The sequence below is a fragment of the Myotis lucifugus genome, unplaced genomic scaffold, assembly GCF_000147115.1.
Source record: "Myotis lucifugus unplaced genomic scaffold, Myoluc2.0 scaffold_5, whole genome shotgun sequence".
NCBI classification, from domain to species: domain Eukaryota; kingdom Metazoa; phylum Chordata; class Mammalia; order Chiroptera; family Vespertilionidae; genus Myotis; species Myotis lucifugus.
In genome coordinates, this window is record NW_005871053.1 from 15,326,133 (window position 1) to 15,398,221 (window position 72,089).

Here is a 72,089-nt window from a genome sequence, read left to right on the forward strand (position 1 = left end):
TTTTATTTATCCTAGTGTAACCTTCATAGGATAAATGAAGTTTACATAAAAGGTATAAATGGGCAGGTAGCACCCAATTTCATTTCTCCAACATTGTCACTTTCCAGGTGCTTGGGCTTATTTATTGAGTGATAAAAACTGGTATCATCTGAGGACAAATCACAGCTTGCTCACCTATTGTGTTACATTATGCTCTTCATATTGTAGTGGGTGTGGAGTGGCTAATGCATAATAGCTGCTCACCTCCAGCTTCTGGAGCTGGGGAACGGCTCTGAGATTACAAAGTAAATACTGTGAGCAGGTCAAATTGGAGTTCGATCCCCAATAGAAACACTCCTTTGCAGAGAGACTTTAAATGCACTCTCTATCACAAGTGCAGACAATACAGGCAGTAGAGCAGAAGGTGCTGAGAGTGCACTCAAGGCAGAGTCATAGCTCCAGTGATTTTGGGTCAGTCCTCGGGTTAGTGATCCAAGTCTAGTAATAATTCTCTGTGATAAGCAATGCAGACCCTGAAGCAAGACATGCATAACCAGTGCTGACCAAACGATCTAAGAATATGACCAACATGGAACACACAGAAGGGAACTCACACCATATCAACAGAGAGAACATCCCCCTGGCCATATGAGCCAAGGTTTTTACCAGTTCATTAATGAGGAAAAACTAAGAATATCAAAATCAATTGACTTATAGTTGATTATATATGCATTTAATAGTAAACGATGTATGTTTTTAATACAGAGTTTAATTAAGTACAATGAACATTTTTATTGTTCCCACAAGGAGCTCAGTTAAAGAACTTTAGGTGTTGTTATTTAAAAATATCTGGATTGCATGAATCCTTTTGACTATTAGAATCACAGTCTTGGTACCCATAGGAGGTGTTACTAAGGGTTATTTTGTCTGTAAATGACAGAAACCCCCAAACAGCGTAGTTTAAACTAGATGAAAGATTATTTCCTTCTCATATTACCTGAGCAATCCAGATCTAGCATATCCACCAGGACGCAGGCACTTTCTATCTTGTTACTCCATCATCTTCAAACTGAAGTTCCCAACAGGTGATTGGTCCAGGATAAAGCTCCAGCTTCAGCCTTCATGTCTCTGCATTCCAGCGAGTAGGAAGGAGCAAAAAGGAGGTAAAGGTATTAACCTTCTCCTTAATGATATACATTCTCCCCACATCCTCTTGTTCAGAACTTAACCACAACCAGCAGCAAGTGAAGATGTGAATTTTATTCCTCCTTTCAGGTAGCTGTGGTTTAGACAAAAATGAGAGGCTCTATAATGCTAGAGGAAAGGAGAAGAGTTAGAGCCAATAGCAGACAGTTCCCAAAACTCCCTCTACATTATACTATTATCCCCAATGTGCCTTTCTCGCATAATATTGTAACCTGTCATTCAAACCGGGACACTTTTGAGAATAAAAAAGATGCTATTCATAATTACACTGGGACAAGAAGCCTAAACCAGGACTGTCTTGGACAAATCAATGCTTACAGTCACACTAATTTAAACTCATTCCTCAGGGCCCTACTCCCCCTGACTTCTAACCAAAAATGGCATGATAATGGCTTTACACAATTCTAATAATTACATTTAGAAAACAATAAAAATACCTAAACTATAAAATAATAATAACATGGTACCACAAGAATAAGACATCCCTTGATAATGAGTAACATATAGATCATAGAAAATAGTTACAAGAATGATTTTGTAAGATGATCAACGCCCCCCTCCCCCAAAAGAGTATATTTTGATTATTTAGTCCAGGGTGTGGAGAATGTCTGGCCCGGCCAAGGCATTAGGGGTGAGTCAATTAAATATTTGACCAAATATAGCAGGCTAATTTTTAAGCTGATAATTTTGTATAGCCCGTGAACGATGTTGTACATATCCAAATGGCCCTTGGCAGATTCGGGGCCCTACCTCTGGAAAGGGATGGGGGGGGGGGGGAGAGAGAGAGAGAGAGAGATCTTATTTGAGACACTACATACTAATAATACTAAGGCTCTACTTGTTCCAGCAGCTAAGCCAATGACCTAATATTATAGAAAATATCAAGCAGCCATTTTTACAAAAGGACAAAATTATACAGCTCTTTAGACTCCTTTCCAAGGCTGAGGAAAATGTAACTTCCCTAAGGATGTGGGTTGAAAGTTTTTATCTCTATTCTTATGCAAATTTGATTCTTAACAATGTCAGAAAGGAGTCAGGTTAGCCATCAGGAAGAGCTTTATAAATTCAGACTTCCGCCAAGAGAGATCTTTCTCTGGTTACTGCTAAGAGAGCTAGATGCCCTTAGAAGTCACATAGCCTTCACTGTAACCAAATAATGAAGAAAAGTGATAATCCTACGTGAGCATAATATGCTACCTACATAATTATACCATCTGATAAAAAGTTCAGATTAAGGCTTTCTACATTCCTGAAAGTCTGGCTCCCATGGCCTTTACCTGGGGCAAAGACAGATTTAATAAAACTGCTTTATGTGCAAGTATTTACATTTATCCTCTACGTCAAACACTGTAATATCTGAGTGAACTATAGGGTTCTAAAACATTAACTATGTTTACCTCTGCATGGGTGAATTGCCAGTGATTCTATGTATCCAATTCTTTCTTCTTCATGTTTTTTCATTAACACTATAGTACTTTTGAAATTATATTAAACAAATACTTCTTTTGAAATTATAAAAAAAACTTTAAGATAAATTGTTGAAATATGTGTAATGAACTTCCAATTTCTGGTCCAGTATACAAAAAGCTGAGACCAGAAGCTGGAATGCTCCACTCCAACCAAAACAAGTAAAAAGCTGAACAAACTCAATGTTATGTATCACTTATGGCTACAAATGAATGAATTAAAATATAAAGCATGGATAGAAAAGATACACACCAATTTCCTGAATTGGATGACTCTAGGAGTGAAGCAGAATAAGTGGGGTTTCTATTGTGACATTAAATGTTTATTTTTGCAATTTGAAAAAAATATGATGAGATGTTAATGATTGTTAATTTGATGGTGGAGAGTATAGGATGCTTTAGAATTCTCTTAGATTTTCCATGTTTTTAAAATGCTTCATAATTGTAAATAAATGTCTAGGAACAAGAACCTCCTTAATTCTTTGATAAGTACTCATATTACATTACCACTCTTACTGTCCCTGAAACTGCTCTCTATGTATCCTCTGTGTGACTGAATATTTGCTGGGCCTTTTCCTCATCTGTAACATAAAAGTGTGAATAAATGGACATTTAAGATTTTTTTCTAGCTCGGGTGTCTTCCTTTTCCCATCACCTTACAAACCACCCCCTTTAAAGTTCACTCCTTGAATGTTATCAATCCATCTTCCTTTCCCCTCTTCAAGTCTCCTTTCCTGAAAAGCCACAGGAGATATTTAACCAAAGCATGGGCAGTAATCGGGTTCGCTAAAACTCTAGGAAAGTTGTTTGTTTTCCACTTAAATGAAAAAGCCTGCGTTTTCATCCGTCACATTTGCCATAGAAGTGGTATGGGGAGGAGGAGGTAATGGAAAAGATACTGAGGGTGAGGGTGCTACTGCGTGCTTACCTGGGCATCAGTCCAGCCAAGGAGCAGCTAACTTAGGGGTGGACTAAAACGAGGCCATCGTAACTGTACACTCTGGACAGGCACCGGGGGCCCAACAAACTATACTTTGCAGCTGGAGCTGGGGTGGGAGAGGGAGGAAAGAGGGCTGCCCAGATCAGAAACATCTGGTGGCTTCTCTGCAGGAGGAGGAAGGTGCATTTAACCGCACAAGACCCTCAGGGAAATCACCCGGGGCTGAGCCAGCCGAGTGAGCTGCGGGCTGCAGCCAGCGGCGGGAGGGGCAGGGGTGGGGCCAGCGGACCGAGGAACCGCGGGCCTGGCGGAGGTTCCCCGCCGCGGACCCCGGATGCGAGAGGTCTCCGAGGAGGCAGGTGCGGCTAGAGTGGGGCGCCCAGGACCACTCACCTTCCACCTGCTAAGGACCCGCTGCTGCCATGGGCTACCAGGGCCAGCAGCCCATCATCCCGCCACAGGTAACGCTGGAGGCTGGGGCAGGTTCTGAAGCCAAGTCCCCGCAAGATTCATTCACCTGCAACGGAGGTCAGCTCACCTGCATTGGGTCCAGCGTTAGCACCACGGGGAGTTCTCCAGGAGAAAAAGTTTTGCCTTGATTTGACTTGTTTGTTTTCTTTTTCTTTTCTTTTTTTCTTCGCAGGCACTTTTAATGTAACCCCTTTAGTTTCATAAAATCACATCATTGGCTCCCTAACAGATCCTTTATGGGGTCCCATGTAGCAGCCCTTGAACCTGGTGAAGCTGTAATCAGGACATTTTAGGATGGAGTTTATTTACAAAGCTCTGTTGAGCTACTAGCCATTATTATTACTATTTATAATTATCTTCATTATTTTCTCATCATGATTGATGTTATCATCATTACTGATATCGTTAGTCTCCTACATTGCATATTTGTCTGACACGTTTCTGTCTTTTCAACTAGTAAATATTTGTTTAATTTTATAATTATTGGCCATTTTGTATGTTTAAATAGAGAGATCTAGCTGACAAAGAAACCCTCGTTTCTGAACATAAGCACAAAGGGAAAACTTGCCGTCAGTCTGCTGCTGTTTTTAATGTTGTCAACTCTATTATAGGATCTGGTATAATAGGTAAGTGTTGCTTTGTTGTCTTTTTAATTTTAAGTGAAAAGGCCAAATTTAAGACTCTTATTATGTTGCTGGTGTTTATTGAATTTTTAAAGCAAAGATCTTAAATGATAAGTTGGTAATTTTCTTTCATAAAAGTCTTCCATTTTTTCCCCAGTGTAACAGTGGGCGTTACATAAGTTCCCTTTTCCCTGAAGGTTGGATGATGATCCACACTCTTTCTAAGTTTGAGAACATCCTCCACACAGGTTAGGTTAGGGGGAGCATCATATGAGAGATGCTGAAAATTTTTCATAGCATCCTGGTTATTGATAATGTGATCTAATTTACTTTTTCCCTCTTCCTGAAGTGTCCATCATTACTTGAATCACCTTTCTATGACCTTCTTGAGGTGTAAGACCTCAATATTTGGAAATATTGGAGGTACAAAAATTTAATGTGAAAACATAACAATCTTGTGAAAAATTAAATCCAGACAATATTTCCTTACCCATCTATATAATGTTAAATTTAAAGCACAAGCTTATGAATTTATATCAATGTTAAATATCATTTACTAAATAAATAGAAATTGGTTAAATAGAAGTGCATATGATTTTTTAAACAAAGGAGCCAAATCATAATGGAAAGAAATGATCAGCTCATATTTTCTCAATTTGAAGCAAGGGGAAAGTTTTGACAAAATTAAGTTCATGGCATTATATTAATAAAGGTAGTTATTTTTTTCATACTTGCTATTCTTTTTGCTATTTGAAGATATCCAATTTAAGAAAAAGTGGGGACAAAATTAAACCCTGCACTACTCATTGAGAATATTCTTTTTTCCTGTAAAGTTTTGACATTTTAATCACAGTCATCATTGAATAGTTACCCTTCATAATTTAATGTTTTAATTTTATCTATATTGTCCCAATATATAGATAATTTCCTTTTCAAATGGTACATCAAGTGGAGAAAGCTGAAGCAGAGTAGTGACACAGAGTTAAAGACTTATTTGAAATGTTGCCTCCATGTACCACAGATGAGTGGGCAGCTCTACTTGGCAGAATTCCAGACTTAATTCCTGATGTGAACATTTTATGCTTATCCATGTCAGCAACATTTAAAATGCTTCTTAATCTGTTCAGCAGACTTTTTAAAAGAAAAATATTTCAGAAAGTAAAATTTCTGGGTGGACATATTTTGAATATATTTTACTTTAAATACTTTATTGTTCGTTTTCCAAACAATTCGTAAGAAAATATTTCATATTGCCCCCTTCAGCTTTATTAAAATATTTTGGCCTTCTCATTTTTCTCTCCTTTTCTTACATGGTTGCCCATTTTGACTCCTTAAATCCCATCACCCTTCTGTGCTCTTTTTATCCTCTCTGTTTGCCCAGGTAAGAAAGCTTTGGGTCTTTACTCTCCATATTCTAGATCATATGATTCCTTCACTCTGAGGTGAACATTATTTGTGTGAACTGACATCTAATTTTCATTTGCTTCTTTCTTATTCTTATGCCATCACCTTATAAACTTGCTCTCGTGACATGTCCTTAATTTAAAACATTTTATTCTGAAATAAGTATTAATATATTAATGTTTAAATTTAGTAGTCATATGCATTGTTTATAATTATGTCCTATAACTATGTCTATTATATACAGAATTGGGGAGAAATTCTGTATTTCTATATGTTTTACTAATATGATGGGTGGGGCATTTTGTGTGTTTTTTCAGGATTGCCATATTCAATGAAGCAAGCTGGCTTTCCTCTGGGAATATTGCTTTTATTCTGGGTTTCATATATTACAGGTAAATACTGTATAATTGCTAGTTCCTGCAACTTAAATGGCACAAGGACTATTTTACACACACACACACACACACACACAGTACAGTAATTGATTTTACTGGATCAAAGAATCCTAAAGAATTTAAACATTATGTCTGAGGAGATTTACTTTTCTTGCTAATCCTCTGAACAGATTAGAAAAGCATTATATATTCCCAAGCCTAAATCCTTTTCATGTGCCTTTCACTTTATGCAGAAAGTGGTAGGTGGGAAAGTCATTTTAAAGGCTGATGAAAGCCAAGTCAGCCACGCGCTGAAAGTGTCCTCATCAGGACCTCCTTTCCCACAGTGACCATGGGCAGGTGCACAAGAATGAGTGGCCTTTTCCAGCTACGTCTGTGCAGGTGGAACTGAAAGCCCTGGTATTCCCACCTTCCCCACGCCTGCTCAGGCTCCCCACCAGCCCGTCTTTAAGTGCAGCAACTGGGTGCTTTTCACTACTTCTCTTCTGCTTCCCCCTTTTCACGTACCATTTTCATTCACACCCACGTTTTGCCTCTCCCCCCTCTAAGTGCAGACTATACACTCAGCTCCTCTTCCTGTTGTCCTCCTCTCTGCCTTGTCATACCATCAGCTCACGTCAAGACAAATACAGGGTCTTTCCCCTTCCTTAGGATCACTGTGAAAGAGGCAGCAATCACAGAAACCATCTGCTGTGGTTGCTGCTATGGTGGCCGCTATGTGTAGCCACCCTGATGCCTTTTTACCAGATAATGCAAAACACCTCAGTGTCCCCTTCTCCAGAGTGGTGGTCTGAGCCTCAGTGGCACTGCCTTCCTTGATGAGGTTATGACCCCCAGCTGCCATGTCCCCACAGCCTCCAGCCAATGACTGACTGATGATATAGGAACTTGCCTCCAGGAAAGAACTGATGTGTGGTGCACTTGGAGCTCCAGAGCATAGCTAGTCTCCACCTGGGACCTCATCCTTGCTTAGCCCTTTCCCCTGCCCTGTCCTCTCACTCACCTTCTTCTGGGAGCACTCCCTCAATTGCCCAAGAATCTCAGCTCTGCTCCAGAGACCCTACCAAGATGTTATCTCCCATAAACTCTCAGGCTTCCAAGCCCAGCCTGTAACTGCTCATTTTCTCAGGCTGAGAAAGAGAGAGTAAAGCATGAAGTAGACACCACGGTCAGGGCTGCAAAGACACTGGCCTCCTTCCTCCTGCCTTCTCCTCACCACCCAAAACCTGAGCTGCTTTTAGATTTGATAGTTCTTAATTTGTAGCTTAATTTGTAACTTAGTAATGGGCTCCATAACATTCAGAGTTGCTGGTGTTTAAAAATTGCATCCTATTCATACAAGCATTTATCATACAATAAAAAAAATACCTCACTTAAGGATTTACCCTTATCATTTCTAATTTCCTGCTTCCCAGTCAATCAGCACTGACAAATAATTAATTTTCACCCAGGCATAATAACCATGGTCTATTTAAGTGCACTGTAAATATTTACACACATTAAATAAATTAAAATATACAGATCACCTAAGAACTCAATACTTAAGGAGAATGAACAGTTTACTAACACTAAATCATCCTATCTAATAAAAGAGTAATATGCAAATTGACCATCACTCCAACACACAAGATGGCCACCCTCATGTGGTCAAAGATGGTCATTCCCATGTGGACATAAGATGGCCTGCAGGGGAGGGCAGTTGGAAAGGACCAGGCCTGAAAAGGAGGGCAGTTGGAGGAAATCAGGCCTGCAGGGGAGGACAGTTGGGGGGAACCAGCCCTGCAGGGGAGGGCAGTTGGGGGGAACCAGGCCTGCAGGGGAAGGCAGTTAGGGGCAATTGGGCTGGCAGGGGAGCAGTTAGTCATCGATCAGGCTGGCAGGGGAGTGGTTAGGGGATGATCAGGCTGGCAGGCAGGCGAGCAGTTGGGAGCCAGCAGTCCTGGATTGTGAGAGGGATGTCTGACTGTCCCAGAGGGATCGGGCCTAAACAAGCAGTCGGACATCCCTCAAGGGGTCCCAGATTGGAGAGGGTGCAGGCTAGGCTGAGGGACACCCCCCCTCCACGAATTTTGTGCACCGGGCCTCTAGTATTATATACAAATAAATCATGCTGTGAATAACTTTCTCCACTGATGCTATATATAAACCTACAGCAGTTATTGTGAGCAGTCCTTTGCAAAGTCATATATTAGTTGACTCATTAATTTAGCTATGTGATAAAAATCCTTATATTATTTTGATAAAGGATACCCACACAAAAGCAAAATTTTTTAGAGATTATGATTAATTTTGTTTTTAATTAGACTTTTAAAAGCAAAATTTATAAGTAAGGTATAATATTACACTTTTCTTTAAATTGACACTGTAATTACACAATAATTTGTCTCTAGTATTATCTTTTTGTCTTTTTAAGGCCTTTAATGAAATATGGCCAATTCAACAGGTAGTTTTTCAAAGTTCTGTTTGCATGTTTGTGAAATGTTGAGAAACAAAAAAAGAATTATAACTATTTACAACAGTTTTATTTTTAATTGCCCTAAGATTTTATTTGTTGATTAGAGTAAAATAATTTTTATTGTCCAAACATACAGAATTATTTAAAAGAAAATTTTCATGTTGAATAACATAGACTCATTCATGGATTAACTAAAATTTGCATATAATGTATTTAAATTGAGATCAAAATGTTATAGTGATTGATAGTTGAGATTCCTAAAAGGTTTAAGATAATATATTTATAGCTTGTATTTTACAAGCAGATGAAATCATTTATATTTATTATTGACTAAATTCTTACCAAATTGTTAACTTTAAGCAATACCTCTTAAACTTTTATGAAACTCAACATTCTCATTCCAAGCATACAGTTCTTCACCAAAATTTACACCACCTGTGAAATTGGTTACTTCCTCTCTGATACTCAGGTTTTCATTGGTTATCTTCTTTGGCCAATAAGTTGCTATTTTACTGCCTTTAGCATCTGTCCACTTTCTGATCAGTCCTCCATGTTGCTTCAAGTTAACTTTATAAAACCTTGACCTGATACCTGTTACTCTCCCAATCAAAGCATTCCAAGATTCCACAATGACAACAGGAACAAAGAAGTATTGCATTCAAATTCCTTCATAGTGTAGTCACAGTATGAATTTTTAGTCTCATCTCCAACTACTCTAACCTCTCTTTTACATTGTCATGTGTGGACCTTATGTTTTAGCTATTCTGGATATATCATTCCTCACATAGAGAATATGGTTTCACGCTGCCTTCCTGTGAATAGTCCCCTGCTTGACATTCTTTTTTTTTTCTCTACCTGGTAAAATCCTATTCAAATTTTAAGGCACTACTCAACTCTTCTGTGAAGCTTTTCCTAGTTTTAAACAAAGGAATTAGAATTAGTTGCTATGACCTTTGTGCTTGCAGAATATTTTAAAATATAATTTATTAGGTCATTATCAAATTAAATTTGAACCCTGCTATATATTGATCATTGATTGATTTCAATATTTACTGACACTGCTGCCATTTAGCAATGAAAAGCATTATCCCTGCCTGTATGAAGCTCACTATGTAGTGTCTCAGGCAGACAAAAATACATAGTTACAACACTTCATTAAAAATACCATAATAAAAATATGTGCATGATGATAGGGACATTGGCATTCAACACAGCCTCAAAGAAACAGGTATATTTTGGGGAGTAGGAGATATCTCCACTAATGTTTATGAAAATGTATGAGTGAGCAAAGAAAATGGAAGGTTACTCTATGCAGATGGAAATGTGGAAATACAAAAGGGACTGTGTAAATATTCAGTCCAGTTGAAGTTTAGGGCTGATGTTTGTAAGTAGAGAAAGATGCTGGTAGAGAGTTTGCAGAGCTGTTTATGAAGGTTCTCATGAGTCGCTCTCATTACCATTTCCTGAGGACTGGCCAGATGCTGAGCACGAAGCCACCATTATACTTAATCCTTCTGACTCCAAGAAGTAGGTATTCATGTTCTGCTTTTATGGAGGAGGAAATTGAAACTTTAATGGATTAAAATAACTTGCTCAAGGTCTACAGTTACATGCAACAGAGCTGAGGTTTTGATTATGCACATGGGTGCTCGGGCCAAACTACCAGGACCTGAAGCCTGACTGCTCCATTGCTAACTCTGTGGAGTTTGGCAATTTACTTAACCTTCTGTGCCTCACTTGTCTCACTTATTAAATGGGGCTAATAATGGCAACTACCTAGGATTGTTGTAAATATTAAATAAGTTAATACATGTAAAGCATTTAGAAAAAGGCCTGTGGAAATATTGTGTAAGTATTTGCTAGCATTTTTGTGGTTGTAATCTATATTAATAAAAGGGTAATATCCTAATTAGATTGGATAGACTGGATGTCTTCTGGACATCCTTCCGGACAAAGCCATGGTGGCGGGGCCGAGGCAGAGGCAGTTAAGGGTGATCAGGCAGGCAGGCATAGTGGTTAGGTGCTGGGGTCCAATCCCAGCGGGTCCAGGGGTCCCCAAAGGTGTGGACGGAGTCGGCGAAGAAGGAATGACACGAAGACAGCCTTCAGTTGATCAGCAGCCTAGTCAGGACCTCTAGCCAGGATCTCCAGCCAAAGTTCAGGTCAGAGTTCTGATTAGGAACTGATGAGGATCTGATGATTATTGTCTTGAGTGCACAAATTTCATGCACCGGGCCTCTAGTATAGTAATAATTCAGAAAAATCAAGTCCTTCACCCAAGGTCACATAGTTAATACATAAATTTTTTCTGCCTCATAAAAAGAAGTTGATTTTTATTCAAAGTCTTTAAAGGATCTCCTGGAGTATTTTCAGCAAAAGACATGATCAGATTTATGATTTGGTTAAGACCCATTTGAGGGGGAATATTAAGAACGTCTTAGCAGATCTAAAAAATGTTTTGGTAGGGGGAAAGATTGGTGGATGAGAAAACTATTTGAAGGTTATTGCAGTAATCCTAAGCCTTTATCATATACCAGGCTAAAATAAAGCAGGTTAAGTATTAGAAATGAGGATATACAGTTGAATAATTTATGATGCAGTAATAAACTTGTTGACCAAAGGAATACAAAAGATGATGGATAGTGAGAAATCTAGGTGATTCTCAAATTTCTGTTGATACTATTCAGGGATTGGAGAAATATGGATGAAGAAGCAGGTTCGAAAACAAATATATAAATTAGAATTTGGATATTTTAAAACTGAGATGTCTATGAGATCTTCAATGTAAAGTGTTTATTAGGCAGCTAGATGTAGAAATCTGGAGTTTTGGATTCTGGGCTAGAGATACAAATTTGGGGGTTACTAATATCTATGGGAAATTGAAACCATGGACATGAATATAATCACAGTAGGACATCTTGAAGAGTGAGAAAAAAGTCTAAGAATTCTGGATAAAAGAAAACTGGTGAAAAACTGAGTATAAATGGCCAAAAAGGTAGGAAACTCAAGAGAAAGTGAAGTCACAAAGGCCAAAGGAGGATGATCAAAAAAGGGGGAAATGGTAAACAGGAAAAAAATGTTACTGAAAGAACAAATGAGATTAAGATTTAGGGTGTGACAATTGGATTTATCAATTTGGAGTTATTGAAGAACTTGAAAGAAGTTTCAATGATGTGGGAGAGACTCAGGGTGGAAATCATACTACAATTATTGGCATTTTCATCTTTGTCTTTTAATGCATTTTCAAGTTACTTAAAGGACAAAAAAAAAAAAATCGCCTGTGAGTGGAAACATGAGTAAGAGAAAAGAGCAATAATCACACCCTGTGCATAGCTATGTACCCAATATATTGAATTGTTGTTCACTAGGTTAAATGCCATTCACTAGGTTCATTGAGTAAAATGAGGAAAAAATTAACTTTTAATTATATAATATTCAACTCTAAAATTGAAACTTAAATCTTTAAATTATAAATTTCAAAAATTCTTAGAGTGCTCTCAACCATAATAACTATAAAATAGAGTTACTAGTTGTACTTTATTATAAAACAAATGATCTGAGTCTCATAATCTATTTTTTATGTATGCTCACAGCATTTTTCATTCTCAGTCTTCAGATGTTGAATGCCTATGAAATATTTGATTACCTACATTCCATTGCATAGATGATTGAGCCACATCGTAATAGTCTTTGCATTGGTTAATTAGGAAGTAAAATGAAAAACTAATGCTTGACTCTAGTCTCTGCACCTTCTTCTGTCCAGTTCATTGCATAGATGTCTTAAGTATACTGGTATCTTGATTGAAAAATACATAACTGGAAACAGTACCATTTCATGAAAAGTAATATATAATGAAAAGAAAGTAAGGATTGCTATGCTAATTTACTGTAGCATGAAATTAAACTTTTTAAAAAATTTCTTTTTTATTTAAGTCAAAAACATGAAAAACCTTTGTATTAAAGATAATCTGACATTTGTTTGTTATTTTTGCCACAGACTTTTCCCTTGTTTTGTTGATAAAAGGAGGGACTCTCTCTGGAACAGACACTTATCAGTCTTTGGTCAATAAAACCTTTGGCTTTCCAGGGTATCTCCTCCTCTCTGTTCTGCAGTTTTTGTATCCTTTTATAGGTAAGATGAATGTGAAGATACATATTCTACTTATTTGCATAAACATACTTCTATTTCTGAGTAAAATAGTTTTAATAGTCATTGCTTAGTCATTAAAGAGTACCAGTCATTGAAATATATTCCAAATTAAGCATTTACTTCTTTAGCCATTTCTACTTATTTCCTGGTCCTTTTGGTTGGTTTTCTGAGTACGTATTTCATTGACAAAAAATGAGAGTAATTTTCATTAGGTTAGTGCTTGTGCTTCCCTAGTTTGGTGAAAAATAGAATGATCTGTGATTAAAAGTAAGTGAGAGGAACAATAGATTTCTTTTAAGGCTGAAATACAATTTGAAAACCTAAGGATTTATGGAAGCCATGTACCATAATGGTGAAAATATCACCTAGCAATTCTTAAGTAAAATGTTAACATTCAACAATGGCCAAATTGTAATAGTAATACAGAAGCTATTATTTAAACCATTAGTTTCTTAAGTCTCCCCCAAAGACTAAGAACATATTTCTCAAAAATCTTACTTTTTAGCCCTAGCCGGTTTGGCTCAGTGGATAGAGCGTCGGCCTGCGGACTCAAGGGTCCCAGGTTCGATTCCGGTCAAGGGCACGTACCTTGGTCTTAAGTAAAATGTTAACATTCAACAATGGCCAAATTGTAATAGTAATACAGAAGCTATTATTTAAACCATTAGTTTCTTAAGTCTCCCCCAAAGACTAAGAACATATTTCTCAAAAATCTTACTTTTTAAATGAGGAGATATTTTGGAGCCTTTACAATTTTCTGTTATTAATACTCACTTTGAACAATACATGTGTTCCTGAAAAATGATTTGGAAACTGAATTTTAATGACAAGTAAGTCACATTTTAAATGACTCACCATTATTTAAAAATGCTTAAGTGAAAATATTTTTAATACAAATTGATAATCTCCCAAAAATCTATTGTCTAGTTATTTTTAAGTTGTACATGTTGGTGATCAAAATTGATATTTGAAAGTAGTAGGATTATACCAATACTTGTGAAGTAGTAACTGATTATTTTCAAAATATTCAATATGAAAATTGTTGGTAACTGTATTATTTTAATTATGTATTTAGCCATGATAAGTTACAACATAATAACTGGAGACACTTTGAGCAAAGTTTTCCAAAGAATCCCAGGAGGTAAGTAATATATTTATTACATATAGTTAATGTGGTTCATAATAGCTTATAAGTAAAATATCTGCAAGTTCAAGAGCTGGATGACCTCAAATATCTGGCAATATTTATGATCCATTCTGTTTCTAAAGTATTAATCTACCTTTACATACAGTGTAATTCTTATTTAGCTATTTAAAAATGTTATTACTATTATTGCTGTACTCAGAAATATTATCACTATTAAGCTATACCTAGCATAATAGTAAGAATTAACAGTAATATGTATTATAATTAATAGTAAATATTATGATAATAAATATTATTACTATATTTAGAATACTGTATATTTGATATATCTTATGCTACAAATCACCATCTGGTAGTAATATTTTCTCATGTACTATTTTTACTACATCATTTCTTAGATAAACAAGCGATCTTTCCCCCCATGACTTCTATTAATATGTAACTTAATATAGTAAAATTAACCCTTTTTATTGGATAGTCTTGTTAGTTTTGACAAATGCATGTAGTCATAGAGCAATAGCCACAATGTAAATACAGAACAATTCCATAATATCCAAATTTTCTTTATTTCTCTGCTTAGTCAAACCCTCCCTCATCTCCAGCCCCTGGCAACCACCGAAATCTGATTTCTCTGTCTAGTTTTGTTTTCCCAGAAGGCCAAACCAAAAGCATCATATAGTATGTAGCCTTTTGAGACTAGCTTCTTTCACTTAGCATAGTGCATTTGAATGTCAGCCATGACTTTTGGTATATAGTAGTTTGCTCTTTAAAAAAATGCTGGGGAGTATCCCATTGTATGAATGAATAACAGTTTGTCTGTCACATAATTGAGGGACATTTGGGTTGTTTCCAATTTGGGGTGATTATGAAAAAGCAGCTATGAATATTCTCAAACGGACCTTTTTGCCATGTCACACAGCCCCCTCCCCGTTCAACCTTTCATTCTATTATGGCTATTTGCATAATTCAGAGTCTTTGTGCTTTGAAGAGCTTCTCATCCAAGCCACATGCTCCCCATTTTATTGTGACCTAACTCTATAGTTGTTATTGTAGTTGAGATTTATACCATAATGCCTGTCCTCTTAGTACTTGAGACACTCATTCTAAAAGACATACAAAACAAAACCCGGCCCTCACCGGTTTGGCTCAGTGGATGGAGTGTCAGCCTGCAAACTGAAGGGTCCTGGGTTCGATTCTAGTCAAGGGTACATGCCTGGGTTGCGGGCTCGGTCCCCAGTAGGGGGCATGCAGGAGGCAGCCAATCAATGATTCTCTCTCATCATTGATGTTTCTATCTCTCTCTCCCTCTCTGTTCCTCTATGAAATCAATAAAAATATATTTTAAAAATAAATAAATAAAACATCATAGACAAGGCTAAAGTTCCCTTTGAAACCCATTCCTGGTTATTAATTTTATAAAACATTAAAAATTACTTTTAAAACATAGGTTACATAGCAAAGAACACACTTTTATTCTTGTCACAGTTTCTTTATATCATTGAATGTTGTTTTGTAATGTATGATTATTTTTATAAAGATTAATATGATGCCAAAGTAGTTTTAGAAGTAGATAAAATCCTTAGTATTTTTTTCTCCTGAAATAGATCACCATTGTCTTAGACTGACAAGTGGGCAATTGCTTATACCTTTTCCAGATAACTAAATTCTTGGATCATGATACAAGTTAAATTAATGAGAAACGTTGGTGTAAGAAGTAGTATGTCTTTGATTTTGAAATTTTTGAAATATTACAATGTTCATTACTCCCTACTATTGTTAAAACATTTAGAATGCGTATTTGGGTACATTTTTGTTAAAAGATCAGTAAAGGTAATAGATCTCATCATTGGATCATTAATGAAAAATGTCCTTTACATGAATAGAGATCCTGTTACTAAGCTCCTCCAGGCTGTTCATAGCAGTCTATTTTAGTGTTTTTCTAGGCCTTAGAATTTTCCCAGTAAAGGAAATACATTTTCTACTAAATATATCATAGGGGGAGCGGTTTGAAGGGGTAAATATAAACAGATATACAAATAATTTAATTCAAACTATGTTCACCAGAAATATGTAAATATTTACATTCAGGGTTTTGGGGTCTTAAACTTTTATTGTTTTAATTCACAACTTTATGATGATTGTTAGCTATGGCTGAGTTAAATACTCATGATTAATTTTTCCATTCATGTGTGTGAGTGTGTGTGTGTGTGTGTGTGTGTGTGTGAAATTTATGCCATTTTGAAATTCCTATCTTGGAACTTTCTTTTAGTTAATTAGCCATATTAGAAAATTAGTCCCACTTTTCAGACTAATAGCTTCTTTTTTATTTTTTTAAAATTACACACACTTATTTGACAGATTTGGCTTCTACAGACTTTAAACTTCACAGAATTAAACACACAAAGACTTGGTACCACTAAGGATATTTAAAAAATATAACTACATGATCTCTGAAGGAATTCAATATGAGTTAAAAAATTAAAACAATGGTGTCTTCATTGGAATAGATGTAGAGTTCCTGAAGCAAATACAGTACTGTGATTAGCACAGCTTTAAAATATATATAAATCCTTGTAAGTATGTTTTAATTTATGTTTACAATTTTTGGGGTATTTGATGATAGACACACACGCACGCACACACACACACACACACACACACACACATCCTCTCTCTCAATCTCTCTCTCTCTCTCTCTCTCTCTCTCTAGAGCAGTGGTTCTCAACTTTCCTAATGCCATGACCCTTTGATACAGTTCCTCATGTTGTGGTGACCCCCAACCATAAAATTATTTTCATTGCTACTTCATAACTGTAATTTTGCTACTGTTATGAATCGTAATGTAAATATCTGATATGCAGGATGTATTTTCATTGTTACAAATTGAACATAATTAAAGCATAGTGATTAATCACAAAAACAATATGTAATTATATATGTGTTTTCCGATGGTCATAGGCGACCCCTGTGAAAGGGTCGTTCGACCCCCAAAGCGGTCGCGACCCACAGGTTGAGAACCGCTGCTCTAGAGTCTAAGACATTGTATACTAGGTTTCAGCAGTTTCCCTCTGACTTACTTCTCTATTCAGGTTGCTTCTCTCTGTTTTCCTTCAAGGAAAATACTTCTTTCTCAACAAAAGGAAAAAGTATATAGTGAATATTTTTATCTAAATATTTATTTCTAAAACTTTGTTAAAGTTTTACTGTTCAAGTTTCTTTGAAATACAGAAAAATATTTTTTAAAGCTTCAGAATAGCTCTGGCTGGGTGGGTCAGTTGGTTGGAGCATTGTCCCGGGGTTCGATCCCTGGTCAGGGCACATACCTAGATTTTGGGTTCAATCCCTGGTCTAGGTATATACGGGAGGCAACTGATCAATGTTTCTCACATCAATGTCTCTGTCTCTCTCTCTCTCACTAAAAAATCAGTAAATATATATCTTTGAGGATTAAAAACCAAAAAGCCTCAGAATATGCCTTATCCCTGTGTAGCTTATTTTCTGAATGAACAGTTTGGCCATTAGAGGGCTTTGGACAAGGAGTGACATAATGTTTTTTTGATTTTGGAAAAGATGTCTGTAGTTTCCAGGTTAAGACTACACTGTACTCTAAGGAGACAAAAAAAGGTAGAAACAAGGAAACTGACTAGGAGGATATGAAAATATTTAAATGTAAAATATTTTAACATTATTTACTATAGGTTTATCCTTAAGTTATTTTGTATTTATATTTTCATGTATTATTTCTAGTTCTACATGGTTTTATGAAGCATATTTACTCTCAAAACTTTCTCTTTTAGATATTATTTAATATTAAAGTCATTTGATAATTCAATATTTACTGTGTCACTGATATGTTACGCAGACCTATAAACACTTTATAAAATTTGTGTTTTAGTTGATCCTGAAAACTTGTTTATTGGTCGCCACTTCATTATTGTACTTACCACGATTGTCTTTACTCTGCCTTTGTCCTTGTACCGAGACATAGCAAAGCTTGGAAAGGTAATTTTTACATTTTAAGTTAGCACAGAAATGTACTTCCTAATTTGCATTAATTGTGTCCAACTGCTATCTGTATGGCTAAGTTCTTATTTACAGTATTTATCGTCAGTTTCTTTTAGTTTAATTATAATTGTGCTAGAGTAAACTATGGTTGAATCTTTAGCTTACTTTTGGGAATGGGAGGTTAAATAGTTGATGAGTGTGAACTAAATATGCCTTTCCTTTTTATTTTTTTTAATAATATATTTTTATTGATTTCAGAGAGGAAGGGAAAGGGAGAGAGAGATAGGAACATCAATGATGAGAGATAATCATTGTTTGGCTGCCTCCTGCACGCCCCCCAATGGGGATCAAGCCTGCAACTGAGGCATGGGCCCTGACTGGGAATCAAACTGTGACCTCCTGGTTCCTAGGTTGACATTAAACCCCTTGAGCCACGCCGGTCAGGCCCTTTTTCCTTTGTGAGGTAGATACTCTAACTGATGACAGGCAGCCACCCTTTACATTTAGAAAATACAAAGAACTATACTTAAACCAAGTTTAATTTCCAAAAAAAAATTTATTGTTTTTATAGACAGTAAGTTAATTTAAAAGTAAACAATTTAGAAATAGGGATGAATCACTTTATTGGCTTAAAATTTTGTTTATAAATTACAGTGTCTGTTTTGCCTATTTTTCATTCATTGCATGTCAATGTGTTGATTGATTAATTGTTGAGAATTTAGTCAATATTTATGATTTGTATTGCTAAAGACAAATGCTGATTACTTTCTAATAAGACCAATCACATAATTATTCAATTTTCTGCATATGCCCACCAACATAGAGTAGCCTTTATCTGGTTATATTTTATTTCCTTACTGTCAAGGATGTTTGTATTTTACCCAAAATATTATTGATGCTGTACCTACATGATGCCAAACATTGCAATGAAACATTTTTAAAAAGAATTATACATATATTTTTGTATTCTGTTTTGAAAAATCCAACAGCTGATTGAATTTTACTTTTTACTGTGATGTTTGATGTGTGTCCACAGTTAAGAAATCCCTCTTTTCAGGTAGAGTTGAGAATGGAAATGATATTCCTGAGTATTCTGACTATTCTGCCTGCCTTCCCTAACAGTCATCTGGAGATAAACAAGAGTATATCAAAGTGGGCTTTTTATGGTGAAATATCTGAAATGGCTGAACTATTTTCCATTCACATGATCAATGTAAACATAAATGTTGCCTTCACAGAGCAGAAGACCAAGAATTCATGAACAGGAGGCTGCTAATACTCTATCATAATGCCCCTTCAAAGTGTCATATTGAAATATCTAAATAAATTTCCTAATGAGTAAATCAGGGTAGTTAGAAGCCATGATCTTGAGTCAGGATTCTTACATTTGAGTTTCTCCTTTGCCACTTTCTTGCTGTGTGACCTTGGGAATGTTACTTAATATTTCTGTTCCTCAGTAGATCAGAGGGCTCATAATAGAACTTTCCTTCTAAAAACTAACAACACAGAAAACAAGGTTAACAACCATTAAATGAAATGAAATAAAGTTTGTATTATATTTATCTTATCAGAGAAGAAAGTCTAAAATGTGTTTATCCATAAAAATTAAGAGATTAAACATAGATCTAATGTAATGAGTGTGTAGAACATATACATACACAGATCAGTTTATATTTAACCATTTGAAATAGTGACCAAAGAGAAAGGAAGAAGCAAAGAAGACTTAGAAATACAGACCAAATGGCAAGATCACAAAGGCAAACAACTAAAACTAGAGAACAAAAAGGAAACATCAGAGGCACCCCAAAAATGTGGGAGGGGATTGCTGGGTTGGAAGGGTGAGGGTAAGATAAAGACAAGCAGAAGGAGCAACTATAGATAGTAAAAAAGCATAAGTCAACACTAAAATAGGGCCTGAAGAAAAATAAACATACTTTCACTTTCATAAAAGAAAATCATCAATTTTGTATTCTACACAGGAAGCCACTAAAATCATGTAAAGCCATCTTGCAAGATTACAACAGTCATATATGATACTTGCTCTCCTATTTAAGTGAAAAAAAAAAACAGACTATGATCTGATAAAAAGTTATGTACTTGAAATTATCAACCCAATCTATAAGAATAAACCATTAAATTATTGTATTTGAAACTGGGCATATATTTACTCAAGTAAAAAGAGAAACACCTAATACTTTCAATAAAATAACTCCTATATCAGTGATTTTCAACTTCTTTAATCTCATGGCACACATAACCTAATTACTAAAATTCTGGGGCACACCAAAAAAATATTATATATTATTTTCTGATATGACAAAAGAAATAGGCATATTGATTCATTCACACCAGGTGGCTATTGTTGTGTTGGCTGTTGTCATTTTTTTTATTTGACAATCTAGGGGGAAAGAGGTGAGTGCCCCTGACTAAATAGTCGGGTATTACATTTTTAATATTAATGCGGCACACACACTGCTCTATGAAGCAACTAATGGTATCTTTACATTTTCTTTTTACAGATCTCTCTTATTTCCACAGTTTTAACAACTGTGATTCTTGGGATTGCAATGGCCAGGGTAATTTCATTGGGTCCACACATGTAAGTTTTGTTGCTATATTGATTGGTCTTTGATTTATGATCATCACATAGATATTTATTTGGCATAAATTCTGAAATGTAAAGTAATAGTGGTACCAGAAGCATCATTTTTCTTTCTTTATTATTTGCAAAAATGAGAGAAAATAATTACATGTAGGTAGGCATGCATGTTTACATTGGACTCTGCATGGTTGATGAGAATGGTGAGAAATAGGATCTAGGTAGAGCACTCAGGAGGAAAAGTGGTAGATGATAGAAATTTCTATATATACCTCAGAGATAGACTCGTTCTTAACAAATTTCATCAATCTAGGTTGAAATGAGAGGAATAAAGAATATTGTGGATGCTTTTGGCCATTAAACAAAAGGTAGTCACATTGAAAGCCACCCTTTACTCTCTACTAAGATTATATTCTTTAATTATGTTACGTTAAAATGCTTTGTCATTTATGAACTAATAGTGAGAGATGATAGTGGTATTTGTTTTTAATGTTAATAGTTGGCCAAATAAATGTTGGCAACTTGGTGTCAGTTTCCCAAATTTTATTTACTCACCCATGAAATTCAAACTGTGGGTACTGCTGATCTAAACTGCACAGTTTTTATTATTTGGTTATAGAATAGATTCATCAGATAAGGACTGAGTAGTTCATATCCATAGTCCCACGAGAATGCTGGAATGAAACTAACTAAGTTGGCTTTAAATGCAAAATTAGATTCCCATAATGCACAATAAGTATTTGTTGAATAAATAATTAATACATTATGGAGTTTCCATGAGACCTTAAATATTTTCACTATCCCAAATAAGACAAAATGAAATTAATTTAAGACATCATGACAAGCTGGATCTTCAAAGAATGTGACCTGTGAGAGAGGGAAAAAAAGAAAGCCTGGTGAATAGCTACAATTAATAATGTGGTCCCCAAGGTAGCTTACTTTTTTCTATTGATTAACTGTTCTTATGCAAAAATCACTTCATTTGTTACTCGATGCTGTCAGGTAAATACCAAAAATGATGCCTCAAATTTATTGGGAAGAAAATATGAATTATCTTGTCTAACTGCATTTGATATGGCCTTTCCTTTGTAAAAACAAACACTTAAATTTTTAAAGACTTAAATAAAAGGGAAATGTGTAATTATCTATGATGTTTATATTAATGTTCTCTTCAAACAACTTAATCCCAGCTCACAATTGTATTAGTCAGCTTGGGTTGCTGGAACAAAATACTATAGGTGGGTGGCTTAAACAACAGACATTTATTTTCTCACTAAACGCCCTGTGCACAAAATTCATGCACTCAAGGGGGTGGGGAAGGTCCCTCAGCCCTGCCTGCGCCCTCTAGCAGTCCGGAAGCACTCAGGGGATGCTGCAGAGGTGGGAGAGGCTCCTGCCACTGCCGCTGCACTCGCCAGTCATGAGCCCAGCTCAGGGCTTATAGATGAGCAGTGCTCCCCCTGTGGGAGCACGCTGACCATCAGAGGCAGCTCCTGCATTGAGCATCTGCCCCCTGGTGATCAGTGAGCATCATAGCGACCAGTCATTCCACCGTTTGGTCAATTTTCATATTAGCCTTTTATTATATAGGATAGTCTGGAGTCTGCCAGTGTGATCGGATTCTGGTGAGAAATCTCTTCCTGGTCTTCTTGCTGTGTCTTCATGTGGCAGAAAGCAAGCTCTCTGGTGTCTCCTCTTATAAGAGCACTGATCCTATCAAGAGTGCCCAGCCCTCATGACCTCATCTAAACCTAATTATCTCCCAAAGTCCCCCTCTCCAGACACCATCTCACTGGAGGTTAGCACTTGAACATTGTTGGGGGAGACCATTCAGTCCATCACAATAGAGTTTTTGAAATGCACCTGGTTCACTTCAGTGTGGCCACTTATTCTTTCATATAGTAAACTCAGAATGCCTATTGTTTCTGGCTATTTTGGTGTGTGTGCCCTGAGAGAAAAAGAGCAGAGAGCCATAAGTCAGCCCCTGCTACAAGTTGTTCACAATCAGTTATAGAGAAGGGACATATTTTTTAAAAAGAAAAAGAAATGACAGTATAGTAAAAGGAGTGAAAAATAGAAGCATAAACAAGGGGTAGCAGCAGTGCCACAGAAGAGAGTGCTTAATAGTCTGTCCGAATCAGGGAGGGCTTCCTGGAGGAAGAGAAACATGATCTGCATGTTTTGAAGGAAGAATCTGAACTTTTCCAGGTAGATAAGGGTGTAAAAGGCAATACAGGCCCAGGAAAGGAAAGCATAAAAGCCCAAAAGCATATATTAAATTCTACTGATATTTACTTAGCATCTATTATGTTGGTCTGTATTCAGTTCTGATTTTCAAAAATTGATTGCACAGCAACAAAGAGCTAAGAAATATATTGAACACAAAATTCAAGTAATAATTTTTGGCTTAATTTTTCAATTGTATAAGACAACTATTTTCATTGAAGGTTTTATTATGAAAAGTGATTCTAGAGAATAAATCAGTAGGTTATAATAAAAGGTCTTATCGATTTGGCATAGCACTATGTTACAATATTGAGGAGGAAAAACAAGTCCTTAAAAATGGAAGGAAAATAAATTATTCATTAATTGACCTTCAGGAAAACCATTTAAAGCAATGATTTTTTAACTCTGGCTTCTCATTAGAATTACCTGAGCTGAGCAGCTTTTCAAAATACTGATGTCAGATCCCTACCTGCAGAGATTCTGAGGGATCTGCATAGTGACCAGGCGATTAGGTTCATTATTTAACAGTTATGAATCTGTGAACAAGGATCTAGAGACCCTTGGTTTAAAGAGATTAAAATTACGAGTACACTTTTATAAGCTTCTTTTTTTTTTAAATATATTTTATTGATTTTTTACAGAGAGGAAGGGAGAGAGATAGAGAGTCAGAAACATCGATGAGAGAGAGACATCGATCAGCCGCCTCCTGCACATCTCCTACTGGGGATGTGCCCGCAACCCAGGTACATGCCCTTGACCAGAATCGAACCTGGGACCCTTCAGTCCACAGGCCGACGCTCTATCCACTGAGCCAAACCGGTTTAGGCACGAGTACACTTTTAACTGATGCATCATTTCTAAAAATAGACGGGAGATTTTATGTTATTTTAGTTACTCTTTTGTCATTATTTTTCAGGATTCATTTTTCACTTACTTTTTTCTTAGTATCTTTTATATACAAAATGTTATGTGAGATACTATTTTGAATACAAAGAGAAGTAAAATATCTCACAAATGATCATCATAAAGGCAGCATATCTCGATACAAAGGAAGAGAAAGGAGAAGACACTTCCTGGTTGGGCTTAATGAATTGATTTTATGGCCACAGAGCTATTTATTTCTGTCGTAACCACAATGAGGCCTGCATCTTTCTAAGCTTCCTCTAGTGGTGATGTCTTATTTTATCTGAGCCTTTGAAATTTTCCTAATAACAGTGGTTATTTACTTCACTCTTTCAATATTTAGATGTTAAAGAAGTGTGTTTCCTAATACTGTGCCGCCTTCTATTTCTGTTTGAATACTACTGCAAACAACTTCTATTTGTCCAGATTTACAATCAGGCTAATCAAATCCCATGTTCAGGGGTTGGCATAGCAGCTAGCCAGGCAGGCTTCTTTCTGAAAATATGACAGGCCACAAATGCTCATAATCCATAAAACATGAGAAATTCAGTACTCCAATGTGTTTTTCCTCATTCTTGGTTCAGATCAGAAAAACTAGATTTTTTTCGTAGGGATTTTAAATTGGTATTTGAAAGATTTTTAAACCCACTATCAGAAAGGAGGAAGGTCTGTAATGGCTACTGGTATTGACCTTGTTACTATGGAAACAGCTTTTTAGTGGTTGTGTTTTAAAAATAAAACACAGTTCAATTTCCTTTTTCATAACTCAGAGGGCCGTAAGTTCTGCTTTTTGATATGATGTCAAATAGCTCACAGTCCAATGACTTTCAGTTCTTTTTGGAAATAATGATCAGTTTATTGTATTTTCAAACCTTTTGTTTTCAAAAAACTGAGGCAGCAAAGCAATTTAATTGCTTTCTAGAAAGTGTGCTAGTATGAAAATGCAATAGCACAGTCCTCCATTATTTTTTAGACTAGGATCAGAGACATCATTGCTATGAAAACCTTCATTCTGTGCTTTGTTAATATTCAATTCTTTATATTTAAAATAGAAATGATAGTATGCAGTCCATATTTACAGCTATTTTCTCTTCATGTGGCATCTCTTATACAGCATTTTAAACAACAGTGTGTGTGGTTGGTGTTCCAAATATAATTCCAAAAATGCAGCTACACTTTCCCCAGGAATTTATACACATAAAATGTGCCTTCCCCAAGGACCTCAACACATATTAGTTCCTCTACCCCTTATCCATTCTAATCCTGAAATTCTACAATATAATCCTATACATAAGAAGGAATAAAGGGAATTAAAGAAAGGATCAGAAAAAAATGTGTTAAGATAGAGGAACAGTGCATATTTGAAAAAATGGAATAATTAGTTTTGTTAAATGGAATGTTTTGATAATGTATACATTATTGTTCTTTTTGTTGCCAATGACAACAACGACAGGACCCTAACTGAATGAAACAAAGGGAATTTATTGCTCACATTACTGTAAAGTTCAAGGGTAGTTCTGTTATGAGATTTGGTTGAATTTAGGAGCTCAGTCAATGAAATCAGGCATAATTTATCTCTTTTTTTTTAATCTCTTGGCTTCACTTCCTGTTATGTCTCTAGTTTCTGACAGGCTTTCTCTTTATCGTGACAAGATGGCAGCAGCAGTCTCAGCCTACATCCATTCAAGTTCAAGTCCATATAAAAAGAAAGAGCTTTGTTTTATAAATTATCTCCAACTTTACTTCCAGTGTCAGTTCTGATTGGCTCTACTGAGGACCTGTGACACTCACAAACCCTATCATCATGGCCTCTTTGAGTTGCTCATGTTTAGATTACTTGATTACCCTCCATGCTAAGGATAAGGTCAACCAAACTAAAGCACATGGACTCAGAGTGGGGAGAGGACGATCCCAAAGGAAAGCAAGGCAATGATGCCAGGAGCAGACACTGCCTGATGCAAACCACAGGTTTCTACTGCAGGTGACAGGAAGTTACCGGTAACCTTCCAGAGATTAAATCAAATAATATGGGTAGAAGCCAGATGAGAGAGAATGAAGATGAAAGCAAAATGATAGGAAAGTACATTTTGCAAATCCTCTCCCTCCTCCTTCTTATTTGTGTGTGAAGAGCATAAGTAAATGCAAATGACATGACAAAACAGTGGTTTGAGGGAGTAAGAACCCTAAAGAATATATTTTTTTTACCGTAGAAGATATTGAACTTGTTATAGATCAAGCCAGGAGATCTTGAAAAGTTGGAATTTACAATATAGAGTAATCCTTGGAGAGGAGTTGGGATACTTCTTCCTATGGAAACAGTAAGAGTATGGAGGGTAAATATGGTTTCATTCTGAAGACCAGTAAAGGGCATTTGCATGTCCATGTGCAGCACACTCTATTTTTTTCTGAAATGGGATTATCTGAGAGTGTGGTAGACGGGAGTAGGTTCTGAACTTGAATACTTTGGTTGGTTAAATTTGGAATTTTACCATAGGACATGAGAAGGGACTTACACATAGGAATACAATAATAATGCTATTTGTAAAATTATCTTTATTCATCTTTTGTATGTTTTGTTGTGTATTTTATGTATTTATCACCATATTGTGAACTCCATGAGAACAGAGATCACATTTGTTTTACTTCACACCGAATCCCTATTACTCAGCACAGTGCTTAACAAACAATTAGAATTCAGCAAAGAACTGTTGATCAGTTGAATAAGTGAATGAATCTATGTTTTTTTTCTGATTTTAGTTGATGCAACTTGAGGATTGACTGACCAAATTTTTGAAGTAATGAAAAAATAAAAATTATCTTGGGACAATAAAAATTTCATACAAGGGGGTGGGGGTGGGCAATGGGGGATAAGGGCACATATGTAATACCTTAATCAATAAAAAAAATTCATACAAAAATATTCCCTTGTCAAAGAAAATTTTCCTAAGGTTATTTTCATACTAGAAAAATTTGCTAACTCATTGCTAAAATATCATTTGACTCCAAGTTTTGCAGCACTGTTAGAGCTACTGGTAAGTTTTACCAGTTTGCCTACATGAAGCAACAAATAGAATGTGCCCTTGACTGGGAATCGAACCTGAGACCTTTTGGTGCATGGGCTGATGCTCTAACCACCTCACAACACTGGCCAGGGTTCATCATTAATATTTTTATAAATGGCTGCCTTAGTGAGGTTGACAACCTGTTTGTTATTGCCAGTTAGAACACATACTGGTCTCTGGTATAGATTTATAATCAAAGAACAAAAATAGAGTAGCCTGTTTTTTCAGTCAACAAGCATTTATTAAATGTCCAGCTGATGGCAATTACTCTTCTAGGTATTGGGACTGTGAAGATGAAGAAAACAAATCCCTGGCCTTAGACATCTATAGCATGTGGATGGGGAGAATAGACACTGGAGAGATAATCTGAATAAAATACTTAATAGAATTATAGGAAAGTGCCATGGAAACAGAGGAAGAGTCCTTAACACAAGCTGGGCAGGCAGGCAGGTGGGGTGGACAAGCACATAGAAGGTAACCTCCTTAGACTATTTAATATAATTTCAAGATAATGCAATATGTGCTCTGCTGCTTAAAATGTGCTGGCATTAATTGGATTAAAAAGGAGAGTGGGAGGAGGTTGGAAGCCTTTGTTGACAGAAGTGTGTGAGGCCTAGAGGTACGATGCATAGAATGACAGAATCAGTTCAAAATGATCACATTAGGAGAGGGACATGGAGAGGACGGACACTTTGCCATTGATTAAGAAACTATCAAATAAAAATAAAGGTGTCTCCCTTAAGAATGTCCTCAAAAACTCTATCTTGCTTTTATGTTGCAGCAGAGGTGAGCACAGATTGGGGGCAGAAAAACATGATACAAGGGAAGAGGAAGCAAAGAGGGGGGTGATGGCCCTAACTGGTTTGGCTCAGTGGATAGAGTGTTGGCCTGCGGACTCAAGGGTCCCAGGTTCGATTCTGGTCAAGGGCATGTACCTTGGCTGTGGGCACATCCCCAGTAGGGGGCGTGCAGGAGGCAGCTGATCGATGTTTCTCTCTCATTGATGTTTCTAACTATCCCTCTCCCTTCCTCTCTGTAAAAAGTCAATAAAAATATATATTAAAAAAAAAAAGAGGGGGGTGATGCCAAGGTTTTCTGTTTGGATAACCAGACTGGTAGATGGTCCAGAGCTCACCACCAAAATGAGGAAATGGAAGAGTCTGTTCAGTCCATTAGCATTTACTAAGTGCTTACTTGCTTTAATCACTTTTCAGGTACTGGGCCTGGGAAGATCAATAAAGCGCAACCCCTTTTTGCAGGACTCTTAAAGCTTATTGGGGGCGAGGTGGGTGGACAAACACATGGAAGGTAACCTCAGCAGACTACTTAATAGAGTTATGAGCAGGTGTATTGAAATGTAGAGGAAGGACCCCAGATTTTTCTAAGTTACTAACCAGGATAGGAGAGGAAGCAGTCTGGGGGAAAATAATGAGTTTTTAATATTTTAATATCTTTATTTTGAGTAACACCTGGTGTTCAGAGAGAGGAAGAAGAAGGAGAAGTCACCCAGCATTTTGGAAATGCAAGTCTGGAGTTTAGGAAGAGTCTGCTATGCACAAGATTGTGCAGAGACAGTGTATAAGGTGAAGAGAGGTAAACCCAAGTAGAATCCTAATAGAAAATAATTAACTGCATTACATTTATTTTAATGTAAAATATTTTAATGTAATTCTGTTCTGCAAAAAACACAGTTGAGAATCAAAACAACACTCATAATTCTAACAAACTTTTATTATATAAAGAAGTGAGGCCCTAGCCGGGTAGCTCAATTGATTAGAGCATTTTCCTGAAGCGCCAAAGTTGAGTGTTCCATCCCCAGTCAGCCTGCATGCAAAGAGCAACCAATGAATGAATAAGTGGAACAATGAGTTGAATCGATGTTTCTCACCTCTCTCTCTCAAATCAATTTAAAAAATAAATTTAATTTAAAAATTATATAAATAAAAAATAAAAAGTGAAATCCTGCCCCCTCTGATCCACTCTCTGCTTTTTCAATCCAAACTGACAAAATAGTTAACACCAGTTTGTAAAGAGTTAACAGAGGAATTAGAGCCAATAATGGAGGAAGAAAGAAAGATAGAAAGAGAGAGAGAGAGAGAGAGAGAGAGAGAGAGAGAGAGAGAAAGAGAAGAGAAGAGAAGAGAAGAGAAGAGAAGAGAAGAGAAGAGAAGAGAAGAGAAGAGAAGAAAGGAAAAGAAGAGAAGAGAAGAAAAGAAAAGAAAAGAAAAGAAAAGAAAAGAAAAGAAAAGAAGTGACAATAAAATCAAAAGTGGTTAGTGTCCCAAATGAGAAAAAAAGAAGTATTTGTGATATTTGTGGTGCCAAGCTGTGCAAGCTTTTTATATGATTCATATAAAAAAGAAGATAATTTGGCAAAAAAAAATTCAGCATAATGTCTTATGTACATTTTAACTCAAGATTAGCTTTATGTAAAATGTGTTTTTCTAAAAAAAATTTAAAAAAAAGAATCAGTTTTGATGTTTAGAGTGATTCCCAAAAAGAATTTTCCTGAATAGCTTTATATATTCATGTAAATCACAATTGTGTAGAGAACAGAATCAGAAGAAACGTGAGCTGGGAGCCAGGAAGCTGCAGACAACTGTCAGCCAAGGCCGCGCTGGGGAAGTGGGCAGATCTGCCTCCCTCATTAATAGCTGGTGGCCTGACAGGAAACGTGGAGCTTTTGTTTGCCTGCCAGACAGAGCACTTAACTCTCCGATGTGTCTGGTTGAAGAGGTTAATATGTGAGGCTCTCTTAACAAAAATGCAGACCCTGCCGAGACCATCTGATTTGGAAGAGGCAGTGCCTGTGTTTAGCGGAAAAGAATCTGGGCAGGTACCACAGAGAGGTGTGATGTTTGATCTTTTGGATCGGAAGTCTTATGTTTGGGGATCAGAAGCAATCCCCCTGAAGCTTGTTTTCATAAGTCTGTGAAGACTGAAGGCATATTTGTTAGGGCTTGCTTCCTATTGCTTTGCCTTATTACTTCCACCCAACTGTTGTCAACGTGGAATTTGTCTTTCAAAATAGGATGAAATGCCTGAATCCAAGAATACAAGCTGAGATAATTTTGCAAAATGAAGAACTCCCCCAAACCTCCCCACTCCCACACAAAAAGGCTTCTTAAAAAATGTAACTACGTATATGACTGGATTTTTTAGAGTAAGGGAAGCAAGCAATTATTCTTTTGAAAGTATTTGCCATACCAAGGCTGCAAACTGCTATAAGCCAGCCTCTATTTTTCTTAGTATTAAAATACTTGAACCATTTAACCTTACAGTAAGCCTCCATTATGTTGCCTTGATCTACTTGAAGCTTTGTGGGACATTTTAAAGGATCCTGATTTTCCCCAATATTACTTTCATTTGGATTTATTTTTTCTCAAAAGAATACATTCATATATTTCTACAAAATCAAATATTACTGATGGCTTTTAATGAAACAGAGCGATCTACTACCAAATCTTTTCCTATTTCAGATGTATCATTTGGCATTTATATTTTTTACTTTAATATGCTTTTAATTGTTATTTCTGGTTTCTCACTGTTCTCTTGTCATATAGTAAATGAGGCTTTAGCTCTCTCAAATGATAATTTCTCTCCTTCCATATCATAATATGCAAATATATAACACAGTGTTCAAAATTAAATAGTTTTAGCTCTCTTCTTGCACACTTGTTTTTCTCAAATTAACACTTGCTTTTGGCTTTGTTTTTAACCATGTTTAGCTAGATGTCCAGTTCAGATTTTTTTTAAGACTTTGTTTTTTTAGAGCAGTTTTTAATTCACAGCAAAATTGAAAGGCAAGCATAGAGGTTTTTCCATATACCTTGTACCATACACCATAGGTCCCCCATTATTAGCATCCCCTACTAAAGTGGCGCATTGGTTACAATTGATGAATGTAGATTAGTACATCCTAATCAACCAAGGTCTGTAATTTAAATAGAGTTCACTCTTGGTATTGTACATTCTGTGGGGTTGGGCAAATGTATAATGACATGCCTCCATCATTATAGTATCATGCAGAGTATTTCACTGCCCTAAAATTCCTCTCACTCTGCCTCTTCATCCCATGCCCTAAACCCCAACTCCTGACAACCACTGATCTTCTTACTGTCTTCATAGTTTTGTCTTTTCTGGAATAAAATATAGGTGGAATTATACAGTATTTCTCTTCTGACATACTTGTTTTTTCCCTAGAATTAACACATGTATTATGGAAGAAGTGATGGTGAATATCCTTATCTGGTTTCCATCTTTAACTGTAATATTGATAATTTGCCACTTCTAAGTATGTCATATTTCTATTAGGTTAAGGAAGTTCTATTTATTAATATTTTGCTTATCAAAATAAATACTGGATTATAGGCTATTCAAAATATTTTTCAATGGTGTTAGCTTTTAATTCCATTAACCTGTTAATGTGATGAATTACATTAATAGATTCTTCAGTTATTGAACTACCCTTGCATTTATTGGAAAAACTCTTTTTAGTCATGATTTTTTCTTACATATTTTCTTGATTGCATTTGATATTTCATTTTCTCTTTCAGCATCTAAGCCTAAAGTCAGAACAATCTGTATGTTCATTTTCTCATCCACATTGGGTATCAAGGTTTCAGCAATCTCATAAAATATAAAAGGACACTTTTTCATTTTTTTCTCTTGAAATGGTTGTCTAGAACTCAATCACAGGCTATTTCATAAACAATTGCAAAGCCATATTCAATATCTTTTTTTTCACTTTATCTAGATTTGTATACATATTTTTTCCCAAGCTATAACATCTTTTTTGGTACTTTACATCTTATAAAATCAGCATCATTATGCTGAACACAGAAAATCCAAAATGATCTCTAGTTACTGTTCCATACTCCATCTTTGCTAGGAATATACTGAAGGAACCATATGGGCCAAGAACATTTTAAAAAACTTAAATAAAGAAGAAAAATGAATATCAAACTCCTATCTTTTCATTACTAATATAATAGTTAAAAAGACACCACTACAATCCATACTGAACAGAAAAAAATGAGTTTTATTTGCCTGCAAATACTTTAACGGGAAAAGTACATCATTTAAAATATATTAGAAAGTTAAAAATAGTCAAGTTTCTGCAACTGTTAGTACTGCCTTTAAAAAAATACTTAAAGATCATGGATAAAATATGTATTTTTTCACATTAACATTGGGATTTGACAGGTAGTAGTGGAGGCAGCAGGTGGCAGCAACTCCCACTCAAAAAACTAAGGGAAGTGGAGCAAGCCTTGTACCAGCTGGAGGCCTCCCTTGGAGGCTAGCTAGTTCCTTTGTGTCTGCATCTGCTCATTTCAAAAGTGGAAAGAAATGGCATAATGCATAAATCTCACTAACTTTGATAAAACCAATGGGATGTTTATGTGTCTACCTCTAGAATTAATAACAAACATAAAATAGATGGCTTTGTGCTTTTTAGGACTTTTCTTCCCCACCCCCCTCATCTAATTTCATGCATTCTTTGGGTCTTGCTAAATCTTTTTCTTTTCAGGGAAACTAGCCATACTTTTTAGACTTTTGCTACCTTTTAGTTCATGACAGTGGATAATAACAACAATACAGTGCATAATCTGAACACTTAATATATTCCAGGCTCTCTGTCAGGAGTTTTATATGAACTCAATGAATAAGGTGCTATCATTATCCTCCTTTTGTAGATATCAAAACTGAAACACAGAGAGGTTAAGTAACTTCCCTAAGACCACACAGCTAATAAGTAGAAGGAGCCAGAAAACCCAAACAGGCTGTCCTACCTGGAGCCTATGCTCTTCACCATTACTGGGGAATGTGTTAATCAGGGAAACCAATCCCTGCCAACAGAGAGGCTAGCGAATATTTTAATTCCACCAAGAAAGAGGCTTCTTTGAGTCACTTAAAGAGTATATGTTTTCAACCTTTTTGAGAAGTATGTCCAAAGGTGGAAACAAGGTGACTGAGAGTTCAGTGTGGAAGAGATATTGAGATGGACAGACCAAAGAGAAATCTCAACTTCTTCACTTACTATCTGAGAAGATTGACCAATTATGTGACCACCCAGAACTTTACTCTCCTAATATATTACATGGTGATAATAATGCTTAGGTTATTGTGAAGATTGAGATAACATAAGATAGTTTCCCGAACATGGCTAAGTTCATCATTGATTGACATTAGTTCATGTCCACCTTCCTCAATAAAGTAGTGCCAATTTTGAATCTCTGTTGTGTAGGATGAATCTGGAAGAATTAGTTGGAGGGGAATAAAGGGCAGTATTGATTAATTGAGGAATAACACTGCATTATCAATTTTTGTACCTTTCTCAATTATATCAAATGAGTGCATAACAAATGTTTGTTGTTAAATTAGTGACCAAATAGTCACAAAATTAAGTAATCAGTGGATATTTAAAATAGGTAATATAGCCTTTCCAAGTATTTGACATGCATTTTTAGAGGACTGGGGTTAACAGAAAGCATTGATATACCTAAGGAATTTATTTACAATTAATGGAGGCCCCTTATTATTTCTGACATAAAGATATTCCATTTATATTGTGACAGCATTCCTTGTTCTCAGATATGGTTATGCTTGTATCTGTTTAATTATTCATTAAATTAACTATCTTTTAGACCAAAAACAGAAGATGCCTGGGTATTTGCAAAACCCAATGCCATTCAGGCTGTTGGTGTCATGTCGTTTGGTGAGTATATGGTTTCAAAGGCTTTTTCTCAATATGGAGTCTTCTGTACAGTGAAGAAGTGCTGTGTTTCAGATCTGTGTCTGGCGAACAGATGTCCTATGTCTTAGACATCCTATTAGCAGCATATGATCTAGTTTGTGCCAACATAAAATTAGGCCCAAACTTTTCTCACTCATCACTAAAATTTGCTTCCATTTGGACAAGTCTCTTTCTCATGCAGAACATTCATAAAAGCCATCTTATTTCTTCACTTGAAAATCTAGCAAATGTTATGGATTTCTTTAAAACCTTGCACACAAAGTATTAGGAATTGGCCGGATGTCTAAAGTGCCTCTGTTACATCACAGATTGGGAAAGAAGCCGTGGAGCGGAAATATAGTGTTGTTTATATTCCCCTTAAGATTGGAAAGGCCACTAGAAAATGGAAAATGGGAGAGAAAATTGAATAGGCCTGGTTTATATCAAGAGTGACATGAAGAGACTACACAGGCCTAATGTGAATGAAATTTCTCGTTCCCAAAGCTGTTAGAAAGATTATTTTTTGATATATCTCATAAATTAGTATATTTGAACTTCAGTTCATCTTCATTCCAAAGTAGCATGCATCTCTGAGTTTCCAGAAGTAAAAGAAGGACACTGGTGCTTGTTTCAATAATGATTTTTGTTGTTTGTTTGCAGCATTTATTTGCCACCATAACTGCTTCTTAGTGTATGGTTCTTTGGAGGAACGCACAGTAGCTAAGTGGTCCCGCATCATCCACGTGTCCACCTTGGTTTCTGTGCTTATCAGTATTCTCTTTGCTACATGTGGATACTTGACATTTACTGGCTTCACCCAAGGTAAATGAGAGGCTTGGTCTTACCATGTTTGGTATTCACATTTTGGGTACAATTATACCCCATGTTCTACTTCAGACAAATGTTCTCTCTTCAACCTATTTTTTCCTCTACCTCTTACCTCTCTGCTGCTTCTGTCTCCTAATTTTCTCATTTTAAAACTGCTAAACTTCTTTTTTTTAAATATATTTTTAAATTTTATTTTCTTTATTGATTAAGGTATTACATATGTGTCCTTATTGCCCGCCCCCCCCCCCTCCCCGCTCATGCCCTCACTCCCCTGGTGTCTGTGTCCATTGGTTATGCTTATATGCATGCATACAAGTCCTTTGGTGATGAGAGATAATCATTGATTGGCTTCCTCCTGTACGACCCCTACTGGGGATCCAGCCTGAAACCCGGGCATTTGCCCTTGACCAGAATCGAACCTGGGATCCTTCAGTCCACAGGCCAATGCTCTATTCACTGAGCCAAACCAGCTAGGGCTATAAAAATATATATATATATAGCCCTAGCTAAATCCTCAGTAGGGGGCGTACAGGAGGAAGCCAATCAATGATTACCTCTCATCACTGATGTTTCTATCTCTCTCTCCCTCTCCCTTCCTCTCTGAAATCAAGAGAGAGGGAGAGAGAAATAGTAACATCAATGATGACAGAGAATTATCAATCCGATACCTTCTGCACGTACCCTGTCGGGGGTCAAGCCTGCAACCTGACTCTCAACCACTGAGCCACAGTGGCCCGGCAAAACTGCTAAAATTCTGTAGCCCATTCTCCCTCCTTCATGCTTTCCCTTCAGAGTACCTGAATTCTAGGTTCCTTCTCTGCTACTCCACTGCAAATTTATTTTCGAAAACAGCAATATCCTCCCATGCTTCAAAGCTAATCAAAGCTAAGAATCTTCTCCTTGGTTCTGATTCTCATAGAGTTCTCTGAATCACTTATTAGTACTGAACATCCTTTCCTCCTGAAGAGAAAGGAGCACTACCATGCCCTCATTTGCTCTGTTAATAATTTTTTTCTCTCCAAGTAATTCATCTTTGCTTTCTCATCCCTCCCCCTCTATACCCCCACCTCCCATTGATTGGTTCAGGCAAGTTGCCTTATTTCCTCTTAACAAATTCTCTGCAGACTTTCATTATCTTAACTAGTCCAGAACTGTTTATAGCCATCTTCAGCCTCTTGCCTGCAGGACATTTCTACTTAGTTGTTCCATTCTTGCCTTAAACACAAAACATCGTTATTCTCAAAACCAGCCTCTTCCCTCCCACCAACCTCACCTCATGGCACCGCACCAAACTTTCTCCTCTGGTCTTCTATGCAGCCAGGCCCAACAACTGAGCGGTCACCGTTCTCTGCCTTTGACCCTCACATTCCCTCAGCTATGTAGTATGATATTCAGTGTGACAGCCTGCTAAATGCTGTGATTCATGAATCGCACAGCTTTTGCAGGTCTATTAGCTCATTTGACCTTTAAACAACTCCATGAAGGTAAGTGGAAAAACCAGCTTTACCCCCTTTTAAAACACAAACAGAAGTGACTTGCCCAAGCTGGCTGGTGACAAAGTAGAAAACAAGTCTCCAGACTTCCAGTACAATTTTATTTTCATTTTTTGTGCTGCTTACCACATTTTGGTCAAGGGTGACCCATTAAAAGCTGTCTCTTAGATGCCTGCTCCCCTTAGGTGAGTTTCAAACAGAGGTTACAGGTGACTATGATTAAAGACAGATATTACTTGAGGAATAAAGATAGTTTCAAAAGAGAGTGATTAACATAAGGCCAATCTAGTAAAAATATAATACGTGTGTGCGCCATAAAAGTGCAGTAATGAAGTCCCTTGAGAGTCTTGTTAAGAATCTTCTCAAAATATTGCCACGTGTCACTATTTTTGCCAAGATGAATGGTCTGTAGGCTCCAATCTCTACAAAACCTTGGTTTTTAAATGCCTTCTCTGTAACACACAAACCCTTTTTATTGGTCACACCTCATTGGTGTATTTAACAGTGGTAATTGCTCAGATACAATTAAATCTTTATATAACAAAGCTGACAGGTTTGGTAGGGTGTGTGTGTGTGTGTGTGTGTGTGTGTGTGTTTCCCTAGCTATAATTCCCTAAAATACACTTAGTCTCAAGCTAGAAAAAGCTGACATTGTTTCTTCAGGCCATTTCACCTAAGGCAGATCTGGTCTTGTTTGTGCAAACTGTGTGCTGCTTTTCTTTTCCCTTTAAGTAGATTAATTTCAGCTTGTGAGGAGGCAGTCAGAACTCTAGATTGTTCTTGACATTCCCAGTGACTTTTGAATCGGTGTCAGGCTCATTTTTTTAGTGGAGGTTAGTGAAGGGGAGCGTCTGTCCTGTTTTCTTAAAGTGCTGGAACCTTTTCCATCAACCTTAAAACAGGTCTCTGCCACTACTGCTCTGTGGTTAATCCCCTTCGGCCCCACAGAAACACTAGGAAGTAATATACATTTGTTCTAGTTGGTGGTGGGAGGAGAGAAGAGTCACTTGAAATAAGTCTTAGGAAGAGGCAGGTCATTTTGCTTTTTAATGAAAGAAAGTACAAAAGTATTGTTTTCTTTTTACACAATGTAGTAGTGTGTGACTTTGAACTAATTTCCTATTCAGTCTAATGAAAACTGACCAAAATTTTAAGACGTAAGTATGTTATATTTAGGAAATCAACATACCAAAGTTTTTTTTGGTTTCAGTATTGGGAAACTTTTTTTGCTGACCTGTCTTTTGTGCCCTCATCAGATTACAGAGGTACCTGAGAAAATACAGTCTCTAAGTAAGAACTGGTTCAAGGGATATATAGTCCCTCATTGAGTTTGGAACTAATGAAATATACTACTCTTCCATATTTTCAGTTTTGAATCAGTGCATATACAGTGGAGTTCATTGGATACCATGAAAGATAATGTATGTTTGGAATTTCTTGCTGTGGCCTGCGTTTGTGATTAGACCCTGTGGTGTGATACACAGGAAATTCATCTCCCCAGACGCAATGGTCCACTCTTCCTTTCAGGATTGTCCTTGATCTATGAATAGCATTTCAAAAGGAAATTTGTTTATTTTAAAAGACCCTTTAAAAAAATAATGAAGTCACTTACTTACCAGAAACAAAGACCAGAAGCAAGTTCATAAAACCAATGCACAGGAATTTAGGGAGTTGATTCTGGTGTACAAAGACAATGGATAAAAATACTTTTCAGAAGTTGATACAAATTTAAGCAAATCTACCAAAGAAAAAAATGAGAATAAGAGGAAAACTATTAGTGATTAATTAATCTTCAGGTGGAATATATACTAGTTTTCATATCAGATAATAATTATATAGTTATTGAATTCAAAAACTTATTTAGATTTGGCAATTTATTCTATGGATTAAATAAAATGAAGTTTATGTAGCTTCATTGATATAATAAATATCCACCATCTACTTAATTAGATATTTATATCAATGTATGATATTTATTAAGTAAATCTATTTTATATCATTCTCTAGGAGACTTATTTGAAAATTATTGCAGAAATGATGACCTGGTAACCTTTGGAAGGTTTTGTTACGGAGTCACAGTCATTTTGACGTACCCAATTGAATGCTTTGTGACTAGAGAGGTAAGCACAATTCCTTTCCAACACTTTGTCTAGGGGATCTCTCTACTACATTTAATTTAGAAAGATTTGTAAATAATCTGAATCTGCAAATTCCCAAAATGTTCTTTTCAATCAGTTTAAAGATAAACTTATATTCAGTGTTTACAAGATATATTTTTTTAAAGTTAGATTTGGTTTCGTTTATATTAGCATAAGTGTAAATATTTACACAACTGCATTCCAAAATGAATGCCAGTCTTTAATAGAGCCAAACTAAGTTTTTAAAAACAAACAAACAAAAAAAACAACATTCTTGCAAAGAAATTAAGTACTAAAGTTTAAAACATGTTTTACAAAATTATCTTTTTGCTAAGATATTTTATAAGTCAACATGTATTAAAGGCACCATAGGACAGATTCTGATCAGTTTTCATATATTTTAAAAACAAAAATATCTTACTTCCATGGAAACCCAAAATTCCGTTTAAACCATTCATTTTATGGCTATATTTTATATGTTTATATAAATTTATTTGTATTTATATACCATATAAAAGAATATAAATAGTATTATATATATTTCACTTTTAAGTCAACTCCAAGTCATGTTATCTAGTCCACCTAGGTTTGCGGAGGAAGATTAGGTGAAAGAGAACTAATCCTCTTTGTATAAAATTTAGAGAACATGGCTTGTCCGGAGTCCTTTATGCAAATTAGCTAAAAATCCACTGTACCAGTTAGCAAAAAAACATGATCCTGCTTCACAGTGGTTCTTTCAGGAATCACACTGAAAAGGGATTAGTCTTAGGATCTATTCCTAGAGGCTGTTTACACAGTGCACCATGTGAATGGCTCCAATGTGTGAAGTGAAACTCCTACAGAGCTTTAACTACACTAATGGGCAGGCTTCTACAGGCAGAGCCGTGCTTACCTTCTGCCAATGCTGGGGACGAGGAACAGCACAGGGACACGGAATAAGGGAAATGTTCAGCACTATGTAGGTCCTTTAGAGTCAGCACTTGCCTTCACCTGCAAATGTGTAACTCACTGGTCAGTTCTCCACTTTGAATATAATGAAGACCTAGACCAGTGGTTCTCAACCTTCCTAATGCCGCAACCCTTTAATACAGTTCCTCATGTTGTGGTGACCCCCAATTTCATTGTTACAAATTGAACATAATTAAAGCATAGTGATTAATCACAAAACAATATGTAATTATATATGTGTTTTCCGATGGTCTTAGGCGACCCCTATGAAAGGGTCGTTCGACCCCCAAAGGGGTCACGACCCACAGGTTGAGAACCAGTGACCTAGACTGAATTTATGTTGATTTTTTAAATCTAAGAGCCTTTAGAATTTTGCCGACTAAAGTTGGAGGCAGGAAATGGTTTTATGTTAGCTTCTGCCCAGTATTTTAGGTTCAGATCTGATCTCTAGATGAGCAATAACAGATGGTCATCCTCATATGGTTTCTGGTGAACTGTCTGTGGACAGTGTGAGTCATTCCACCTGCACAGCTATGTCTTCAATACTTGGAACTTGTATTTCCTTTCTAGCTGCCACGACAGGAAGACAGAACAAAATCAAGATCTCTGCCATCAGAACAATTACTAGGCAGAGGAACCTTGCATATACCTCACCCATTCACTTCCTTTCTCTTTTTCTTTTTCTTTTTCTACACGCGCACACACACACACAAATGTACAGTTGGTAAAAACATAATCACAGCCATTTCTGGTTATAGATAAAGCAGCCAACCGCATACAAGGGTGTCCAAACTCGTGTCTCACTATCCTGCCTCACTAGTGACTTTCCACAATTACAATTCTATCATAGAGGCCTCTATAAAAACGAATCTTAAGCAAGTTAATATTTGGAAAGACAATACCAATTGTAAAGCCATAAATGAATAAAAGTTATTAGTATCCCCATTACATTATTGCCGAGGTTACAGTGGTATCTCTCTATGGGGAATGTTACTTATTTAGGACGTTTACTTATCACAGCTTAGAGAGTTGGCTTTGTGAAAGTCCCCCACCCTCTGGCGATCTCCTACCATTTCCAATTCTTGCCTCATGTTTTTTGTGGCGCAGTCACCATCCTGTTGAGACTGTCTCCTCTTTGTCCTTCATAGGTTTCATTCCTGTTCTTACCTCATTGTTCTTTTTTACACTGTTGCATCAGTTTATAATTCTGCTCTAAATCCTATCCATGTTTCCAGCCCCACCTCAAGACAAGGTAGGAAAAGCACATTTCAGTAATGCTGTAAAGCCAATTACTTTAAGACAGACAGAGCTAGATAAATAAAGCTCCTAGACATTTTCTCTTTGCCAACATATCACAGTATAGGACATATTAAATAGTTAACTGTTGATTGATTTCCTAATCTAAGTATCAGTGGAAAATGATGATCAACTTTTCTCCATTTATGTTGAGGAAAGGCAAGATAAAATAGATTTAACTTGTATCAAATAGGATTTAGATTTCATAAAACTAATTCCCTGTCAGTAAAGGATATTACACATCCATTATTATTAAAGAAAATTATGGTAACTCCTTTCTTAGAGATCATTCAAATAATCTCATTAGCATCTGTGGATTGTCTTAGTGGTAACCTTGTTGGACTCAAGGAAGAATGATAGGCAACTTTCAAAAGTCTTTCTTACACTTGAGAAATACATTTATTCACACATTAGTATGCTATGTACTGCCTGTATAATAGTTCAACAAAGAATCCTTGTTATTGATGTGTGTATGTCTATGTGTAAGTACTTGGGAAAATGTACAACACTCATATGGCTTAAATTTAGATTGGCAGTATTTTATATAGTCCTAAGTGCCATAATATGAAATACTCTCTTAATAAATCCTGCCTGTGTCTGTGAATCCCTTTCTAAATGATCTGTTTATTTGGCAGGTAATTGCCAATGTATTTTTTGGTGGGAATCTTTCATCAGTGTTCCACATAATCGTAACAGTGGTTATCATCACCATAGCCACGTTCGTGTCATTGCTGATTGATTGTCTTGGAATCGTTTTAGAACTCAATGTAAGTACATTTAAAGGTTTACTCCTTCCATTCTAAACATCCCTTTAAAAATGATGTTTACATTTAACATAAGATGTGTTTTCCTTAAAAATTCACTTTCTGAAGTAAATTTAAAATATGTTTGTTTTTTAATAGTAACTATTTATAATGATGATATTTTAAAAAATCTTTATTGTTGAAAGAATTACATAGATCCTCCTTCCCCCTGACCCCCATTAATCTCTTCCTATAATGATGATATTATGCACTTTATAGGACTCTACTTTTAGAATAGTGGTTCTCCAACAGAGGAAATTTTTCCCTTCCTTCCCCATTGTCTAGATGTATTTTTACAATATATTTTTATTGATTTCAGAGAGGAAGGGAGAGGGAGAAAGAGATAAAAACATCAGTGATGAGAATAATTGATAGGCTGCCTCCTGGGGATGGAGCCTGCAACCTGGGCATGTGCCCTTGATCAGAATCAAACCCAGGACCCTTCCGTCTGCAGGCCAACGCTCTATCCACTGAGCCAAACTGACTAGGGCTAGAGACATATTTGATGTCACAACTGGGTAGGCAGATGCTACTGACATCTAAGGGCTAGAGGCCATGATGCTGCCAAGCATCCCACAATGCACAGGACAGCCCCCATGTCTAAGAGCTGTCCAATCCAAAATGTCAAAGTGGTTGAAGTTTAAACACCCAGGTTTAGAGCACTTTTTCATATTTTATTTCCTATAATACATAGATATTACTAAAAATAACTATAAGTTAATGTATCTGGAATTTCATTGCCAAGTAAAAATAAGTCTAGAGAAATTCATTAAAATACATGGAGAGAGTGATATCCATGCCCCACATTCAGACAATGACCCAAGTTCTTTTTCTTTAAAACATTTTTTCTCTCTGAAACTTTCTCTTGTAAAACCTACTGCTACCTTCCAAATCCGGGTCCTCATCATATCACATCTGAATTAATACTGGCTTTTTTGCTTCAACTAGTACATATTTAACTTTTCCTTCCAATTTATCACCATCCTGCTTGAAAAATCTCCACTTTCCCATAAACTCTGCTTCCTATGCCTTCCATGGAAAGTTATTTACCATTTACACAAAATCTATCCTCATTTCTAGTCCATCTTATTTTTGGCCTACAAGTCATATTAGTTATTTTATTCTTTAGCTTATGTTTATTCTTTCTTATAATTATTATTTCCCTTTCATTTCTGTATAAATCTGTACACAGATTTAAGGTTTAGTGTAGCTTCTCATTTATTCACTAAACAGGTATATGTTGAATAATCATTGTGTGCCACACAATAATGATATAACAATGGGAGGAAATCAGGAAAGATTCATGCTTTCATGGAGCTTACAACCTCACAGATAAACATGAAAGTTCAGTTGCTATATAGGCAATAAAGAAGACAGAGGGAAGTAGATGAACTCCCAATGATGTTTTTGAGAAAAAAATTGACAGGATTTGGTGATGGATTCAATTCAGTTAGGGGGACAAAGAGGTAGAATGACTCCTTGGCTCTACATTGTGGAACTAGGATAATGATGTCATTTGGTGAGACATGAATAATGCCTCAGAATCACAGCACTTAATATTTATTAGTCATTAATTATGGAGGGCTAACTTTTACAGGTGGGATCCCAAGTCATTATTTACTCACTCCATTGAGAGTTGAGGGATAGGTGAAGGTATTATTGTCAGTGTCCAAGACACTGTTCCTTCCAGATGCCATTTGGATTTAAAGTTCCAGACAAAGGCAGTGGGAGATTCAGTCAGGAACATACTATACGAATTTCTTGTAGCAGAGTATGTGGAAAGTAGGTAGTAAATAGCTTCCCAAACCACAGAGGACTGGGAAACCATCTATTTGACCAGCAATAGAAAGAAATCTTATGGGAGAAATGGGCAAAATTCAAAGTAACCTGTACCTACTTCCTCATTTTGCATTGGCCAAAGCCTAGTAGGTTCACCCCAAATCATTTATTTTATTTTATTTATTTTATTTTATTTTTTTATTGTCTTAAGTTTTACATATGTCTCCTTTTTCCCCAATTGATCCCCATCCCCCCAACCATTCCCACCCTGGGCAAGCCCCCACCGCCCCAGTGTCTGTGTCCATTGGTTATGCTAATATGCATGCATACAAGTCCTTTGGTTGCTCTCTAACTGTCCCCCTCCCCTACCATTTGTCTCTGGATCTATTCATGTTCATCAAATTATGTTGATCATTATATCCCACATATGAGTGAGATCATGTGATATTTATATCTCCAACTGGCTTATTTTGCTTAACATAATGCTCTCCAGTTCCATCCATGCTGTTGCAAATGGTAAAAGTTCCTTCTTTTTTATAGTGGTGTAATATTCCATTGTGTAGATGTACCATAGTTTTTTAATCCACTCATCTGCTGATGGGCACTTAGGCTGTTTCCAAATCTTATTTATTGTAAAGTGTGCTGCTATGAACATAGGGGTGCATATATCCTTTCTGATTGGTGTTTCTGGTTTCTTGGGATATAGTCCTAGAAGTGGGATCACTGGGTCAAATGGGAGTTCCATTTTTAGTTTTTTGAGGAAACTCATACTGTTCTCCACAGTGGCTGCACCAGTCTGCATTCCCACCAGCAGTGCACAAGGGTTCCTTTTTTAAGTATTCAATCCATTAAATATTCTCTATTGTACTTATGTTGAAAATTTTTTGTGGTTCAGACAGAATTCTGGTATTGTAATCAGAGAAAAATATTCAGTGAGTATCCATTATAAAGTCAAGATCTGAGCTGGCTGTAGGGGACTACTTTTTTAAAAAAAATTTAAAACATGCTTGTAGTTCTTTAGATTTTTAAAAACTTGGTTATATAGACATTCATTAAAAAAAAAACTAAAGAAGAGTGCTAAATTTTCTGTTATTATCCAATAAACCAGTATACTAGTTTTAAAGCACTTGGTATGTTAATAAAATCTAAGATCTCCTTTCTCTTCCAGACCACCTGAGCATATTTTTCCAAAGAAAAGTCTTTTGGTACACACAATGACAAATTTAGGCCTTCACTCAACTCCCTTTGGTGTGGACATTTGTCATGTTTAATAGAGTCACATCAGGCATCATTTCTGTCAGTAACTAAGGCAGGCTGGATCATATATCACTAAACGTAATGAACGCATCTGTGTTCCACTTCAGAACAACAATGTGCGCTAATATGTATTGTATACTTACTCTGTGCCATGCATTTTGCATGCACTATTTTCCTTCATCTGCATTAATGTTACAGATGAAGAAATCAAGGCGCAAAGTGATTAAATAGGTCACTGTGTTTACAACACTTGAACACAGGTTTCCAGATCTAAAGCCCACATTTTTAATCATTATGCTAGTCTGAGTTTTCCAAAGTATGGGCTCTAAATTATGTAAAATAAATATGTTCGTTTCTCTATTCATTTTTTAAGTTAAAAATCTATGCATTGAGTTTACCAGTAAGAGTAATCCATAATATATAGGATAGATTTTAATAATGGTTTAAAATGAATACCATGAGATGAAATAAACTGGTACTAAAAGCTTTTCATCTAAACTAATAGTTTTTAACTAATAGACTTTATCTTAGTTAATAATTGTAATACTTTAGAAATTATTTTCTATTTTGGCTTCTGAATCATCACTAAGTAGAATGATGATCTTCACAGATGAGATGTATAATAGAATCAGACCTTCAATTTGTAAAGTTATCGAAATGCTGTTACTCAGTATAATAAAAAATTGGATAAATTATTCAGTGTTATATTATTTGTTTAATAAAAAGCAAAACCTCATTTAGAACTTAGCTTCCCTGTAATTTCATAGTTTTCATGGCAATAGTCAACAATGACAAGTTTTTCCAAAGCAAACTCATCCTTGGTTTTAAAGGATTCATTTTAGAAGCAAATAAAATAAATATAAGTCCCATTCTTGGTAGCATCTCACACTGATGCTGCCATTGGAGAAAAGAGGCATCTGTGTTAATTGGGCCCTAGGGGTTCCCACTTGCAGCAGCACAAACAGAAAAGATGAAGCAGCTGGTGCCTGTGGCCAGAGTAACCAGCTCAACAAGCATTGTGTGCAGCTTACAGTGGGAGGGAAAAAGTAAGCCAGTGCCCAGATGTAGAGCGCCAGTCACAAGGGTGAGCAGGACGTGATCCAAGCTATCAAAGCCCTCCCCAGCTAGTGTTTGTTTTTAAGATATAGGAATACATTTCATGAGTCCAAAGTATAAATTTAAAAGCATTCTTTTATTTAGTTTTCAGCTTCATTTCATCATTTGAGAGGTTTCTATTCAGGTAGGAGAATTCAGATACTTTTCCCATCTGTATTGCCAATAAAAATCTTTAACACCTTCTGTTGTTTCCCTACAGCAGACTGCAAAATGCCCTGGCATCAACAGTGTTATTATCAAAGGAAATGCTGTCCTGGCTTTATAAATAAGGCTATATTTTATTATCTCTTTAAGAAACAATTATGGTATTTTTATGTCCTATCAAGCAATTTCAAAAAATTATTCCAAACCCAGTGGTGTATTCTGAATCATGGCCATATTAAATAGATTTAATAAGCTGCACTTCTTTATGAGAAGTACAGCAGCTGGGACTGCTCGATCACTTTACACTTGATCTTGGGTCCTCACAACAACCTGTAGCAAGACTGGGCTTTCATATGTTAATAAAGTAACGGCTACCTAGACAAGATGCCCAACTGGACTTCTTCCAGTACAAACATCAGCTATATAGTCTAACTAGAGGCCCGGTGCACAAAATTCATGCACTGGGGGGTGGGGTTCCCTCAGCCCAGCCTGCCCCTCTCACAGTCCGGGAGCCCTCAGTGGATGTCCTACTGACGGCCACAGTCTGGCAGCAGAGGCTCGGAGAAGGTGTCGTGTGTGTGTGTGTGAGTGTGTGTGTCTGCTGGGGGCCTGCCCCCAGCCACACCGTGGAGGCTTGGAGCAGGTGCCCCTCTGTGTTGATCTCTCAGGCTCCTGGCCTCCACTACATGTTTTTCTCTCCCTTGAGCTGTGGCCAGGGTGGGGTGCTGCCTACAGGCTGTGCTTTCCTGCTCATGGATCACTGGATCACTGCAGAGACCGGGGGCAGGCCCTGCTGGGTGCTGCCCTGCTGGGTGCTGCCCAGGAGCAGGCCCACCTGGGGGCCACCCGCCCTCCGCACTTGCCTGCTCTGGGATCGCCATGGTGATCCCAGGAGCAGGCCCACTTAGGGGCCCCCCGCCCTCTGCACTTGCCTGCTCTGGGATCGCCATGGGGTCCCAGCTGGCAGCGGGGCTTAGGCGACACACGGGGGTCCCGGCTGGGGGCGGGGCTTAGGCAGCGGGGGCTTAGGCGGCACATGGGGGTCCTGGCTGGGGGCGGGGCTTAGGTGGCACATGGGGGTCCTGGCTGGTGGTGGGGCTTAGGTGCACGGGGCTTAGGCGGCACATGGGGGTCCCGGCTGGGGGCAGGGCTTAGGCGGCGGGGGCTTAGGTGGCACACAGGCGTTCCGGCTGGAGCGAGGCTTAGGTGACGTGATCGCGCCACCTAAGCCCAGCCACCCAGGGCCACACACAGGGCCCGGATGGCATCTGGCGCTGGCCAGCCCTGCCTGCAATATGCATATGGCTCTGATTAGCCAATGGGAAGCGTAGCGAAGGTACGGTCAATTACCCTTTTTGTCTTTTATTAGATAGGATTGCTACTTTTTCAATGCTTAAGAATTATAATATAAACAGAACACCCATGCTTTGCACTGCCCAGCAAGTTAGGTTTGGAACAGTCCCAGAATGCTAACTGACAACAGCTTCTTAGCAGCAGCTGGTGGCAGTGTTCACCCTGATGGCACTTCCACAGTCCCAATTCCAGGTGAATTATAGCTTGTTCCTATAAAAAGAAAAGACTTTCTCTCTCTCTCTCTCTCTCTCTCTCTCTCTCTCTCTATATATATATATATATATGTGTGTGTGTGTGTGTGTGTGTGTGTGTGTGTGTGTGTTAATTGTCTTTTTGTTGTTTTCAAAAATTATTTCCAAGATATTGAAAAATAGTTATTATCAACACAGACTAAGTCATCCAGGATTTCCCATAATTTAAAACAGAATGTCAGTTTCAAATGTCACTATTGAGCTCAAGGAATCCATCATTCATTCAATTCTGTATGAAAACTAATCATGTGTATAGTGTGTACCTTTATAGGTGTCCATTTGAATGGCAAAATTATATTGTCCATATATTTTAAATTAGAATACAATTTGGTACCTCTTAGTAGTTTGTCATTCTTATATCTCTGACTGTAGAAATATTTTCCATGAAATGTGGTCAGTCCTATTCATCCCCAGATTTTTAGATGCTGCCTGGCTAGTCTGATTTTATAACCTGTCCTCCTTAATTTCCATTCTTCTGTACATTTGCTGTTTTTGTTAAAAAAATTAAATATATTTTGGGAATCATAGTTGTAATATTTCTGGTATGCGGATGGTACTTATTATAAAACCCAGTAATTTTAGTAAATGGTGATATGAAGAAAATATTTTCTTTAAACCTATTTTTAGGGTATAAAATGTTGTTTTACATAATCCAACTTCAAAATCAGTTTTCTATGATTTTACCAAATAACTACAGTTGTGTCAAAAAGCTTTCTAATCTTTTTTTAAAATATATTTTTATTGATTTCAGAAAGGAAGGGAGAGGGAGAGAGAATTAGAAACATCAATGATGACAGAGAACCATTGAATGGCTGCCTCCTGCACACCCCCTACTGGGGATCGAGCTTGCAACCCTGGCATGTGCCCTTCACCTGAATTGAATATGGGACCCTTTAGTCCACAGGCTGTCACTCTATCCACTGAGCCAAACTGGCTAGGGCTCAAAATTTTTTAGAAAAATATTTAAACTTAAAATTACCCAAATACTGTGTCGTCAAAAAGCTTTTAGATCATAGGTTATAGGTGTATAAGGTTTCATTATACTAGTATTCATCTTTCTATGTTTCTGTACATTTACAAATTTCATAACTTTTTCAAATATAGCAAAACATGAATTTTATGCAAACTTGATTTTAATCTTAAACCCATGTCACATTTGCTATTGAGTATATGTTATAAAAAAAACAACTTGTGTTTTATGGCTTAAGAGAATATTGTTTGTTATATAATAATATTTAATTAATATGTGTCATATTTTGTTTAATATGTAGTAATTAACATTTAATAGAATTAGTAAATCTATTAAAATGACTTAAATTTTAACATTATATTTTTATTTTATTTTTTAAATATATTTTATTGATGTCAGAGAGGACGGGAGAGGGAGAGAGAGATAGAAACATCAATGTTGAGAAAGAATCATTGCTCAGCTGCCTCCTGCACATCCACTACTGGGGATCAAGCCTGCAATCTGGGCTGTGCCTTAACCAGGAATGGAACTAGTGACTTCCTGGTTCATAGGTTGATGCTCAACCACTGAGCCACCACAGCTGGGCAACATTATATTTTTTATTTTATTTTTTTCTCATCATGATTTATCCCCTCTATGCATTCTTGCACCTCCCTTCCCCTCCCCTCCCCCTTCCCCCCCAATGTCCATGAGTTCTCTCACTTCTTTTCTTTTTTGCTTAATCCCTCCACCATCCCAATACCCCTCCCCTCAACCAGAGCTGTCTGCCTGCTATTAATCTGTCTCCAGTGCAAATTTGGCTTCCTCCAGGGGAAAGTCTCTTTTCCTTTGAAGTCAAACACTCTTGGTATTTGTATGCTAGACAAACACTACTCATAATTTTCAATCCAACATTTCCCCTCAGGTTAGACTTATCCATAAGCTAGTGTGGGGGAGGGCGAATGAGTCACAGTCATTTAGGTTCTACTGTCAATTTTCTAGGGTAATTAATGTGTTTCACTTTACTTGAAAGATGATTTAGAAATACAATTTCATGTTGAGTGCCCTTAGGGCTATAGTTATTCTTTCTCAAATAGGCACTTACTTTTATACAAACTCAAGTAAAAAAGGAAAGATGATATGTCCAACATGCATCTCAATAGTTCCCTCTCAAACACAATGACAAATAGATCTCTTAGATTTAAATGGCATAGTAGATATGAAATAATTTGTATAAGGTATTATGATATAATGAAAATATGAAAAATGTCAAGTTTTCCAGAAGTCAGTTTTACCATCATTTTTATTTTCTGATTATTTTTCTAGTCTTAAAAATTTTATCTTAATTAATATAATTTTATGTTACTGAATTATATTTTAATCTACTGTATGTATATTTTTTTACTCTTATTTCACTCTCTCACTTGTAAATATGCCACCAGAAAAGAAAAACCCTATTTCTCAATTTATTTGGGGATTTTTTTTTCTTTCCTTTGTTTGAGTTAACCAAACCTATCTAACTTTTAACATGTGCAGTGACAAATGCATTTTGTAAATGTTTTTAAAAACTGTCCAAGGAATGTTCCACCCGATAACATTATCTCGTTTCTCATTTTCAATACGCAGGGTGTGCTTTGTGCAGCTCCCCTAATTTTTATCATTCCATCAGCATGTTATCTGAAACTGTCTGAAGAACCGAGGACACACTCCGACAAGATCATGTCCTGTGTCATGCTCCCCATGGGTGCTGTGGTGATGGTCGTGGGGTTCGTCATGGCCGTGACAAATCCGCAGGACTGCACGCACGGCCAGGAAATGTTCTACTGCTTTCCTGACAATGTCTCTCTCACGAACATCTCAGTTTCTCGTTTTCAACTGACAACTCAACTTTCAGTTTTAAACATCAGTACCTTTCAATGAGTTGACTGCTTTAAAAAATATGTACATTTTCATAGACTTCTTAACCACATCATGGCATTCACACATGTTTTAGTGTCTATATTACAAAATTATTGCCTTGGCATTTATTAAGACTTGGCTTTCCTTATTCTTAAGAATCAAATCCATTTTATTCTACGCTGGGACAAAATAAATGTCTTGTTTTACTGACCGCTACACTCATCTTAATTTCAGAAGGAAAGTGAAGCCTTTGACATTTGCTGTCATCCTCTCAAAGCATTATTCTGTTATTTAATATGTGAGCCAACATACTCTGCTTTCAAATAAGTGGGTGATTGTTGGTATAATTTTTTTATGTGTGTCCTTTATGAAAAACAAACAAGAAAACCCCACAATTTTTGTCTTTTAACGTCTATGGTATCGAAGGGAAGAGAAGGGAAACTGTTAGAGAGTAAATATTCTGAAAGCAAAGTGAAGCTCTCATTATAATTTCAGCAGCATCCCTTGTTTAGAGGGAAGGGAATCCCTGGAGAAATGAGTAAGGCCCTTGCTGTGTTAAGAGCATGAATAATAGACTGGATTTGCGGAGCAAGGTGTGTGAGGAATCAATATACCTCCCAACTTTTGATCTTGTGAGAATATGAGGGTAGTGCCATTAAATAAATTATGAAACAAGAGGGAAAAACCCACAAGTTGTTCTGAGGTAGGAGCCCACGAGGTCATTTTGCATCAGCTTTGGGCCTGTTGAATTCGAAGTGCTGGCAGGAATATACAGCTGGAAGCTGAATTTCAGACAAGAAGCTTGCAAGAACAACCAGGGCTGCAGAAAGGCATTCTCACTCCTTCCGGAGGCGGGGTGGGGCGGGTGGGGGCGTTCCTCAGAGGAATTCCTGGGAGCTTTGGTTGCCTGGATTCTCCAGGAGCAGACACTGAGATGGGGTTTGGCATGCAGGGTATTTATTAGGGATCACAGCTACTGGGAGCGAGGAGGAAAGCAGGATTGGGAGGGCAAAGTGGAACTGCAGTGCAGACCAACAGAGCCTCAGCCGAGTCCACAGGGAGTTTGGAGCATACCTGGCCCATCAGAGTTGTCCCTGTTCAGGAGGAATGGCCGGGTTTCAGCACCACCGCCTGCATCAGTCCTTGAAGGTGGGCTCCAGTGGAAGGACGTGCCCCTGGACTAGGCAGCTCTGCAGCCAACCAAACCCTAAAGCAACTGAAAGCTGGAGGCTGTCTGCTGGTAGCTGGGGCACCACATGCTTCCTTGTAGGGGACCTGGGAGGCACAGCTGTGTCCACCACAGCTGACCTCAGTTTTAATTAGGATTTCTTATATCTGTCTCTTTTTTAAATTTAAATCCTCACCCGAGGATATGTTTTTATTGATATTAGAGAGAGAGGAAGGGCGAGGAAGAGAGAGAGAAACATTGATCCGTTGCCTCCCGTATGTGCCCCGACTAGGGATCGAACCCACAACCTGGGTATGTGCTGTGACAGGGAATTGAACCGACGACTCTTTGGTGAACAGGACAATGATCCAACCAAGTGAGCCACACTGTCCAAGGCAGGAAATGAGGATTTTATGTCTTTATATCTATGACTATCTTTTATTTTGTTTTTCAATTATAATTTACATTTAATATTAGTTTGTATTAGTTTCAGGTGTACAGCATAGTGATTGGACACTCCTATACTTTACAAAGTGTTCCCTCGATATTTCCAGTACCCACCTTGCACCATTCTATGACAATCTTTTAAAAGTAACAACATATTTTGGGACCATCTGAGTGGCTACCTTATATCAAGTCCACCCAAGATTTTATTTCTCACCTTTTCATTTATATTTCAATCAAGTTGACAATCCATAGTATTATATTAACTATTGCCAAATACTGAGACAGCATCACAAGCAGGGTTAATACATACATACATGGGTGTTTGTACAAATCACAGGCACAAAAAAAAAATTCCACAGGAAGTATATAAAGGAGAGTTTCACTGTCGTTTGAATAAAGAAGTGGTGAGGGCTGAGTCATCATGTGTCTCGCATAGTAAGAAAGGCCTATTGAAAGCAAAGGAAGCTGCACCTTAGCAGGCAGATCCATGCTCAGGCTTAGAGTAGTGATTTTGCTTCAATTCAGCATCGCGAATGCCACTAAATCAATTTAAATTCTATTGACTATGAAGATTTCCTGTATTTAATTTGTAGATTTTACAGTTGCTCAAGAATCATAAGGTTAAGTAGTTTGTGGCTATTTTTAGATTGCTACATGTTTTGGTAAAATAATAAAAATTCTTTCATTCCATACTGAGGGAGTGTAAGAAAAAAAAAATTTAGCAGCCTATCTCTACATTACTCAAGACTGAGAAACACTGGCCTACATAGTTATTAGATAACATCATGAGAGATGAGATTGCCAAGAATGTACAAAGAGAAGCACGTCAAGGATAACGTAATTTAGCACCTAACTGCCTATTATCTTGTACTTTCGTTATGACTTCAGATAAATTAACCTTGACTCTTCAAGTAAGTCAAAAGTTTTTGATAGGAACTGAATGCTACATTAAGGCCAAATAAATATTTGTTCTGTTGTTTTTTGTTGTTGTTGTTTTTCCAAGTCCACTGTAGAACAAGACTTCCTTGGATGCAGTTATCATACTTTTAAGGTATGATAGAATAAATCTTAGAAATTCACATCTATTTTGCAAGAATCTGTCTGTTTCATTATTTTGCCACCATTCAGAACCTTAAGAAACCCCCCAATCTATTTTCTGCCTCAGTGAGATTTCAAATAAACTCATGCCCTCTCTGCTAATTCTTGTTCTTAACAAAGCAATTTGAGATTTTTAAACCAATTTTTGAAGTTGTCACTACATTTGAACTTATAAAATGCTTAGTTTTTAAAGAGAGGAGGAGATAGTATCTTTACACACTAATGCAAATGCCCAACAATACATTTCCTTTAAGGATATAGATGGGATTTCATCTGTATAACATAAATTGGGTCCCCGTCCATGTCACTGATGATAGGATCTTTCATCTCAATCCTAACTTGAATCATTTTTCATTTTTAAATATCAGAACAGGTAGACTGCCTTGCCTCTGACTGTGTCCAATGGTGTCAAGCAATAATTGTTGCTTTTTGTCTTTCTTAAAAGACTCTGAAGTCCAGGTTACCCAACTAAGAAAATTCTGATTATTCCTCTGTTGCACACAGCTACTATGGTAAAGATTAATTTATTGGTCGGAGCAAGCCTCCTTCTGGTTTGTCTGCTGCACTCTACTTGGGAAAGCAGTGCTAGTCTCCTTTTTAGTAGCACTGGCCCCTGACAGGACCTGGTATTGGCTAGTATGCCAAGACTGGCTCAAGCATGGACCAGCCAGTGACCGGGCGGTAGGGTACCATATATGCTTCACTGACTGTGGTAGGGTAATAATTAACTACACCAAACAGGCTCCTTTAAGAATTTATGATTACTCTAAAAAGTATATAAAGGATTTGCCTGGATAACAGAGCACACTGAGTGGATGAGAGACACCATGAGCTAGAGAACCCCTGGCCTAGGAGAGAAAGACAAGAGTACAGTCATCCGCTAAAGCAGCAGGTTCTCAAACTTCTCACGGGCCCAAACCACCTGGACAGCTTGTGAAAACACACATTGCCTGGCCTACATTTCAGAAAAGTTCCCAGATAGGTGATGGTGTTGCAATTGAATAAGATCACAATTGAATAAGGTAGGAGGTTGGACATAAGAGAGATGCTAGCTAGGGCCATCTGTTTAGAGGCTGGGCAAAAATACAAGCAAGATGTAGAAATGCCATATTGGAGCTCAGAAAAAACAGGCAGGAGGCAGGAGGGAGAGCTATTGGCACTTAGTAAGTGTACTCATCCTTTGCCTCTTTGAAAAATCATTGGTGATGCTTACTGAGGGGAGAGGAGGAACCAAGATGGTAAGATTCATGAAGAGTAAGAGGAGAACAGAGTTAACAAAGGAGAAAACAGAGGTTATAATGTACTGTCAAGTCAACACAGCTGCAGTGGTTAAACTGAAAGCCTGGCTCAGAACCTACATGCGTTCGGGGAAGATTGCCTGTGCTTCTCAGCTCTTAATATGAGAAGAAAGAAAATACGCCAGACTAAACTCTCAACGGAATGTCTTAATTGGAAAATTACTCAGGGAACAGAAGTAAAAATGGGTTATAGTCATCATGCAGATAAAAATTCATGTAGCTGTCTTTTATAGGTTACATACATAGTTATTCCACTAACGTTTGCTCTTCAACAATAAAGATTACCAGTAAATTTAGCTTTGGAAATTTTATTATATGTTTATAGCAACATGTTAAATGCTTTATTTTATTATTTTTTTAAAGGGCACATACAGATTTAGTCTGTCCTCCCTTCCTAACTTCCACCTAATGCTGGTCCTTACCACCTCACACCTGAACTAATGCCATGGTCTCTTACCTGAGCATTCTGTCTTCAGGCTCTTCTCCCTTCAAGCTGATTATGTGCATCACTTCAAGAATTATCTTATTAAATGCATGCTTTGATAATACCACTTTTTTTTTTTTGCTCCAAAGCTTTCCATGAAACTCTTGCACTTACAGGATAAAGTACAAACTCCATAGCCTATATTCAAGGCTTTCATAATATGACCTCAATGTGTCATTCTGACCTTATCTCCCATGACTGCAGGAAGAGAACCCTTATTCTAACTAACATAGCTAAAGCATTACTTTATACCAAAACTGCTCTGTATCCCTTTAGCCTTTGCCCCTGAATTCTTGCCATTCTCTCATCTGAAATGTTCACCCCCCTTTGCCCCTTCAAAATTCTATCAATCCTTTCATCTTCTTTCTCCCTGTGCCATGCCTGACAACTCTAACTGCAATTTAGTTCTTTCTCCTTTGGAATTCTGTCATTCTCATAGTTATGTTATATGAAGTACCCTTTTCTGCCCAACCAGATTAAAAGTTCCTTGAGGACAGACAATGTGTGTTTTTAAAATATATTTTTATTGATATCAGAGAGAAAGGGGGAGAGAGAGAGAGAGAGAGAGAGAGGAGAAAATCATTGATTGGTGGCCTCCTGCATCCTGCATGCCCCACACTGGGGATCGAGTCCACAACCCAGCCATGTGCCCTGACCGTGAATCGAACCATGACTTCCTGGTTCATAGGTCAATGCTCAACCACTGAGCCATGCTGGCTGGGCCAGACAATATGTTTTAAAGCCTCTTTTTATTCTTTATGGCCGATGGCATGGTGCCTTGAATGTAGTAAGCACTTAAGTATTTGAAGAGAGATTGATGGTATAAAATCGTTAATTGTACCAAGAGCCATACATATTATTTTATTGGGTTATTCCAGCTATAATGATTGTCATTAGCAATTTAATGTGATGCATTTGTCCAACAAGCTGATTTATATAACTAAGTTGGGTTCCTTCTTTTGTTTTATTATGCACAGAGCCTACAGGGAAATATTTTGAAATTCTTAAAAAGATCTTCAAGTACATAACTAAGTTGGGTTCCTTCTTTTGTTTTATTATGCACAGAGCCTACAGGGAAATATTTTGAAATTCTTAAAAAGATCTTCAAGTACATACCAATTTGTACATATCTCTTTACTTGTTTTGACTGCTAAATAAACATTTACTTTATCTTTCTAAATTCTAAGCTCCTAGAACCTAAGACTATGTCATATTTAGTTGTGTGTGTGTGTTTTTTGCCACTGTATGCTCATATTACTCATTCAAGGTGACTGATAAACATTAAATCACTTGAATTTATCTAAGTTAGAGGTATTTAACTTGAATGTATACCTCACCAAGAAAACTTACATTAAACCCTTTATTTAATATTATTTGTAAAAAACAAAGTGTCAAAACTTTAAACTGAAATGTATTTATGGTTTAGGTGTAATTATCACTTTGCTTAATCTCAGCAGACAGCTCAGTAATTTGATCGAGCACTAAAAACAAGAGGTGGTTTAGGAACACGCAGACAACAATATAAGAAAACACTTCAGGCAACATATCAGTTTGCAGTTTAAAATTTGAAAGACTTTGGAAATGTTTATTTCAAAGGCACAATGGCAGCTATGTATTCATCATGTTTAAGCTTTACCTAGCCAGAGGACAACAGGCCAGTATTAAAACAATGAATCCAGCCCAGGCTTCTTATAGTCAGCTCCCATCGCATAACATTTTTCTTTAATTCTTTAGGTTCCGAGAGGAAGATATATTAAAGCATCTTCTGAGGAAAAAAATTATTTTATCCCCAGCTGGCAGCCTTTGGGTGACTTCTGACTTTTCTTAAACAATTTTGCATTCCGGTGAAGTGCTAAAAACTGTTTCTTCTAAGTGACACCTTTTAACTATTGTTCCTCCATCTGCAAGATATCAACAAAATGGAAGTTGAGTAATATGACCTTGGGTTTTATGTGCTCTATGTCTCAAAGCATTTCAAAATAAATTTTCATTTGTTTAAAAAGCTGTAAGAATAGACAAGGGAAGGTAATTAACTTTAAGTGTTTAGAAACGTAAGGCATAGGAAACACTCAGGAGGTGCTCCCTATTCTAGAAGACAATCTGACCTTTCAAAACAGACATTTTAAACAAGAAAATAAGAAATTAAAAATAAGAGCTTCCGGTGAAAAATTTCTTTGGAACAAGTGATTCAATATGTGTAACCTAAGTGCCAGCTGAGGACGCCTTGCCCCCATGTGATGTGGTTAAACCTGATCATAAACCCATTCCAGTCAGGAGCCTATTCCATAATTTCGGCAAATCCTTCTGGCTTACTTTCTCATGTTTTGACCATCATAAACTAGCATTCTTTTTGCTCTGAATCTTAAAACTTTATGAACTGATACAAAACACAATCCTGTCATCAGTTTCCATACAAGTCCGCTCACATCATGCATTGTGTAACTTTTGCTGTTGCATCTTTTGAAGATTTAGAGTGGTTACAAGAAAGGGTCACATCCCAGAACACAGCCTTCAACCAATCTTCAGAGTTCACCATCTAAGATTTGCCTTTACTTCTCTCATTTCCCATCTCCTTCTTCAGATTAAGGAGGAATTATTTCCCTCTGACTTCCTCAGTGACGTGCCAGCACCTCCAGGCCCTTAGAGGACTCTCTCCCACTTTACCCCGCACTTTGTCATTCTGTTCCTAAAAAAAATTCAGATGGAAGCTGTCAACACATTCACATTTTTTTTCATTTTCTTACATATCTGTATCTTCTTATTTACATTTGGAATTACACCCCTGGTGACTTTGCTTTCCATTAAAAGAGAAGCCCAGAAGGCGTCTGCCATGCATAAAAGTAACAGTTGGGTTCATAGCTTTAACAGGGAGCTGTTCTACCCCAATGGGTCACAGAAGGTTGACCAGCTTCTACTGTGGTTTCTCAACATAGTGAACCCACATGGTTTAGATCTGTGCTTTCACAGGTCCCTGTTGCATATTTTCAGCCATTGTAGGTTTTTACCTCAACACCTGTTCTATTCTCCAAACAAAAGCTTTATAATGCCTATTTTCTTTGCACTCTGATCTTTCAGAATTAGATTAGATCAGTCCCAGCTATAGTGGGTGGATAATCATCCGCTTTATAAGTGAGGGTAATCTGAAAAGTCTATTTATTCATTTTTTTTCAGATCTCCTCCATGGAATGCTACCACGGCAGCTGACATTGTTTATTGCTCTTCAGTATTTAAAAAAAGAGACATCCCATAACACTGGGCCACAAATTAGAGAATCTAGATTAACAATTAGAAAGTGTAATTCTAAGAGGATAAGAATACTACCTTCCCCACTTCTCTCCACTTCCCTAAATCCCAGCAGACTTAATATTTTGCTCAAATGTATTTCTTCATAAAAGATCTCCCCGGCCTTCTCCAGTATGCCATAACTTCTCTTCTGCAAGGCTATGGGTCTGACAATTAATAGAAGGAACAATTCAAGTATAAATAAGAGCTTTCTAAGAGTTAGAGATGACCAATGGTGGCATGGGCTACTCTGGAACTCAGTGAGCCCTCTGTGCCTGGAACAACTTAGAGGTTGTGCAAATACCCACAGTGTAGTAGGATCAAGTCATGTGCTGTATAAACATTCAACTTGGTGATCTTTAAGGTCTCCCCTAATGCTGAGCTTCCCTACTGCCTTGGGTGCCCTGATTAAATAAAACACAGAGCTATTATGGTATGCCTTCATTATATATTTTTGCGTGTCTTTCTATTTTTCCTAAATAAATATTAAACAGGGGAGACAATAGGCAGATATGGAGCAGCACCACAAAGCATCAGATTTCTAGGATTGGGTCACACAAAAAGATGGGAGCTCACAGAGAGTTAGAAGGGTCCTTTAACAGCTGCATTTATTCTACTGTGAAAAATAATATAAACAGAGGCACTTCAAAATGGAGTCAGAACAGTCATTCCAGGAACTGCCTTCCACGTCTTACTCTTCAAACCTTTGAAATGTTTAAACTGGGCAAAATAACCTCTGGACTGGGTCAACATTGTATTCCAAACAACTGTTTGCAAAGCTAACAGGAAAGCAGACATTCTGACTACCAGACTGAAAATTAAAGGCATTCTTTAGGGTTAGCACTACCATGTACAGCTGAGGAATAACTTAGCTTATTTGTACCTATAGGAATTACTCCCTTAACACCAACAGAAATGCCTTCCTTCTATTTGTGTCATCCCTCCTCCCCCATTCCCTTCTCACAAAAAACACATACCTTCACACCCCTAATCGGGACCATATTTGGGTTTCTGCCTTAACCAGTGCTTCCCAAATAGCTTTTCTTTTGTTATCTCAAGTGAACACTGTTATTTTTAGGCTAACACTACCATTGGATGTGTGCAGGAATTTATTGCTGCCACTGCTGACCAGCATGCAAGACCAATTCTCATTCTCTTTCTTGTTGTCATCATTCCTGATTTTCTACTTAAGGGAAATATATTTGCAGGAAACACAGGCAAACTGTTTAATAATGTGGTAAATAGATCCATAACTCTCTAATTGTCCCCTTTGATTGGAGAAAATCCCCTAAGAGCACAGACACGATGAAGACAAATGCATCAAAATCATATATCAGTTCACAGATGTGTAACAACTATTGGTGATTATGAGCTGGAAGATGATTATATTGACCCAAAAAGTATGATTCTTGGACCATCAGCACTGGCATCAGCTGGGAGCTCTTTGGACAAGCAGAATATCAGACCCCAGCCCAAGCCTACTGAACCAGAACCTGTATTATAACAAGAGCCCCAGGTTGTTTTTAAGTTTGAGAAACACACAAATGTATAGGGAGCCTTGTCCCTTGGGAGGAAAGCTTATTAGAATTAGATAGGAAACATTTAAATAAGAAACCACCTCTTGGAGAGTCTATTATGTCCACACCAGGGCTTCTGTACTAATAAGAATGTGAGATAACACATTTCTGGGGGATTTGGGAAGAAAAAACTATTATAAATCATTGATTCATGGCTATAGCACTTAAGCCCATTCCTGTTTGTTGTGGGCTTTCCCCCAGAATGAGCATGCATTCAAAAGATGATTTTTTTCACCCTGGCCTGTGTGGGTCAATTAGTGACTGAAAGGTTGTGGGTTCACTGTTTACACTGATTAATGTTTCTCTTTTACATCAATGTTTCTCTCTTCCTCTCCCTCTCCCTTCTTCTCTCTCTAAAATCAATAAGAAAAAAATTTTTTTTCAACATTATCTAAAATTGAAACACATTAGGCATACCTTTGCTTTTAAATCATAATGGCAATTTCTTTTTAACTGTGGTAGAAACAATGCTACAAATGAAGAAAACTTATTTTAAATTTTTTAAATTTATATTTAGAGAGAGAGAGAAACATCAATGTGAGAGTGAAACATTGCTTGGCTGCTTCCTACAGGCCCCTATCAGGGATTGAACCTGAAACCCAGGCATATGCCCTGACCAGGAATCAAACCAGCAACCTTTCAGTACTTGGGACAACATCCAACCAACTGAACTACAGTGGCCAGGACAAAAGAACCTTTAAGACATCCTGTTGATTTCTAGTTTGTATGTTAAAAGCCCTAATGAGTAAGTCAGAATTTTTTTACCATGGGAATTAATTTACTTTAAATTTTTCATCATATCTGTTATCAAACAAATAGGGGGGGGATGGAGAGGAGTGTCACTACAATAAATGTTTAAAGCCTGAACGTAGTATTTACTTTAAATGCATCAAGAGGACATAGATAAATGTATAAAAGGCATAAAAAATATTCTTTATGTTGCCTCTAGATTGAGTAAGTAGTTGATTAAACAAAATATCCACTCTCATAAGACATACTCTTCAATTAGACTAAAGAACAGCTTAAAACACATTTTAGTTTAATAAAGAGGAACATGTAATTCCATTGTTAACATGAAAAGGTTAATGAAAGAAATATGCTCTATTGAGAACGAAGCAATAACTGAGTCATAGAGTTTAAGTTTTGTGAGGGTCTGGTATTCAGAGAAGGCCGAATATTCTTTGTTCTAACTTCAACAACTCTTAACTAGGAGGGTGAGCCACAAAAAGCCAGATCAAGGTGAAGGCCACTGGGGTTCCTCCCGTCATTAGTGTGACAGAGCCTACGTCCAAAGTAAGAAGGATGAATCTCACCTTGGTCCTTATTCATGTAAGCAAGTGATTTAATCTTTCTGATCTCATTTTCTTCCTCTGTAAACTGAATAAATCATTGTATGTTAGGTTACTGTGAGTGTTTCCCTATGGTAAATAGATCCAAATTGTTGATAATTTGAATGATTATGTACTGTATTACATTTACTTATTTTCTGTCATTAGGGTTTTTGCTTTTTCCTTGATGAATTAACAAAAAATATCATGCCTTTACAAATAAATAAATTTGGCATTTACCTTTTAATTTTGTTAATGATCATTTTATCTAATGAAGTTTTCATTTTATATAGCTAATACTTTTTATATATTTGATACTTTTCAATATTTTTAATAAAAGCTGTCAACTCAAGATAAACTATTTTACACAAACTATCTTCTAGTTTTGAATTAACTACAATTCACTCATGCTTTTTAAAGTATTTTAATTATAAAATTATAAAGTACAATTGTAAATAAAAATGGAAGGACAAAGCATAAAAGGAAAAGGAAAATCACCACACTGATAATATTTTGGTTAATTGCTTTCCAATCATTTTCCTTTGGGGATAATGCTATTATTTGACATAATAAGAACTATATAATGGGTTTCTGTCTCCAGTTCCTGACACAGCTCCTAAAATCCTTGGAATTTTTTAAGTGATAAGGATGCTAGGATCATTGCTTGTTCTAATATATTTGGTCTTTGACTGAAATTCCTGACATAAGAGCTTCTAAAACCCTTGGAATCTCTGGATTAAGAGTATTTTAAGGAGGGTGGGGGAGTGTCGGGAGGATACTAATCAGATGACTGGTGGCTAGAGGTGTTAGTTTCAAGTTCAGTGTTAGTCACCAGAAAGGCCAAAGTAAAGGAAAGAAAGAAAGAAAAAAAATAAAAGAAAAAGAAAAGAAAAAAGGAAGCCAAGGCATAATTAGAAGATTGAACTTTCATCCCCATTTTCAATCTCTAGGGAGGGAGAGAGAACTGTTCTAAATGACTTTAAAACACTATTTTGGCTGTATAGCCCAAGAAAGATATACTTTAAGGACAAAAAGAACATTTTAAAAAACCACACACTTTTATATAATTGTATTGATGATATTTGTGTTGATATAGGCATTGTTATTTCAAGGCTATTATATGCATATTGTGGAAAATAAGTAATTGTAATGATATCCTTAAAAATTAGGATTTTGGATATGGGATGCAAATATAACATCAATAAAATTTTGTAGCCCTAACCGGTTTGGCTCAGTGCATAGAGCGTCAGCCTGCGGACTCAAGGGTCCCAGGTTTGATTCCGGTCAAGGGCATGTACCTTGGTTGCGGGCACATCCCCAGTGGGGGATGTGCAGGAGGCAGCTGATCGATGTTTCTCTCTCATCGATGTTTCAAACACTCTATCCCTCTCCCTTTCCCTTCCTCTCTATAAAAATCAATAAAATATATTTTAAAATAATAATAATAATAATAAATAAAATTTTGTAAAATTCCTATAATCCTAAAATTGAATTGAAAATAACCAATTAAAAAAAAACATTTTATCTTAAAAGAATTAAAAAATTATTTTCTAGCTCTGTCCACTGCAAAGGCCTAGAAGCAATGACCAGTGCATAACATACAGAGCACAGCAAAGCCAAAACTGTGGCTCCAAAACCATTCCTACTGAATGGAACCAGGGCTCCTGGGAGAAATGGCTTAATGCAGAAGTGGAACAGAAAATGTGTAAGATAAGAATGGAGCACCATTTGATGACAGAAAACAAAGAAGTAGAACCATCAAAAGAACTTGGAAGTCAACTTAAAGAGGTTTGCCTGCACTGTTCAAAGATGGGACGATATGAGTATCAATCAAGATAATAACAACAGCGGTTTAAAATAAAGCTTCTATGTGTTAAAAACACACACAAAAACTCATTCATCATCTTTAAAAGATTCAAAGGAATCAATGCATTAATCTGAAAACAAACAGGGAGAAAATCAAGCATTTTTGTAGTCTTTCCTTTACAAGCTATACTACTGGGTAACCAAAGAATTGATGGAAATATTTTCTCTTTATTAAAGTAATCCAAATAATAAATGAAAAGGGAAAGCTGGAATTCAAATATTGCCATTTTGTGACCCCTAATAAATGAATGAATGTAAGCATTGATCATTAATAGCTGTCAACACAATGAAAAGAGATAACCAGATATTATTTGTTATCAATTGAAAACTGCAACCCCACCTATCAAGTCGTCTGGGGGTGGGATGGGGATTAAACTTGAATTATCAAAACTCTAAATCTAAATTATAATTTTTAGAAAAGAATGAGGACAGAGAAACCTATTAAATGACACCATTGGAATGAGAACTTTACACTATGGAAAAATTCTATGGAGCCAATAACTCAATTACTTCAACAATAAATTGCAAAAAAGAAAAAGAAAAAGGCAGGGAGAGAAAGGGAGGAAAAGAGAAGAAGGTAGGGAGGCACTGAGGGAGGGAGTGAGGGAAGAGGGAAAAAAGGAAACTATTGATAAGAAGAAACTTAAGAAACATGTGCTGTACCCATCTTTTACAGATATACACCGAATTATTTATGGGTGAGATTCACTTCAAAATGATCTGTCAGGTCAAACTAGATGTGGATGAAGGTATTCAAGAAACAAAATTGTTCATAAGTTGATAATTTTTATATACCTGGGTGACAAGGATATTATGGGTGTTTATTATACTACTCTTTTCCTGTATATATATATTTGCAATTTTCCACAAGAAAAACATTTTTAAAAGAACAAAACACTTTTGGAGTATCCCCCTGAGGGGAAAAGAGGGAGTGAATCTAATCACAAATACCCTTCCAGGCCTACAGGGAATAAACTGCATATTCTGAACTTTTTTTTTTTTTTTTTAGCATTAAAAAAATGTGTGAGCTCATAATTTTGTGGTTCTTATGAAAGAAATGTTATCCTTTAACCAATATCTGTGTCCAACTTAAAGAATTGTTTAAGTTGATGGAGATAGCTCTTGGAAGTAAATGATACTTATTAATTACACTTATTTCCTTGAGTGCAAAAATAAAATGAAGTGAAAATACAATCATCAAATAGCCTCCTTTCTCAGCTTTCTGTTATTTCTTTTTTAATGTTAAAAATGCAGTTTGCTAGAATATATGCAAAGCAAGTTTATTATCTAACCACTAGTGGCTCGGTGCATGAAATTTGTGCAATCGGGCCTGGGGGTCCCCCAGCCTGGCCTGTGCCCTGTCACAGTGTGGAAGCCCCAAAATCCATCACCCCAAAGAGGTAGGCCCCGCCCACCCATCTGGGGGTCCTCGATGGATTGCCCCAAAGAGGTAGGCTGGAGCCGGGGGAGGCCTGCGGACCCCCGGCACAGGTGCACAGAGGCCCCTGCCGCGGCCCCTCCCCCATCCCTGACTCTGCAAGTCCCCGTCTACCTGCGCCTGCTGCGCACATAGCCTGCTGATCAGTCAGCATCCCAACCAATTTGCATATTACCCTATTATTAGTATAGATGTTAAAGACATAATTATTATCAGCTGTGATTTTTTTTTATATAGTTTGCCACTATACCAATAGTGACTACAAGACATACAGTTTCCAAATGGGGCACTCAGATTTAAGGCATAAATAAAAGACTTTCATTGATGGCTTCCTCCATACACACTTGCTTTGGACAAGTTTCTGGGCAATCACAATGTAGGAGGCCCTACGACCACACAGGGAGGTCATTGTCTCTTTCCCCTTCTCCCAGCAATACCCAACTGTTGTGCTGTCCACAGGAACACAGCGCCTTCAGTATGCATTAACATACACCACTCATTTAGGATTATAGGATCATAGACGAAAACGCTTGAAAAGGCTCAGAATCTCTATTACTGTGTGAGAAAACTGCAGACACAAATTATATAGCCTTGAGGTAATTTGCAAGGACACAGTCTCACATTCCTCAATAAACTTGGCACACGTTTAAAGCCTTAAACAGTCTGTTCTTGGATGGCCTCACTTTTATTCCCCTTGGAGGCAGCTGGCCCCTCCTTTGGTCTTGACCCAGGGTCACTGTCCTTTCGTGCTGGGCCTACCATCATCCCAGGCCTCCTCTGACTTTTACTTCTGTAGATTTCCTAAGCCCCTAGTGAGTCAGGCTCCTTTCCAGCCTGGGGCGCAAGTCAAGTTCTCTGCACTCACATGGAAACTATTCCAAGTGTGAGCTGAGAATTTTCTGACCAACCTCCCTCTGGAGTCTGGGCAATGGTGCAATTTACCTGAACTATCCATCCTCCCGTAACAGAGATTTTGGGGGTTTTCTTAATTATTTTACTTTTCTCCTCTCTCCTTCTTATGCTTCAAATTTTTAAAGAATTGGTATTATTCTCTTATTTTCACTACTGATCATATATAGCAAAGGATTCCCCACCACTACCCAAAACTCCATATTCCAGTCACAGTTTCTATGAATACGGGCAAGCTCAAAATACATCCTTGGACTTGTAAACTCTGTCTGACCAATGAACACTTATCACAGATGCTTTGGCCCAACAAAACACAGAGAATCACATTTTTCAGCTTAAATGCGCATGTTTGGCAGGTTTGTGACAGTCCTGTGTAACAAACATCCCTAGGGATCACCCAGATCCCCTTGGATCCTCTCTTCAGAGGACTGACTTTAAGCTGCTAGAGCCCCTTTTGTCCTTATTCTTTTTTAAAATTTTTTTTTTATTTTTTTCTTTATTGATTAAGGTATTACGTATGTGTCCTTATCTCCCCATTGTCCCCCATCCCCCCACTCATGCCCTCACCCCCCTGGTGTCTGTGTCCATTGGTTAGGCTTATATGCATGCATACAAGTCCTTTGCTTGATCTCTCTCCCTTATCCCTCCCGTCCCCTACCTTCCCTCTGAGGTTTGATGGTCTGACTGATGCTTCTCTGTCTCTGGATCTGTTTATGCTCATCAGTTTATGTTGCTCATTATATTTCACAAATGAATGAGATCATGTGATATTTATCTTTCTCTGACTGGCTTATTTCACTTAGCATAATGCTCTCCAGTTCCATCCATGCTCTTGCAAATGGTAAGAATTCCTTTTTTACCGAAGCATAGTATTCCATTTTGTAGATGGACCACAGTTTTTTAATCCACTCATCTGCTGATGGGCACTTAGGCTGTACCATAATAAACCATCAACAAAACAAGAAAGCCCACTTCATGGGAGAACATATTTGCCAATGTTATCACTGATAAGGGTTTAATCTCCAACATTTACAGGGAACTCATACAACTTAACAAAAGGAAGATAAACAATCCAATCAAAAAATGGGTAACAGACCTAAATAGATACTTTTCAAAAGAGGACATAAGGAAGGCCAAGAGACATATGAAAACATGCTCAAAGTCACTAATCATCCTAGAGATGCAAATCAAAACAACAATGAGGTACCATCTCACACCTGTCAGAATGGCTATCATCAACAAATCAACAAACGACAAGTGCTGGCGAGGATGCGGAGAAAAAGGAACCCTCGTGCACTGCTGGTGGGAATGCAGACTGGTGCAGCCACTGTGGAGAACAGTATGGAGTTTCCTCAAAAAGTTAAAAATGAAACTCCCATTTGACCCAGTGATCCCACTTCTAGGAATGTATCCCAAGAAACCAGAAACACCCATCAGAAAGGACATATGCACCCCTATCTTCATAGCAGCACAATTCACCATAGCTAAGATTTATCCTTATTCTTTCCTAGAGGCTCGTTACAGGAAGAGATTCATGCAATAAGCCTTCCCTTCCCCTGGCTGCCAGCACCGGTTTTCCTCCGGCACCCGGGACCCAGGCCTTCCCTGCTCTGGTGGGAGCCTTCAGTCTTTGCGGCACTGGACAGAGCCTTCGCCCCTATGTATGCAAATTAACTGCCATCTTTGTTGGGTTATTTTGCATACTCTCCTGATTGGCTGGTGAGCAGTAGCAGAGGGATGGTTAATTTACATGTTTGTTAGGTAAGATAGGGAGAACCAGAAATGCCCCAGAGGCAGGTGCTACATTCCTGGGAAAACCCAGAGCCAAGTACTGACTTGTGTGGGAGCTTGACAGCCCATTTCTTGCCTTAAAGTGAAACAAATCTGAGAAGTAATTTATGTTCTAAGGTACCTGGTGGAATCGGTCTGAGGCTGAAATTTCTCCCTCACTTATTTTCTCCCTCTTTTCAATCCTGCTTTCTCCATTCCCTTACCTACTTTTCCTGGGAACACGTCCTTAATGAATCTCAAATATTTATACATAAATCCTCATCTCAGGGTCATCTTCTGGAGAATTTAATCAAAAAGTTCATACCATTAAAATGTCAACATTAAAGTACAATCAGTCCCCTAAATTCTGCAAAACTGATCATTCTAGATTTACTGAAATGTGGAAGGAGAAAGTTTGTGTCTACATTCTAGCCCCCAAAATCGAGAGATAAAATTCTCCCTTGCTAATTTTTTAGGTTGTATTTTCTTAGATGATAGCTTCTTTTAAAACTAATGTCCAATTACATATTTTTAAGAATCAAAACTTACTTGTGTGAGTTTTGTTTTTAGTAGCAATTGCCAAGAAAAAGGAAGAATATAATTTCTACTAGTACATGTAGTAACCTGAATACAATCTTTTGACCTGAGTCTTTGCTCTCAAATAATCAGGATTATTTTTCTTAATACCACATGGTTCAGAAATACGATCAAATGGCTTTGGTTTAAGTCAAACTTTAACATGTTTCCAAGTGTATTATGTAATATATAAATATATTTATATAATATTTGCTATTTTAGTTTTTTCACTTAATATTACATTCTTGAAGTTTTTTCATATTAATTGACACACATTTTTATGGTAAATTTTATTTTTCCAATTTTTGAACTATGAATATAAATATTATAAACATTTTTTAATCTGTGTGTAAAATATCTGGAAAGAAATACACCAAAATATTATACTCATGTTGGAATGTTCTTTCTACTTGTCTACATTTTTGAGATTATTATTATAAGAACATTTTACTTTCATAATGATAAATTTTAAACACAATATGAACAATACATCAAAGAAAAGAGAAGTGTTTCTTTAAAAACATTTTTTTAAATATATATTTTTTAATTAATTTCAGAAAGAGGAAGGGAGAGGAAGAGAAAGAAATATCAAGGATGAGAGATAATCATTGATAGGCTGCCTCCTGCTTGCCCTCTACTGGAGATCAAGCCCAAAACCTAGGCCCGAGCCCTAACCAGGAATTGAACTGTCACCTCCTAGTTCATAGGTCGTTGCGCAACGACTGAGCCAAACTGGCCAGGCAAGAGAAATGTTTAAAAAGCAAAGCTTCCTAAAATATATAAGCTTGCATAATTTTCATAGATTTTTCAAAACATCTAGAAAAAATTCTAGATTATAGCTATTTATATTGCAAATCACAAGCCATGTTTCTTCTACCTCCTAGTAGTAGATTGCCTAATACTAACTCACAATTCACATATACTGAATAAATGATATTTTGTGGTTATATATATATATATATATATATATATATATATATCGCTTTTTTTAACTTTGTGTTTATTAACTGATTAAGCAAGATATTTCACAATGAGCATCACTAGGATATGAGGAAGGTCTTTTGATATATTGTTGTTGTTAATCCTCACCCAAGAATATTTTTCCATTGATTTTTAGAGAGAGTAGAAGAGAGGGTAGAGACAGAGAGAGAGAAACTTTGATGTGAGAGGGACACTTCAATTGATTACCTCCCATAGGGGTCCCAATCCGGGCCAGGGATCGGGCCTGAAACTGAGATAGGAGCCCTTGACTGGAATCAAACCCAGGACTCTTCAGTCTGCAGGCCGATGCTCTATCCACTGAGCAAAACCAGCTAGGGCTTTTTGATATTTATATTACATGTAGAAATTCAAAATTCATATTCATATGCAAAATCCAATCAAAGGGAATATCTATTTAACATAAGCAGATTGAACATTAAACAAAAGGAAGATATGAGAATTTAATGTTTGTCTTCCCTAAATGCAAACACCAATATAGTAATGATTTATGTTAGAGATGTATACTTATTATCATAATTTGGCTATTGTTTTACATATTTAGTCACTGCTTTTAATATCACAGTTCTAAGGGAAGCACTTAGTCCAGAAAGTGTTTACATACTGCTGAGTACATTTGACTTCAACTCCAGACTCCTCATTCTTCAAATGCAAACATGTCTTAATTCATTGGAAAGAAAGTAGAGACTTATGGAGCTAATTTAAGAAATAGAGCATTTCTACTGAGAAGAGTTGTGTTCTCATATCAACACCAGATAAATAATGACTTTGTGTTGATGTAAGAATTTTAGTCATTTGTAGGAAAGGTTCCACAGTTATTCTTCCCTTAAATGCGTTTCAAATAAATTAAACATGTGACATCTCTCTATGGATACTCAAAAAAGCACTCAAATATCTAAAATATTACCAAACATTAGCTCTTGCTCCATTTTCGCTTAGTAACCACTATCTTAGTATTTCTTTTGTTTATGTGTTCAATCTCCCAAAAGCAAAACTATGGCAAGAATGGGCATAATTCTTAGTAACAAATTAGACATCAGCTGAAGCCATAGAAAAACAATGACAACAAAAGGACGATTTAACATGAGCCTGGCTACCATAGAACAATGTTCTGGATAGTCTGTGTCAGGGGGCCTGAACAATGGAGTAACTGTCAGTGTGAGGCGGACCCATCTGGATTCAGGCTAAACCGTGATGTTTGCTTGAAGACCTTTCCAATTGCATGAGCTTGTGATTATACATGGAGGCAAGTCTCTCATGCCATCTACAAAATTAGACCTCTACAACTTTATGGAAAAAGTGAGACAAATGTACTTTCCAGGCAGTGATTTAAGAAGGAAAAATATTTGTGAGGTATTAATTATACTGTGATGTCTTGCAATACAAGGTACAATAAAACAAGTAAGTTTTTCTTCACCTAAGTGGTACTTTTCTTTGATTTAAATGCACATGTACATGAATGAGGTATTTGAAAGGAGAGTTAACACTTTAATAACACATGCAATTAATGATGTCTTGCATGAAGTCAAAGCAAGAAAAATCAGTGTGAATGACCTTTGAATTGAAAAAAAGTCAGGCTGAAATATCTTCAGTAACTATTATGGCTGCATAAAGTCTAAAGCAATGAAAGAGGTTTCAAAGTTGTTTTACAGAACCCATAAGACTTAATATCATTCTTTTTTTAAAAAAATATATTTTATTGATTTTTTACAGAGAGGAAGGGAGAGGGATAGAGAGTTAGAAACATCAATGAGAGAGAAACATTGATCAGCTGCCTCCTGCACACTCCCTACTGGGAATGTGCTGGCAACCAAGGTACATGTCCTTGACCAGAATCGAACCTGGGACCCTTTAGTCCGCAGACTGATGCTCTATCCACTGAGCCAAACCAGTTAGGGCTCAATATCATTCTTAAGTAGTGAAGTGAAGTCTTGGGAAGAATTACGGCAACTTATTTAGGCTAAAATATGACAACTAGTAATAACATTATTCTAGTTGTAGTCAGCATGCACATCTCACCTTCACCAACTTTGTGAAGCAATTAAAACAAAAATAAAAACTTTTTTTAGTTATCCTAGTAACTTTGATCAGCTATAACTAGTCTATGAAATTTTTCCTAAGATATTTTCCATGCCTTTGATTTATCAGCAAATATGAATACTCCATCTATTTACATACTAATTAATCTTCATTCTTATTTCTCAGAAATATGAATGCACTTATATGGACCAAAGACAGTGCCAAGCTTTTCACACCGTCTCTTATGTATTGATCACCTACTAGTATATGAAACAACCAAATCTTTTGCTAATTAAGAGCAGCAGGTAGGTTGAAATCCTGGCGTGGGGCATGGCCACAGGGAGGAAATGTAAAGCACTTGAGACCAGGCCTTTCTCCCAGCATGTTAAGGCCCGCTGGAGCATTCTTTCAGCTTTTGCTGCTTGTCCAAATATAACCTCATAAGCTGTGACTTTTAGCTCACATACGTCCTTTGCCAATTTCCTTTGCCCTACACTCCTCTCTACTACTTAGAGATTCACCCCTGCTGCCTCTCCCAACTAGCATCTGAGGAGGGCCTTTTATTGCCCTGGCCACCCACCAAATTTACCCAGGAAAAGCCAAAACAAATAGCACCACACCGTTGACAGACATTATAAAATGGGTGTCACTTTGCCAGAAGCTTCAGCAGGGGGTCTCGAGGGGTAAGTTGAGGCTAACATACAAGACTTTCTGGAGATCTCCACTGCCCAAAGATCAAGAGTCTTCTCAGAAGCAGGAGGGGAGAATAATTTCAGGACGACTTTTCTGACTCTACAGAGCTTGCCACGACCTCTGAGTCTAAGAGAGGTAAAGGATATATTTCTTAACGGGGAGACTGGTAGGTAAATGAATGGCTGCCCAGTTACACCAGGAAAGTGATGGCACTCCAAATGCACTGGGTTATGCTTGTGCACTAAAAACCCACAGTGTAATATTTTTCAGTAATGTAGGACTTTACTAACAATGAAAAACTACTGGAGGGTTTTGAGAAGTGGAGTTGTTTTTTTAAAAGGTTACTGACAGCTCTGCAGAATATAGACTGAAGAGGACAAGAGTAGGGGTGAGGGGGTGAGTCCAGAATCCAGGTAGTAGCTATAGGTAGGAGAAGATGGCCGCTTGGTTTAAGATGCTGGCATGTGGGCAATGGCTCTAAGAAAACACTGTTCCATTTTATTTTATTTTTAAAAAAGATTTCGTTGATGTTTTTATTGATTTTAGAGGGAAAAATAGAAACATCAATGACGAAAGAGAATCATTGATCTGCTGCCTCCTGCACGCCCCACACTGGGGACCCAGCCAGAAACCCAGGCATGTGCCCTGACAGGAAATCAAACCTTGACCTCCTGGTTCATAGGTCAACGCTCAACCACTGAGCCACACCGGTTGGACAACAGTGTTCCATTTTAGAATAGTTTATCTGAGGACCTTCTTTGTGGCAATAACCACATAGCAGAGTTAATTACAAAGCCCACTTCTAAAATACAACTGTCATCTGTATGTAACAGTGTGCCTAGTAGCTAACCTCTCTGTGCTTCAACTTTGTCTTCCAGAAAATGGACTAACAGAGTACTTACCTCATGAGCCCACTTCTAAAATACAACTGTCATCTGTATGTAACAGTGTGCCTAGTAGCTAACCTCTCTGTGCTTCAACTTTGTCTTCCAGAAAATGGACTAACAGAGTACTTACCTCATGAGGTTGTTTTGAGAATTAAAAGCATTAATACTGCTACATGTAAAGCTCTTAGAGTTTTGCACATAGAAAGTATAAGTATAGCCATTATTATTA

The 72,089-nt window shown here is 37.1% G+C and overlaps 1 protein-coding gene across 3 annotated transcripts; it reads left to right on the top strand.

The window, feature by feature from the left end:
• Positions 1-4,013: 4,013 nt before the first annotated feature.
• On the top strand, positions 4,014-50,251 carry SLC38A11 (solute carrier family 38 member 11). 3 transcript variants are annotated; one of them, XM_023743766.1, is made up of 12 exons: positions 4,014-4,052; positions 4,571-4,688; positions 6,407-6,481; positions 12,937-13,071; positions 14,165-14,230; positions 18,132-18,238; positions 20,761-20,840; positions 33,679-33,749; positions 34,428-34,589; positions 38,096-38,208; positions 41,106-41,237; positions 49,749-50,251. In XM_023743766.1, exons 1-12 carry the CDS (start codon positions 4,014-4,016, stop codon positions 50,040-50,042), a joined length of 1,392 nt encoding a protein of 463 aa, XP_023599534.1. In that variant the 3' UTR covers positions 50,043-50,251. The 3 variants fall into 3 exon arrangements, with proteins under 3 accessions (XP_023599534.1, XP_014302124.2, XP_023599540.1); XM_014446638.2 differs by lacking the exon at positions 4,571-4,688 and having other exon boundaries at positions 4,021-4,052; XM_023743772.1 differs by lacking the exons at positions 4,014-4,052; positions 4,571-4,688; positions 14,165-14,230 and having other exon boundaries at positions 6,413-6,481; positions 49,749-50,164.
• Positions 50,252-72,089: the final 21,838 nt, after the last annotated feature.

Excerpts from the sequence above, each read along its gene's own strand:
- SLC38A11 (XM_023743766.1), top strand. The coding sequence starts at position 4,014 with ATGGGCTACCAGGGCCAGCAGCCCATCATCCCGCCACAG. Across the intron at positions 20,841-33,678 it reads ATTTCATTGGGTCCACACAT|ACCAAAAACAGAAGATGCCT; the intron begins GTAAGTTTTGTT and ends ACTATCTTTTAG. Across the intron at positions 41,238-49,748 it reads GAATCGTTTTAGAACTCAAT|GGTGTGCTTTGTGCAGCTCC; the intron begins GTAAGTACATTT and ends TTCAATACGCAG.